The following is a 72,089-nucleotide window of genomic DNA, read 5'->3' as shown; positions in this document are numbered from 1 at the left end:
CATTATCTAGCCTAGTCATACAGAGCCTACTGTTCATCAGGTGAAATAGGTACATTATCTAGCCTAGTCATACAGAGCCTACTGTTCATCAGGTGAAATAGGTACATTATCTAGCCTAGTCATACAGAGCCTACTGTTCATCAGGTGAAATAGGTACATTATCTAGCCTAGTCATACAGAGCCTACTGTTCATCAGGTGAAATAGGTACATTATCTAGCCTAGTCATACAGAGCCTACTGTTCATCAGGTGAAATAGGTACATTATCTAGCCTAGTCATACAGAGCCTACTGTTCATCAGGTGAAATAGGTACATTACCTAGCCTAGTCATACAGAGCCTACTGTTCATCAGGTGAAATAGGTACATTATCTAGCCTAGTCATACAGAGCCTACTGTTCATCAGGTGAAATAGGTACATTATCTAGCCTAGCCTACTGTTCATCAGGTGAAATAGGTACATTATCTAGCCTAGTCATACAGGGCCTACTGTTCATCAGGTGAAATAGGTACATTATCTAGCCTAGTCATACAGAGCCTACTGTTCATCAGGTGAAATAGGTACATTATCTAGCCTAGTCATACAGAGCCTACTGTTCATCAGGTGAAATAGGTACATTATCTAGCCTAGTCATATACGTCTACTGTTCATCAGGTGAAATAGGTACATTATCTAGCCTAGTCATACAGAGCCTACTGTTCATCAGGTGAAATAGGTACATTACCTAGCCTAGTCATACAGAGCCTACTGTTCATCAGGTGAAATAGGTACATTATCTAGCCTAGTCATACAGAGCCTACTGTTCATCAGGTGAAATAGGTACATTACCTAGCCTAGTCATACACGTCTACTGTTCATCAGGTGAAATAGGTACATTATCTAGCCTAGTCATACAGAGCCTACTGTTCATCAGGTGAAATAGGTACATTACCTAGCCTAGTCATACAGAGCCTACTGTTCATCAGGTGAAATAGGTACATTACCTAGCCTAGTCATACAGAGCCTACTGTTCATCAGGTGAAATAGGTACATTATCTAGCCTAGTCATACAGAGCCTACTGTTCATCAGGTGAAATAGGTACATTATCTAGCCTAGTCATACAGAGCCTACTGTTCATCAGGTGAAATAGGTACATTATCTAGCCTAGTCATACAGGGCCTACTGTTCATCAGGTGAAATACAGTGCCTTGTAAAAGTATTCACCACCCTTGGCTTTTTTCCTATTTTGTTGCATTACAACCTGTAATTTAAATGTATTTTTATTTGGATTTCATCAAAATAGTCCAAATTGGTGAAGTGAAATGAAAAAAACGACATGTTTAAGAAAAGTGTGCTATGAAGCCCCTAAATAAGATCTGGTGCAACCAATTACCTTCACAAGTCACATCATTAGTTAAATAAAGTCCACCTGTGTGCAATCTAAGTGTCACATGATCTGTCACATGATCTCAGTATATATACACCTGTTCTGAAAGGCCCCAGAGTCTGCAACACCACTAATCAAGGGACACCACCAACCAAGTGGCACCATGATGACCAAGGAGCTCTCCAAACAGGTCAGGGATGAAGTTGTGGAGAAGAAGTACAGGACAGGGTGGGTTATAAAAAAATATCCAACATTTTGAACATCCCACGGAGCACCATTAAATGAATTATTAAAGAATGTAAAGGATAGGGCACCACAACAAACCTGCCAAGAGAGGATTGCCCACCAAAACTCACGGACCAGGCAAGGAGGGCATTAATCAGAGAGGCAACAAAGAGACCAAAGATAACCCTGAAGGAGCTGCAAAAGCTCCATAGTGGATATTGGAGTATATGCACTCCACAGAGCTGGGCTTCACGGAAGAGTGGCCAGAAAAAAAGCCATTGCTTAAAAACAAAAATAAGCAAACATGTTTGCTGTTCACCAAAAGGCATGTGGGAGACTCCCCAAACATATGAAAGAAGATACTCTGGTCAGATGAGACTAAAATTGAGCTCTTTGGCCATCAAGGAAAACACTATGTCTGGGGCAAACCCAACACCTCTCATCACCCCGATAACACCATCCCCACAGTAAAGCATGGTAGTGGCAGCATCATGCTTTGTGGATGTTTTTCCATCGGCAGGGACTGGGTAACTGGTCAGAATTGAATGAATGATGGATGGCGCTAAATACAGGGAAATTCTTGAGGGAAACTTGTTTCAGTCTTCCAGAGATTTGAGACTGGTTCACCTTCCAGCAGGACAATGAGTGATTAGTTATGCACGCTCAAGTTTTCAGTTTTCTTGTCTTATTTCTTGTTTGTTTCACAATGAAAAATATTTAGCATCTTTAAGTGGTAGACATGTTGTGTAAATCAAATGATACAACCCCCCCAAAAATCTATTTTAATTCCAGGTTGTAAGGCAACAAAATAGGATTAATTGCCAAGGGGGTGATTACTTTCACGAGCCACTGTGGGTACTACTTTTAGGCAAAAGAAGCACTGATTCAGTTGCCTGACGACTCAAACTGAATTATTCTTCTGCTCTATGTTCTCTACATACTTCAGTCTGAGACTGCCATCGTTGAAATAACTTGTGGTGACGTCAAAATGAGGGGTGTTGTACAAAACAAAGTAATTCAGCAATTGGATCATCTCTAACCAGAGTATCAAAGTATCAAATAACACATTTTTAAAACACCGCTTTACCCACGTGTGTTCTTGCTCTGGCCCAACCCATCGGTTTCTGGGACCAATCAGAATGGTTCAAATGTGATTGAGTTCTAGAAATTGTCAGGAAGGTACTCAGATCCCGACTCATTGCAGAGAAGAAACTAACGGCGTGGCGTAGCGTTTAGCCAGAGCAAGGAGTTTGGGTAACCAGACAACTGATAAAAGTACAGCCTACTGGGAAAAATCACTGTGAAGTACGGTCTACCTGAAAAAAATCACTGTGAAGTACAGACTACCTGGAGAAATCACTGAAGTACAGTCTACCTGGAAAAATTATTGTGAAGTAGAGCCTAACATTGAAACAGCTGAGTTTCACCCAGATAACGTTGTCTGATTAACGGCATTACTTTTGATTGAATCTACTACATTTTCAGATCTAATGTTCACATACATTTTAAGCGCTAATGTTCACATACATTTTAGGCGCTAATGTAATAAATGCTCAGCAATACAATATTATCATTAACTTGCAATGAAAATATTATAGGACATGACAATAATTCAGTTCACCTGTGAGCTCCAAACTTGTCCTTATAATTGATATATATACCACGGTTAAGGGCTGTTCTTATGCACTACGCAACGCGGAGAGCTCCGATACAGCCCTTACCTTTGGTTTATTGGCCATATACCACAAACCCCCGAGGTGCCTTATTGCTGTTATAAACTGGTTAGCAACATAATTAGAGCAGTAAAAATAAAATGTTTTGTCATACACGTGGAATAAGGTCTGATATACCATGGCTGTCAGCCAATCAGCATTCAGAGCTCAAACCACCGAGGTGCCTTATTGCTGTTATAAACTGGTTAGCAACGTAATTAGAGCAGTAAAAATAAAATGTTTTGTCATACACGTGGAATAAGGTCTGATATACCATGGCTGTCAGCCAATCAGCATTCAGAGCTCAAACCACCGAGGTGCCTTATTGCTGTTATAAACTGGTTAGCAACGTAATTAGAGCAGTAAAAATAAAATGTTTTGTCATACACGTGGAATAAGGTCTGATATACCATGGCTGTCAGCCAATCAGCATTCAGGGCTCAAACCACCCAGGTTATAAGAAGTTTTAAATCATGTTTCCTTTTGGGTTCCATGTAGAACCCTTTCCACAGAGGGTTGTACCTGAAACCAAACATGGTTCTATCTGGAACCAAAAGGGGTTCTTCAAAGGGTTCTCCTATTGGGACAGCATTTCGCTACACTCGCATTAACATCTGCTAACCATGTGTATGTGACAAATAAAATTTGATTTGATTTGAAGAACCCTTTTTGGTTCTAGATAGCACCTTTTTTCTAAGAGTGTAGCAGCATTCCATATTAGGGTTTTATTCTTCAGTTTCTTGTCTTGTTCTATGTAAGGTAAATATGTTACTGATCAACTGAACTAAACCTGGTAACTATTGTAGCTCTTCAGTTTATTAACAAGGCACAGAGGGGGGTTTCCTATCTCATTGATGTCTCTCACCCATAGTCATCAATAGTCCTTTAATGCTAATTTAACACTTCAGAATAGACATCTAAAACTGTCATTACTCTGATAATAAGCAACGCAAGAAAACTCAGGTTGTTTCACTCTGTTTCTATAAACAATGACACATAACATATCATATTCTCACTGCGTGCACTGTGCAGGGAGATTGTCTTGGCTACCATTATGGTCACTGAATAGCCTACTAGTCCTGTCGCATCAGTCAGGTGTGTGACGGAGCTCTTTTTGGGGGGAGTATTATGTTGCAGATAATAGAAAACATATTCTTTCATTTGCTTTGGTTGTCTATCATCTTCAACTCTAACTGCGAGATGAGAGAAACCTACTAATTTATGGACTATTTCATGAATATCATTTTTAAGAAGCAGCTTGTGAACACGCTTGTATTTGGCCTTTGATTTTATATATTGTGTTTATGTGATTGTTCATATTCAGAGTATTGGTGTTTATTCTCACTTTTGTATATAGTGCAATGTTTTTTAGTGATCTAATTCAGAAACATTGATCTTGTCAGTCATTGGCTGGCTTCTGGACTACAGTAGTTTGATCTAAAATGGCTAACAACATTTTGCATTGACTTCAGTGTCCACTGAAGCAAAGCCATTGAGGAGTTCTACAACAGTAAAAATGCAATATTCTACTAAATTCTAGAATCTATTACTAAGATACAAATAACTTTATAGATTACAGCACTGATGTTCCTTGTCATTTCAGCCATTAGAATTCTCAATATCCTTGAATATTCTAAACCTCCTCAAAGGGTTAAAAGCAAAAAGCACCGTCAGTCAGTGCATCAGTCAGTCCATCTTATCTCTGTTGTTATCAGAGCAGGTGGCAGCATGTTTCTAGGAGTGGCAGCCATGTAATGTATATCTAATGTGTATATGGTGCAATTTCCAATGTTATCCTGTATGTAGTATGGATGAGTTCAACAACTAAAATGCAAGACGTCCTGTACGACCTGAATGAATACTAACACTGTGGTATTTCTCTCTTTTTCGTTTGATCATATTGATGACCAATACAAACTTGATCACATCACTGTGAAGGAGAGAAGGTTCTCACTGTCCCTTTGGACCATATTGATTTAAATAAGTTTGAATTTCTTGACAAGATGTCTTTCATGGGCTGGTTGAAACATCCATTGCCATTCCTCTAGTCATGGGTTTCTCGGATGAATTTAAATAGAGGTATTTCAGAATATTGAGACAGAGACGAACGTGAGCTGTTGGACTCGCCATCAACCTAAGAGGTGTGTTGGTATTTGGAGGAGCCGTAACGGATGGATGGAAGCATGGATAGATGGATGGATGAGTGAAAGGAGGCATCTGATGTCACTGTTGTGTTCACTTGTCTTGTCCTGTGTGTCTTTGGTTCCTCTTGTCTCCTTAATGTATTGTCACACAATTTGTTCCAAGTATGTTGAATTACTACTCTGTGTATTCTGGTTAAGCAGACTGACTGTTCTTTCTGTGAAAGATCCATATGAACAAAGTGATTTTGTCTTATGTCTTGGTTGTCTGTCCTCTTTGGTTTTGTTTCTAAGATGTACAGAATCCATTACTCTTGCACTGTGTCATGTTGTATAGCTAAACAATCTGGTTTCAAAAAATAACTGTATATTGAAAATAATTATTTCAATAAATGCTCAAATGATTGTTGATGGATGTGCTTGTGTCTCATCTCTCCTCCCTGAAGTGAACATGTCATGATGTGAAACCAGATTAGTATTTCCTTAGTTTCAGAGTTGTATACCATGGTAACATAACTAACCCCCATACTGCCCATGTATACCATGGTATCAGAACTAACTCCCATAATGCCCATGTTTACCATGGTAACAGAACTAACCCCCATACTGCCCATGTTTAACATGGTAACAGAACTAACCCCCATAATGCCCATGTATACCATGGTATCAGAACTAACCCCCATAATGCTCATGTTTACCATGGTAACAGAACTAACCCCCATACTGCCCATGTTTACCATGGTAACAGAACTAACCCCCATACTGCCCATGTTTACCATGGTAACAAAACTAACCCCCATACTGCCCATGTTTACCATGGTAACAGAACTAACCCCCATAATGCCCATGTTTACCATGGTAACAGAACTAACCCCCATACTGCCCATGTATACCATGGTATCAGAACTAACCCCCATAATGCCCATGTTTAACATGGTAACAGAACTAACCCCCATAATGCCCATGTTTACCATGGTATCAGAACTAACCCCCATAATGCCCATGTTTACCATGGTATCAGAACTAACCCCCATAATGCCCATGTTTACCATGGTAACAGAACTAACCCCCATACTGCCCATGTATACCCTGGTATCAGAACTAACCCCCATACTGCCCATGTATACCATGGTATCAGAACTAACACCTATTACTGCCCATGTTTACCATGGTATCAGAACTAACCCCCATACTGCCCATGTTTACCATGGTAACAGAACTAACGCCCATAATGCCCATGTTTACCATGGTATCAGAACTAACCCCCATAATGCCCATGTTTACCATGGTATCAGAACTAACCCCCATACTACCCATGTATACCATGGTAACAGAACTAACCCCCATACTACCCATGTATACCATGGTATCAGAACTAACACCTATTACTGCCCATGTTTACCATGGTATCAGAACTAACCCCCATACTGCCCATGTTTACCATGGTATCAGAACTAACACCCATTACTGCCCATGTTTACCATGGTATCAGGACTAACACCCATTACTGCCCATGTATACCATGGTATCAGAACTAACACCTATTACTGCCCATGTATACCATGGTATCAGAACTAACCCCCATAATGCCCATGTTTACCATGGTATCAGAACTAACCCCCATAATGCCCATGTTTACCATGGTAACAGAACTAACCCCCATACTGCCCATGTATACCATGGTATCAGAACTAACCCCCATACTGCCCATGTATACCATGGTATCAGAACTAACACCTATTACTGCCCATGTTTACCATGGTATCAGAACTAACCCCCATACTGCCCATGTTTACCATGGTAACAGAACTAACGCCCATAATGCCCATGTTTACCATGGTATCAGAACTAACCCCCATAATGCCCATGTTTACCATGGAATCAGAACTAACCCCCATAATGCCCATGTTTACCATGGTAACAGAACTAACCCCCATACTGCCCATGTTTACCATGGTAACAGAACTAACACCCATAATGCCCATGTTTACCATGGTAACAGAACTAACACCCATACTGCCCATGTTTACCATGGTATCAGGACTAACACCCATTACTGCCCATGTATACCATGGTATCAGAACTAACACCCATTACTGCCCATGTATGCCATGGTATCAGAACTAACACCCATTACTGCCCATGTATACCATGGTATCAAAACTAACACCCATTACTGCCCATGTATACCATGGTATCAGAACTAACACCCATTACTGCCCATGTATATCATGGTATCAGAACTAACACCTATTACTGCCCATGTATACCATGGTATCAGAACTAACACCTATTACTGCCCATGTATACCATGGTATCAGAACTAACACCCATTACTGCCCATGTATACCATGGTATCAAAACTAACACCCATTACTGCCCATGTATACCATGGTATCAGAACTAACACCCATTACTGCCCATGTATACCATGGTATCAAAACTAACACCCATTACTGCCCATGTATACCATGGTATCAGAACTAACACCCATTACTGCCCATGTATATCATGGTATCAGAACTAACACCTATTACTGCCCATGTATACCATGGTATCAGAACTAACACCTATTACTGCCCATGTATACCATGGTATCAGAACTAACACCCATTACTGCCCATGTATACCATGGTATCAAAACTAACACCCATTACTGCCCATGTATACCATGGTATCAGAACTAACACCCATTACTGCCCATGTATATCATGGTATCAGAACTAACACCTATTACTGCCCATGTATACCATGGTATAAGAACTAACACCTATTACTGCCCATGTATACCATGGTATCAGAACTAACACCTATTACTGCCCATGTTTACCATGGTAACAGAACTAACCCCCATAATGCCCATGTATACCATGGTAACATAACTAACCCCCATACTGCCCATGTTTAACATGGTAACAGAACTAACCCCCATAATGCCCATGTATACCATGGTATCAGAACTAACCCCCATAATGCCCATGTTTACCATGGTAACAGAACTAACCCCCATACTGCCCATGTTTACCATGGTAACAGAACTAACCCCCATACTGCCCATGTTTACCATGGTAACAGAACTAACCCCCATACTGCCCATGTTTACCATGGTAACAGAACTAACCCCCATAATGCCCATGTTTACCATAGTAACAGACCTAACCCCGATACTGCCCATGTATACCATGGTATCAGAACTAACACCTATTACTGCCCATGTTTACCATGGTATCAGAACTAACCCCCATACTGCCCATGTTTACCATGGTAACAGAACTAACGCCCATAATGCCCATGTTTACCATGGTAACAGAACTAACACCCATTACTGCCCATGTTTACCATGGTATCAGGACTAACACCCATTACTGCCCATGTATACCATGGTATCAGAACTAACACCTATTACTGCCCATGTATACCATGGTATCAGAACTAACCCCCATAATGCCCATGTATACCATGGTATCAGAACTAACCCCCATAATGCCCATGTTTAACATGGTAACAGAACTAACCCCCATAATGCCCATGTTTACCATGGTATCAGAACTAACCCCCATAATGCCCATGTTTACCATGGTATCAGAACTAACCCCCATAATGCCCATGTTTACCATGGTAACAGAACTAACCCCCATACTGCCCATGTATACCATGGTATCAGAACTAACACCTATTACTGCCCATGTTTACCATGGTATCAGAACTAACCCCCATACTGCCCATGTTTACCATGGTAACAGAACTAACGCCCATAATGCCCATGTTTACCATGGTAACAGAACTAACACCCATTACTGCCCATGTTTACCATGGTATCAGAACTAACACCTATTACTGCCCATGTATACCATGGTATCAGAACTAACCCCCATAATGCCCATGTTTACCATGGTATCAGAACTAACCCCCATACTGCCCATGTATACCATGGTATCAGAACTAACCCCATACCCATGTTACCATGGTATCAGAACTAACCCCATACTGCCCATGTATACCATGGTATCAGAACTAACACCTATTACTGCCCATGTTTACCATGGTATCAGAACTAACACCCATACTGCCCATGTATACCATGGTATCAGAACTAACCCCATACTGCCCATGTATACCATGGTATCAGAACTAACCCCATAATGCCCATGTTTACCATGGAATCAGAACTAACCCCATAATGCCCATGTTTACCATGGTAACAGAACTAACCCCATACTGCCCATGTTTATAACAGAACTAACACCCATGGTATCAGAACTAACACCCATACTGCCCATGTTTACATGGTATCAGGACTAACACCCATTACTGCCCATGTATACCATGGTATCAGAACTAACACCATTACTGCCCATGTATGCCATGGTATCAGAACTAACACCCATTACTGCCCATGTATACCATGGTATACTGCCCATTATACCATGTATACCATGGTATCAGAACTAACACCCATTACTGCCCATGTATATCATGGTATCAGAACTAACACCTATTACTGCCCATGTATACCATGGTATCAGAACTAACACCTATTACTGCCCATGTATACCATGGTATCAGAACTAACACCCATTACTGCCCATGTATACCATGGTATCAGAACTAACACCTATTACTGCCCATGTATACCATGGTATCAGAACTAACACCTATTACTGCCCATGTATACCATGGTATCAGAACTAACACCCATTACTGCCCATGTATACCATGGTATTGCTCCATGGCTTTGTGCAGGCTTGGTATCTACTGCCATCTAATGTAGGATATACTTATAACACATAAACTCAGCAAAAAAAGAAAACGTCCCTTTTTCAGGATCCTGTCCTTAAAAGATAATTTGTAAAAATCCTAATAACTTCACAGATATTAATTGTAAAGGGTTTAAACATTGTTTCCCATGCTGGTTCAATGAACCACAAACAATTAATGAACATGCACCTGTGGAACGGTCTTTAAGACACTATCAGCTTACAGAAGGTAGGCAATTGAGGTCACAGTTATGAAAACTTAGGACACTTAAGAGGCCTTTCTACTGACTCTGAAAAACACCAAAAGATAGATGCCTAGGGTTCCTGCTCATCTGCGTGAACATGCCTTAGGCATGCTGCAAGGAGGCATGAGGACTGCAGATGTGGCCAGGGCAATAAATTACAATGTCCGTACTGTGAGACGGCTAAGACAGCGCTACAGGGAGACAGGGCGGACAGCTGATCGTCCTCACAGTGGCAGGCCACGTGTAACAACACCTGGACAGGATCAGTACATCCGAACATCACACATGCGGGACAGGCACAGGTTGGCAACAACAACTGCCTGAGTTACACCAGGAACGCATAATCCCTCCATCAGTGCTCAGACTATCTGCCATAGGCTGGGAGGCTGGACTGGGGGCTTGTAGGCCTGTTGTAAAGGCAGGTCATCACCAGACATCACCGGCAATAATGTTGCCTATGGGCACAAACCCGCCGGATCAGACAGGACTGGCAAAAAGTGCTCTTCACTGATGAGTCGCACTTTGTCTCACCAGGGGTGATGGTCGAATTTTGTGTTTATCGTCGAAGGAATGAGCGTTACACCGAGGCCTGTACTCGGATCTCAATCCCATTGAGCACGTCTGGGACCTGTTGGATCGGAGGATGAGGGCTAGGGCCATTCCCCCCAGAAATGTCCGGGAACTTGCAGGTGTCTTGGTGGAAGAGTGGGGTAACATCTCACAGCAAGAACTGGCAAATCTGATGCCGTCCATGAGGAGTTGCACTGCAGTACTTAGTGCAGCTGGTAGCCACACCAGATACTGACTGTTACTTTTGATTTTGATCCCCCCTTTGTTCAGGGACACATTATTCCATTTCTGTTAGTCACATGTCTGTGGAGCTTGTTCAGTTTATGTCTCAGTTGTTGAATCTTATGTTCATACAAATATTTACACATGTTAAGTTTGCTGAAAATAAACACAGTTGACAGTGAGAGGACGTTTATAAAGCTCATCTAAAGAAATTAGCTCACTGGCAGTTGACACTTACTTACATGTGACTTCTGATATTAGAATACAACCCTCACATTGAAAAGACGGGGATTTCGCATCAGTCTGGACACAATCAGGCTACCGAAAGCGCATAGTGGGCTACGTCATTAGCACTACGCCCACAAATCATCTTGATTTGAACGCCTGTTATGGCCATTTTTACACGCGTTCATTACACCTGTTCAGTGTGCATTTAAAGGTGATTAGAACGTTTTGAATATTGTACTTTCAGACGCATGGAATTGTTCCACTGCACACGTTCTGAACGCCTGTGTAGTAACGGGTACATTTCATGGGTCTGAAAGTACCACATTGTAGCCCCTCCCACGTTAATTTCTGTGAGTTTGACTTTGTTCGACTTCTTTTTACTTCTGGCCAGTGTTGCCAATTTAGCAACCTAGTCGCTATATTTAGCGAGTATTCAGACCCCTCTAGCAACACATGTTCAAAAAAAAAATCGACTAGCGACAAATCTAGTGACTTTTTCTGGTGTTATTGGAGACTGACGTGAAAGCACGTATCATTCTTACCGTATTCTTCTCAACGAGCAGCGACCCTGTCCCAAAGCACTCACAGGCGGCCCAGTCCAAACAGCCTCAGTCAATTACCTAGTCCACTGTGTGTGTGCCTCTCTGTGACATAAGCTAAACATCTAGCTGGCTAGCTCATCATGTCTCAGTCTAAACTGTACACTAAAAAATACAAAAAGGAGTGGGAATCAAACCCTGAATTCAAAGGCTGGTTGAAGCCGTTTATTGAGATGATACACGGACATACTGCCTGTATTGTCAGGCTGATTTCTACGCCAAACTTAGAGATGTAAATAAACACATGACAACTCAAAAACATACTCAAAAGGCAAAGCCTTATAACAGTTCCACCCAAAACAAGCTCCATCTATAGTTTAAAAAATGTGCTCTGCAAAAAAGGCAAAGCCACCATGGCATTAGCTATCACTGAACACTGTTCTATGCTGGCATGTGATCACATTGGAGAGGCATGTAGAGCTGCTTTCTCAGACTCCACTGCTGCGACCCACTTCAAAGTGCACAGAAATTATTAATGGTGTTCTAACACTATACTTTCTGAAAAAGTTGGTCTCAGATGTGGGTGACCAGCGTTTCAGTTTGATGAGACAACGGATGTAAGTGTTTCTACGTACCTGGGGGTTGTGATAAGGTACTTTAGTGACACCAAGCAGACAATTGTATCAACATTTCTGAGGCTTGTTGAGTTGGAGGGAGGAGATGCTAAATCTATAGCCCGTGCTGTTGTGGCTTTCCTCGAGAAGTGTTTTCTTAAAAAAGAGAAACTCCTGGGGATAGGGACAGACAGTGCCTCAGTTATGACGGGGATTAACAATGGGGTCCATAAAGTGCTGAAGGAGGAGTTTGGCCTCAAATATCTGGTTCTTATTCGCAGTGGATGCCACTCTCTGCAGCTTGCTGTAAGTCATGCTTCCAATGACGCCATCCCCCGTAGTGTGGAGTACTTGGTACGAGAGACTTATAACTAGTTTACACTGTCTCCAAAGCACAGGGAGGCCTACAAGGCCATATATGAGTCCATCAACTGTGGGGAGAAACCTTTACAGATAACCGAGGTGTGTGCCACACGTGCAGCATTTTGGACCCGTGGGAGGAACTTAGGCTGCATTTCACAGTCACCAAGTCCAGTGAACACTGCTACATGGCTGAGGTTTAATACTCCTGGTACAGTGATCCTCAAAACATGTTGTATCTGACTTTTTTAAAGTCAGTGCTGGGTGAGGTACAGTTGGCCATCAAGGCTTTTGAGGGAGAGCTCCTCTTAAGCTACTTGACAGCTTGGTTAGCCTGATCAAGTCTGTGAGCAGCAGGGTGCTGAATCTAATGGCAAATGTTGATGTACTCAAAGGGCCAATAGATGGATACCTCAGTCCCAAACCGTACCTTGGTTACCTTTTTGAGTCAAAGGCAGCTGAGCTCCACCTTGCACCTGAGGATGAAAACAATGTCCGAAAGCGGTGTGTAGCCTTCACCATCTCCCTCACTAATGAGTTGAGGGTAAGACTGCCGGACAACATCGAAGCATTGCAGTACATGTCAGTTTTCAATGTGGAGGAAACTAAAGCACAATAAGAGATAAGAAAAAATAGCCAATCTACTCCTCTGCAGAGATAGACAAGATGGTCCAGCAATGGCATGCCATCCATCTTAGTAAATGGAATGAGACAAAAAACACACTGGGCTTCTGGAGTGAGATTTGGAAGTTCAGGGATGTACCCCTGCTCCAGGGATTTGGAGAAATCTGTTTCCATAGCCGCCGTCTCCTCCTGTGACAGAGGATACACGTGACTTCTGGGAAGTGCTGCGTCTACCAGGAGATTTATCGCACAATCCCCCGTCGAAGGGGTGGTAATTGAGTCGCCTTCTTCTTTAAGAAGGCGAGAGCCAAATCGGCATATTCAGAGGGGATGCGCATGGTGGAGACCTGATCTGGACTTTCCACCGTAGTCGCACCGGCGGAAACCTCTAAACACCTCCCCGAGCACTCTTGTGACCACCCCGTGAGAGCCCTCCATTGCCACGAAATAGTGGGGTCATGACAGGCAAACCAGTACCATGGGAAATGCAGGAGAATTGGCACCATGCCCAGTGGAGCGGTGGCCTCCCTAATTAGCCCCGATCCCAATGGTCGACTATGTAGGGCGTGAACTGGGAAGGGCATATCCACTGGAACAATAGGGATCCCTAAACTATGGGCAAATGATCTATCAATAAAGTTCCCATCTGCACCTGAATCCACGAGCGCCTTATGCTGGGAATGCGGGGAAAACTCAGGAATACACAAACTACACAAACATGTGTGCAACAGAGTGCTCTGGGTGAGCCTGGTGCCGACTCACCTGGGGTGACACGAGTGCCCTCTGTCTGCTGCCTCGACTCCCAGACGAACCTCTCCAGCACCGACCGGCAGTGTGCCCTCTGCGGCCACAGATGGTGCATGGCCGGCCGCTCCTCCGGTCGCCCTATGTGCAGCACCTCCCAGCTCCAGGAGCTGTGGTGCTGGGGGATGGAATCTACAGATCCCGATCTGGACGACCGCAGGTAGCCAGTAGGTTATCCAACCGGATATACAGGTCCACCAGATGGTCAAAGGTGAGAGTGGTGTCCCAGCAGGCCAACTCCCGACGGACGTCCTCGCTCAAACTACAATGGTAGTGATCGATCAGGGCCCTGTCATTCCATCCACGCTGGCGGCCAGGGTCCGAAAGACGAGAGAGAACTCCTGTGCTCTCCTCGTCCCCTGCCTAAGTTGGACGAGCCATTCACCCGCCGCTCTACTCTCAGGCGGGTGGTCGAAAACTGCCCGGTGAAATCTTTGAATTGGTCCAACACCTCTTCTCCTTCCTCCCATACAGCATTGGCCCACTCCAGGGCTTTCTCTGAGAGACAGGAGACAAGGACGGACACGCTCTCCGGGTGGACGGCTGCTAGGTAGAGCTCCAGCTGGAGTAAGAACCCATGACATCCCGCCGCCGTCCCATCATACTCCTTCGGAAGATCGAGCTGAATCCCACTGGGACCGGGTGAAGGAGGGGTGAAGTAGTGGTGTCCTTGGTGGTGATGGTGGAGGCACTGGAGGAACTCCTCTTTTCTCCCAGCAGTCCAGATCCTGCAGGACGCGATCCATGGCGATGCCAAGATGTTGTAATTTGGCCACATGCTGCTGGGACGAGCTCCTCGACCCCTAATCCGGGGTTGTCTGCTCCGGCTGACTCCATATGGTTGGGTGCGTGATTCTGTCAGAAGGTGAGTGTAGCTGGTGCATGAAGTCAATGCGCAGGAGAGCAAAATGAGTGAGCAACGTACTTTACTCAAAAAATAAAGGCACAAGGTAAAGAAATACACTTGACCAATAACCAACGGTGAATATTACGCACGGGTGAACACAGCACCTGTCGAAAAACCAGCCATCATGAACCGAACTGAACATAGAAATAATCACGCACAACAAACATGGGGAAACAGAGGGTTAAACACATGAACATGTCATTGGATAATGAAAACCAGGTGTGTATAAAATAAAGACAAAACCAATGGAAAATGAAAGATGGATCAACGATGGCTAGAAGACCGGTGACGTCGACCACCGAACGCCGCCCAAACAAGGACAGGGACCGACCTTGGCGGAAGTCGTGACATTTATTTCGGATTCAAGGTACACTTAACCAGCATGGCTACCACAGCATTCTGCAGCGATACCCCATCCCATTTGCTTTGGGCTTAGTGGGACTATCATTTGTTTTTCAACGGGACATTGACCCAATATGCCTCCAGGCTTTGTAAGGGCTATTTGACCAAGAAGGAGAGTGATGGAGTGCTGTATCAGATGACCTGGCCTCGACTTTCACCCAAACTCAAACAAATTGAGATGTTTTGGATGAATGGACCGCGGAGTGAAGGAAAAGCAGCCAACAAGTGCTCAGCATATGTGGGAACTCCTTCAAGACTGTTGGAAAAGCATTCCAGTTGAAGCTGGTTGAGAGAATCTCAAATATAAAATATATGTTGATTTGTTTAACACTATTTTGGTTACTACATGATTCCATAAAGAATATCCCTTGAATGAGTAGGTGTGTCCAAACTGTATGACTGGTACTGTATTTCCCTAATACAGTGGTCTGAAACTCATAGTTAATGTGTAATTCCTATTGGAATTTTCAGCATTTTTATTCACCTGCAACCTGCATTCAGAATGACTGCCAGGGTTGGGAAGATAGTAGACTACCGTCAACATCTAAACTGAAACAACCATTTCAGTAACAGGTGCAATAAGTCCCAGTAACAGATTGGAATAGTTGAGAAACATTTATATTTAAGTAGCTTAACATGAATCAATCAATCAATCAATGTGCATGCACAAACATAGATATTGACACAAACAATTCTAAAAATAAACCTGCAATAGAGCATGGTGGGAAATATAATAATGATGGGCATGGTTTTGGTTCAACTCTGGTTTTTATCACCAACATTGTGGTTATTTTACAACACAGTGTTAATTGAACTTTTATGGTGTTAATTTAACTATTGAATCAACACTAGAAATCTTACACTGAAAAATCAACACTAGTTTACACTGGCCAATTTGCTGTGTGTGTTATAAAAGGGACACATCTGGAGGCTTCCATACAATTCAGGAACCTGTTAGTATTCTGAAGAACCATTGATGCCATGTCAAGGACCCCACCCATAACTCAGGTTCTTTATTGGGCAAGAGTTCTCCAAGTAAAGTTAGTTAGCTAGTTAGCTATCAGTTCATTTGAGTTACACAGTGGCTAGTGCAAGCATACCATTACTCCTTGACGTCCAAGGACCTTTAATTTTACTTTCAGAGGTAGACTGGCTCTGGCAGCCAAAACAGCCAAATACTATGTCTAAATGTGACTTGATTACATGCGGTTATAGAAACCTAAAGCCTTTTACTTTCATATCACATCAAAAATAATTTCACAAATGCAAAATATACACTTATGGTACACAGTTTTAACTGAGTTGCAGCCGACAGTATTTTTCAGTGACAACACGTTTCTGGCGACCATCTTCTGTTACACACAGGTGTTCGGAGCATGCTCTATAACTGATTAGCACAGGTGTTCGGAGCATGCTCTATAACTGATTAGCACAGGTGTTCGGAGCATGCTCTATAACTGATTAGCACAGGTGTTCGGAGCATGCTCTATAGCTGATTAGCACAGGTGTTCGGAGCATGCTCTATAACTGATTAGCACAGGTGTTCGGAGCATGCTCTATAACTGATTAGCACAGGTGTTCGGAGCATGCTCTATAACTGATTAGCACAGGTGTTCGGAGCATGCTCTATAACTGATTAGCACAGGTGTTCGGAGCATGCTCTATAACTGATTAGCACAGGTGTTCGGAGCATGCTCTATAACTGATTAGCACAGGTGTTCGGAGCATGCTCTATAGCTGATTAGCACAGGTGTTCGGAGCATGCTCTATAACTGATTAGCACAGGTGTTCGGAGCATGCTCTATAGCTGATTAGCACAGGTGTTCGGAGCATGCTCTATAATAGATTAGCACAGGTGGTCCCTCTGTCTTCCGTCTTCTGTAAACACTCGTAACATGGAGATATGGCTGTGTGGGAAGACTAACCCTAACCTGATATGAAAGATAAGGTCCTTATACTTCCAAAACTGAACCGCAAGCGATGCATGTTAATGTTTATACAGAGCGTGGGGTCTCTTAACTTACGGGCAGGTGGGACGGTAGCATCCCACCTGGCCAACATCCGGTGAAATTGCAGAGCGCGAATTTCAAAAATCAAAAGTAGTAATATTAAACATTCACACAAATACAAGTGTTATACACCATTCTTTAGCTTAGAATCTTGGTAATCGAACCACGTGGTCCCATTTACAATAGGCTTTACGGTGAAAGCATAGCATTTGATTGTCTGAGGACAGCGCCTCACATACTTCCTGCATTAACATAAATTCATAACCAGCAGAGGTTTCACAAAACTCAAAAATAGCAAAAAAATAAATCACTTACCTTTGAAGATCTTCATCTTTTTGCAATCCAATGGGTCCCAGTTACACAATGAATGGTCCTTTTGTTCGATAAAGTCCTTCTTTATATCCTAAAAATGTCAGTTTATTTGGCGCGTTTGATTCAGAAATCCACCTGTTCTAACTCGCCCAACATGCCTACAAACAAATCTAAAAAGTTACCTCTAAACATCGTCCAAACAATTCAAACAACATTTCTAATCCAACCTCAGGTACCCTAATATGTAAATAATCAATTAAATTTAAAACAGAATAAACGGTGTCCAACACAGGAGAAAAAGAACCAGGAGCGCGTACTCATTCACGCGCACCAAAATAATAGAGTCCTTCTGAGTGACACTTAGAAAGAATACGACTACTTCTTCATTTTTCAGAAAACAAGCATGAAACAATTTCTAAAGACTGTTGACATCTAGTGGAAGCCATAGGAACTGCAATCTAATTAGATTTTCCCCATAGAAAAGCATAGAAAAGTCCAATGACCTCAACAACAACAAAAAATCCTGGAACGAGGTTTCACCTGCCGAATCAGTTCTGTTATACCCACAGACATAATTTTTTTTAAATTTAGAAACTTCAGAGTGTTTTCTATTCAATGGTACCAGTTATATGCAAATCCTAGATTCTGGCCCTGAGTAACAGGCAGTTAACTTTGGGCACATTTGTCATCTAAACTTCAAAATACTGCCCCCTACCCCAGAGAGGTTTAACAAACTTCCCTGTACAGAAGACGCCTTCTTCCAATGACTCTTGTGTGTAATGTAATGGAACTGAGACTCGTGATCAAGGGCTACACCAAACAGTACCTAACCTGTATAATAGATACCAAAATGTTTTGGTTAAATCACATTATCCACTTTTACATTCTGTAGCTACCTTACAGGGCACTCCAAGAACTCTGGATCATGATCCCCACCAACACTGACCTTCTTCACATCGATTTTCAATATACTCCATCCGTCTACAAACATTTGCAACATTGCCAAATCCTTTGCAGTTTTTGCATTGTAGTGGTTTGAGGATGAAAAACGGCTAGCTGGAGCTCGTTTGAGCGGTCGGCTGTGAATGCCCTCACCCGCGAGCACTTAATGCTGATTGTTAAGATTCATGATACAATTAGGAATGGATTTCTAAAGGAAATATACCCACATGTTAACACTGGTAATGCAGCTGTACAATTGGACTGTGTTTTTGTTGATTTCAGGTGGGGTTGCTGCAGCACTCTCAGCGCCCCTACTTCCCGTGACTATGCACTTCCACCATGATCCCTAAAATTCCACAACAACATTTGTTGTTTGTCTCTAGAGGATGCCCAGTTAACAATTATAGGGAGAGAGAATGTTTTTGTAATGTTCGACCTGATGTTTCAGTGTCCAGTTTTCTGTTAGTTAGGGGAACATTCTATCTACATTATGTCAGCAAAACCTCCTGAGAACATATTTTAACATATTTACCCAGAACGTGGTTACCATGTTCTTACCATATCCAATATTAATGTTCTAGACACGTTTCATTGGACGTTGCAGGAACATTTATGTGTCCTGTTTTCTGAGGGTTAGGAGAATATTCCATGAATGTCACACCAAACATACACAACATGGTTGCCATGTTCTCAAAATAAATTAATTTAAGGAGGAACATTGAAACAGAGTAATATGCCCAACTAACATGAGACAACTACACAGAAAACCGTAAAATTGCTAAAATAAGTCAATCAAATCAATGATGAAAGAATAGTCAGATTCATTTAAGTGACACAGACATGGTGGCATAGCAAGAAGATTGGAATGCTGTGAACCAAGAGGTTGTGAGTTCAAATCCCAAATGAAGATATAATAAAGACTGTGTAAATTAACATTCACAATATAATCATGTGTGTTGAATATGTACATTGAAAATATTGTATGTTAAAAGCACTGTTTTTTGTGTGTGGAGGTGTCCCTAACCTTGCCAACACACAAAGAGCTTTGAATGGATCATCAGGGCCTTGATGGGCTCGGCAACAGTAACAAGGGCTGTAAAGAAACACGTTTTTTCACGTTTCCTTGGAACCAGGTGCCCCGTTCTGGCCGACTTCGAAGTCTGCTCAAAACAAAAGTGATGTATGTTAAGGATGTGGAGTAATGAGTTGGATTATGGGTTGCACATTCGAAAGTGATTGCTTTTGATAAAAATGATTTTATGGTTTCTGAACAATGCACCATGCTGCCTTGTTGACATGACTGAGCGGTGCAGATTACTGTTCAGTTGAGCCTTCTCAAATGAACAGTAATCTGCACCACTCAGTCATGTCAACAAAGAGACCATACAGAAGGAGACCATACAGAGTTACTGCCCTGAAGGAGACCATACAGAGTTACTGCCCTGAAGGAGACCATACAGAGTTACTGCCCTGAAGGAGACCATACAGAGTTACTGCCCCGAAGGAGACCATACAGAGTTACTGCCCTGAAGGAGACCATACAGAGTTACTGCCCTGAAGGAGACCATACAGAGTTACTGCCCTGAAGGAGACCATAAAGAGTTACTGCCCTGAAGGAGACCATACAGAGTTACTGCCCTGAAGGAGACCATACAGAGTTACTGCCCTGAAGGAGACCAGACAGAGTTACTGCCCTGAAGGAGACCATAAAGAGTTACTGCCCTGAAGGAGACCATACAGAGTTACTGCCCTGAAGGAGACCATACAGAGTTACTGCCCTGAAGGAGACCATACAGAGTTACTGCCCTGAAGGAGACCAGACAGAGTTACAGCCCTGAAGGAGACCATACAGAGTTACTACCCTGAAGGAGACCATACAGAGTTACTGCCCTGAAGGAGACCATACAGAGTTACTGCCCTGAAGGAGACCATAAAGAGTTACTGCCCTGAAGGAGACCATACAGAGTTACTGCCCTGAAGGAGACCATACAGAGTTACAGCCCTGAAGGAGACCAGACAGAGTTACTGCCCTGAAGGAGACCATACAGAGTTACTACCCTGAAGGAGACCATACAGAGTTACTGCCCTGAGGGAGACCAGACAGAGTTACAGCCCTGAAGGAGACCAGACAGAGTTACTACCCTGAAGGAGACCATACAGAGTTACTGCCCTGAAGGAGACCATACAGAGTTACAGCCCTGAAGGAGACCATACAGAGTTACTGCCCTGAAGGAGACCAGACAGAGTTACTGCCCTGAAGGAGACCATACAGAGTTACTACCCTGAAGGAGACCATACAGAGTTACTGCCCTGAGGGAGACCATACAGAGTTACAGCCCTGAAGGAGACCAGACAGAGTTACTACCCTGAAGGAGACCATACAGAGTTACTGCCCTGAGGGAGACAATACAGAGTTACTACCCTGAAGGAGACCATACAGAGTTACTACCCTGAGGGAGACCATAGAGTTACTGCCCTGAAGGAGACCATACAGAGTTACTGCCCTGAGGGAGACCATACAGAGTTACTGCCCTGAGGGAGACGATACAGAGTTACTGCCCTGAGGGAGACGATACAGAGTTACTGCCCTGAAGGAGACGATACAGAGTTACTGCCCTGAAGGAGACCATACAGAGTTACTACCCTGAAGGAGACCATACAGAGTTACTGCCCTGAGGGAGACGATACAGAGTTACTACCCTGAAGGAGACCATACAGAGTTACTGCCCTGAGGGAGACGATACAGAGTTACTGCCCTGAGGGAGACGATACAGAGTTACTGCCCTGAAGGAGACCATACAGAGTTACTGCCCTGAAGGAGACCATACAGAGTTACTACCCTGAAGGAGACCATACAGAGTTACTGCCCTGAGGGAGACGATACAGAGTTACTGCCCTGAAGGAGACCATACAGAGTTTACAGCCCTGACAGAGACAGACAGTTAATGCCCTGAGGGAGACAGAGTTACTGCCCTGAAGGAGACAGACAGAGTTACTGCCCTGAGATAGACAGAGTTACTGCCCTGAAGTGTGTTCTAGGGCAACGGTGTCTAGATGGAATTTGTATTTGTGGTCCTGGCAACTGGACCTTTTTTGGAACACCATTATTTTGGTCTTACTGAGATTTAGTGTCAGAATCTGTGCAGAATATTTAGGTGCTGCTGTTGTCCCTCCTTGGTTGGTGACAGAAGCACCAGATCATCAGCAAACAGTAGACATTTGACTTCAGATTCTAGTAGGGTGAGGCCGGGTGCTGCAGACCTTTCTAGTGCCCTCGCCAATTTGTTGATATATGTTGAGGCTTAAGCTGCATCCCTGTCTCACCCCACGCCCCTGTGGGAGGAAATGTATGTGTTTTTTGCCTATTTTAACCGCACACTTGCTGTTTGTGTTCATCGATTTTATAATGTCGTATGTTTTTCCCCTAACAACACTTTCCATCAATTTGTATAGCAGACCCTCGTGCCAAATTGAGTTGAAGGCTTTTTTGAAATCAACAAAGCATGAGAAGACTTTGCCTTTGCTTTGCTTGTTTGTCAATTAGGGTGTGCAGGGTGAATACATGGTCTGTCATATGGTAATTTGGTAAAAAGCCAATTTGATATTTGCTCAGTACATTGCTTTCACTGCGGAAAACTCAGTCTGCTGTTAATGATAATTGCAGAGGATTTTCCCAAGGCTGCTGTTGACGCATATCAAACGGTAGTTATTGGGGTCAAATTTGTCTCCACTTTTGTGGATTGGGGTGATCAGTCCTTGGTTCCAAATATTGGGGAAGATGCCAGAGCTAAGGATGATGTTAAAGAGTTTTAGTATAGCCAGTTTGAATTTGTTGTCTGTATGTTTGATCATTTCATTGAGGATACCATCAACACCACAGGCCTTTTGGGTTTTTTATTTTGTCCTGTAGCTCATTCAAGGTAATTGGAGAATCCAGTGGGTTCTGGTAGTCTTTAATAGTTGATTCTAAGATTTGTATTTGATCATGTATATGTTTTTGCTGTTAGTTCTTTGTTATAGAGCCAAAAAGATTGGAGAAGTGGTTTACCCATACATCTCCATTTTGGATAGATAATTCTTCGTGTTGTTGTTTGTTTAGTGTTTTCCAATTTTCCCAGAAGTGGTTAGTCTATGGATTCTTCAATTACATTGAGCTGATTTCTGACAGTGCTGTTCCTTCTTTTTCCATAGTGTATTTCTGTATTTTTTTAGTGATTCACCGCGGTGAAGGTGTAGACTCAGGTTTTCTGGGTCTCTATGTTTTTGGTTGGACATGTTTCTCAATTTATTTCTTAGATTTTTGCATTCTTCATCAAACCATTTGATATTGTTGTTCATTTTCTTCAGTTTTCTATTTGAGATTTTTAGATTTGATAGGGAAGCTGAGAGGTCAAATATACTGTTAAGATTTTCTACAGCCAAGTTTACACCTTCACTATTACAGTGGAACGTTTTATCCAGGAAGTTGTCTAAAAGGGATTGAATCTGTTGTTGCCTAATTGTTTTTTGGTAGGTTTCCACACTACTTTCCATCTATAGCATTTCTTACTGTTACTCAGTTCCTTTGGCTTTGATTCCTTATGATTGAGTGTTGCTCTGTTCAAGTAGACTGTGATTTTGCTGTGGTCTGATAGGGGTGTTAGTGGGCTGACTGTAAACGCACTGAGAGATTCTGGGTTGAGGTCAGTGATAAAGTAGTCCATAATACTACTGCCTAGAGATGAGCTACAGGTGTACCTACCATAGGAGTCCCCTCGAAGCCTGCCATTGACTATGTACATACTCAGCGTGCGACAGAGCTGCAGGAGTTGTGACCCGTTTTTATTGGTTATATTGTCGTAGTTGTGCATATGGGGGAGGGAATGCTGTCACCTCCAGGCAGGTGTTTATCCCCGTGTGCTGAGGGTGTCAGGTTCTTGTCCGGTTCTGGCATTTAAGTCGCCACAGACTAGTACATGTCCCTGGGCCTGGAAATGATTGATTTCCCCCCCTCCAGGATGGAGAAGCTGTCTTCATTAGTATGGAGATTCTAGTGGGGGGGATATAGGTAGCACACAGGATGACATTTTTGTTTAGATCATTTTCTTTTGAATTTCTAGCCAAATGCTAAATGTTCCTGTTTTGATTAATTTAATGGAGTGAGTAAGGTGTGCTCTATACCAAATTAGCATACCCCCTGGGTCCCTTCCCTGTTTCACACCTGGTAGTTTGGTGGATGGGACTACCAGCTCTCTGTAACCTAGAGGGCAACCAGTCTCCTCTATACCAGGTTTCTTGTAGGATGACAAAGTCTGTATTTCCGATTTCTTTGATGAAGTCCATGTTCCTGCTCTTTAGGCCAAAGGTAGATGACCTCAGGCCTTGGATATTCCAGGATGAGATAGTGAAGGCTTTTGTGTTCCATAAAGTGTCCAATGTTGTTGGTCATGTGGTTTGGCCTCAGGCCAGTAAGTGTGAGCAGAGCCTACTGAGCATCTGGTACATGCCATTGGCTTGGGCTAGTGTAAGAGTGGGGGTTGGGTCTGTTTGCACTCATGACCTGGGCGTATATCTGACTGCCATGTTGAGGCCCTCTTTGCGTGGGTAGGGTACATGGGGTGCAACGGTCTGATCTGAGGGGGCCTAAATGGGGTGTGGGCATGGTTGACTTGGGGGAGGTGTAAGTGGCTGTAAGTCTTCTCAGCGTGGGTCCTGGTCGGGGTGTCTATTGATCTGTTGCTCCTGTGCACACAGTCATCATCCATCTTGCTTTCACCAAGAATTTATTTCCAGATAGTGCAGATGGAGAAAACATGTGAAGACCATTCTAGACTATTGAGATGCAGCCGAGGGGAGTAGCTAAGTAACCTGATCACTTTCAATCTGCATCTCCCTGTATGAATTATAGACACACACACAACACCTTTTAATCAAAGAAAGTTGGTATTTCAGGAAGGCTCCTGACAGGCACAGTCATTTACAGAGAAAGGCTAGTGTTGGGTTCAGAGAATATGAAATACACCTCTTCATGTCACTGATGGAGTGCTGAGGTTTAGAAGTTAACGGTTATAGGAGGAAGGTATATAGTGTGTGCAACAAAGCTTGGAATGTGTTGAGTGCAGGGAAGCGATTACGTGGCAGGAATTGATAAGGGGAGGGAGCCATGGATTAGTGATGGGGGGGTTGAGGTCACCTTATGGGAGAAATGAAAGTTGATGGCCCATATCACTAGTGTCCTGCCAAGCAGTAAAGAATGATGTTTGTACAGATGTGTAGGAGACTCATCCAATGAGGAAGGGTTAAATACCAGCAGTGTGAAAATGTCTTTGTCTAATGCAGCTGTATTGACACTCTGGGTAGAATTAAACTTGGTTAGTGTTTATAGTGTCCATTGAGTGTTTTACTCAGTGAATTCGAACCTAACACTAAACACACAAAACTTTATAAAAGTTAGATTACTGATACACACAGTTGACTTTTGTCATATGGGCCAATACTAATTAATAACTCCCTGAACCCTCAGTCCCCATCAGTCTTATACTGCCATTTTGGGCCCATGATTGTCCTATTTCAAATGTCTTATCTTGCTCAATCTGACCCTGACCTTAAATTGGTCATACGTCAAAATGGGACAATTCAAATACTCGTGCCCCACTACTAAATGTGCACAATCAAGGTTTCTAGCCAATCAGGATCAAGTGTTAGTACTTGCTTCTTATTGCTTACTGGTAAGAGCAGAACATTGGACAGAGACAAGAACTCCACACAGTCTCAATGAAATACTTCAGCTTTACCGTATTGTCAAAGAGCAGTCATGGAAAATAAGACATTCTACATTCATCGGCATGTTATGCTGGTCAAATAAATGACCTTAAAACAAGCCTCATCAGCCCCAGTGGATTTACTGTGTAGGTTATATACATGTTAGTGATACTGTACAGGAAAAAAAGCCAAAATAATCCAAATCATTGCAATTTAAATCACTCGAAAAACAGCAATTAACTGTAAAATAATTGTCTTAAGGCTGATATTGGCATCATGATTATGAGCCAAACATTTTCAAAACACTAAAATTTAGCACAGATCATTCACAAGTATTCAACTTTATTCATAACATGGCAAAAGAGACTATTTACATACGCATCAATTTATAGAAATTTAAGAATTCTCCAGAAATAAAAAACACTTTTTTGGTGTTCAAGTCCCCCAGTCTTCCGCCCTGTAAACATAACAATAATTTATAGAAAATTATTTGATCAATATCCAATTAAATTTGCTTAATTCATTTAAAAAAAAAATTCTCCACTGGTTGTCTGTCATAAATACAAAAAAAAAAAAACAGGCTGTAACCGTTAAAAGAAAATCTGGATAAAATAGTTTCCTCAGAGTAAAGTTAGGAGTTCAGTCCACAGTTGCATCTCTAGAATGGATTCCTCTGTCTCCTTTTCTTCATCTGTGTTATAGTGTATTGAAAAGCAAATACCCAGCAGGCACCTTACTACTTTCCCCCCCACCCTATTTTTCAGGGCAGTTGAAGGAAAGGAGACGAGGAGATTCACCCTATGAGTTCTGACAGTCTGTAAGATTCCAAGTTGATGCTGTAGTTTGTTCAGGGCTAAATTGGCATCCGATCATAGTTTCTTCCTGCGGGTGACTGGTTTGGGGAAGATTGCCTCCAGCACTCGTTTGCGTCGGAGGTTCATCCGGGAGGCTGGGGCATCGTTCTCCTCCACCAGCCTCCTCGTGGTGCGCGGGGTGGGCTTGGCTGGGCTGGGCATAGGAGAGATTAAATCCACCTTGGCTGGGGGAGGGGGCGCTGCATTGCGCCTGGTAAGAGAGAGAAGGTAATCTTGTGACGTCTGGAACAAACTGATAGAGAGTGAGCAGGGCGCGACAAACTTTTTTGACATTTGTGCTTTGGACAAATGGCACAGAATCTCCAGTTACTTGTCACCCCCAAAAATTCTAAAAGGTCTGTAACAGCACTTTACAAAATAAAATAGCGTACTATAGTTTTTATATGGTAGAGAATCAAACAAAAATGTAGACTACAATGCCCATTGGATTCTTTGCATATTCAAGCCTGTCTAAAAACACAACTCTACCCATTTACAAGACTCTCCTGTAGTATGGTTGGCCACCCTTGGTAGGCTATAAAATAGTGCAACAGTACAACCACATACTTTACATCTTAGTTAAATAAATAAAGAATGTTCCATAAAAAATATGTCTACAATTGAAAACAGACTCTGGGACGGTTGTGGGACGACAGATCCAAAATTGATATAACCACTGCACATATGAAAAATGTAAAAGACTAGAGAGAAACCGATCAGACCGTTTAGCTTAAACTGTTGTATTTTCTTCATATAAGCAGCTCAACAATGAGCACATGGCTGTTGATTAAGTATGAATGTTCTAAAATACAATTAGCAGAAAAAAGTTTTCAAAAACGCACCGCACAGACCAGTGGCTTCATCTGACATTAAAATATTTTTTAGACAAGAGGAGAAACCTAAAGATGCATCAACTAGCACGGTTTACTAATGACTAGAATTATCATCAACTAGCACGGTTTACTAATGACTAGGATTGTGCCTTTTGCTGCTGGACAATAAAATAACGTTTTTGAAAACCAATAAAACAGAGTAAAATGCTGGTTTAAATGGCATATTATGTGTTTATTAAATAATTCCCTCAACATTTATGTTGTTGTATTTTGGCTAGGCTACTTTGAAACAATATGCTGCATGACAAATCGTCCATATTTTAAACAATTAAGTTTATGGTGAAATAGTTTGGAAATGCTGACCACCTCCGCTCTGATTCAAGTTGGGTGATGTGCGGTGTGCAACAGGCCCTGTCCTTCACTCTCCGGTTTTGTGACCATTTGATCTGAACGAACCATGCCTCGAGTATGTCGACAGAATCTTAGACGTTAATGTTAATTATCCTTCATTATATTTGTCAAAAATGACTGCAGTCTCATTAAAGTTTAGCGACATTTTCTGGCGCCTCACTCATGTCAACATCTGTTTGGACATAAGGCTGTAGCCGATATGCATATCACCTACACTGACCTGTAGGCTTTTTTTATGTACATGAAAAATAGATGGTAATATTATTCCACTGTTGGCCCCTCTGATGCAATTCTGATCTGTGTAATTGTTTGATATTGTGCGATAAAAAAAAAATTAAAAAGTTTTTATGGTATATTCTTTTGTCCGCCAATGTATTTACTTGTCCCGGACAACAGCTAATGTCCTGGCGGGTTGGAGCACTCACATTGCAGATTGAGTGTTAGGGGAAGCTTTGACTGGAGGAACGCCGATGGCAGTATGTCAACAGAACTTACTTGGTTGTTCGCCTCTTGGGTGCTTTGGTTTTAGCAGCAGCCGTCTCTTTCTCCACATCGTCTTCTGATGAGTTCTTTTCCTGAGCAATAGAAAGATATAGTCAGAGACTAAGCTTGATGGTTTTAGCTAACAGCAACCTGACACGTAGCAAATTACCATGTATCTGTGAACACGGCCTCTGTGTTCACAGATCTGAGAGGATGGGATAGGTGAGTGCAATATGCCAAAGGAACCAGTTATTGTATTTGAGGGCTAGGTGGAGAAATCATCTCCACCATATTGTGTAAACCTAGACAGTCCATTTAAACCTGTGAACACTAAAGTAGTGGCTGAGGGAGGAGAGCTATGGAGGCAAATGGAATTGGCCAGTCCTGTCTTGTCTAACATCAGTCTAAAGGAGGTGATCAACGGACCTCGTTATCAGGCTGTGCTGCAGTGGTGTCCGCCGGTCGCCTGGTACGAGTAACAGGAGGCGCAGACAAGTCATTCTGACCGGCAGACTCTACTCTCCTACCTATCAGACAGAAGATGAAAGGTGTGAAAGAAAGCCAGAACAACCACAGAATAACCTTCCTCTTCTAACCAAAGTCTGACAGGCAAATGTGCTAAAAAATTAGGAGCAAGTTACCTCTGGTTCTCCTTCGAGGTGGTGAGTAGATGAACGAGTCCCTGACGGGGCTTCCCTGGTCGGCCTCAGGCACCATGATGTCTCCCATCGGGAGTGGAGAGGGCGACCGCTGACCCAACGACTTGGTGACTCTCCTCTTGACTCTCACCATCTCTGTGACCGGGGCCTCAACCACTTCCCTCTTGACCTCCTCGTCACGGAGTCTCTGGATGAGGGCGTCGGTCACCGGCGTTCCGGAGACCACCTCCAGCGGCGTCTCCAACAGAGGAATGTCCTCCTGGTGGTTCCACAGGCGGCTCCTGGTTGGTCGACGGTAGACGCTGAGGGGCGGGTCATCCAGGGCGAGTGCGGAGGGCGTCTTCTCAGCGGTGCCTTCACCCCTCGTCTTCCTCCGGCTGCGGGGAGGGGTCAGGGCAACCACTTCCTCTGTGAAAAGGGCGAGGGTCACGCCCGCACGGGTCGATTTGCGGGTCACCCTACCTGGACTGCTGGGCTGTTTGGCCCTTTCATCATTCCCCTTCTCTTCCTCCTCAGGGACCACCGACTGAGTATGGGCGGCTGGGGTCTTGGTTTCAGTTGTGCTCTTCCTAGCGCTGCGTGTAACTGACACCTGGTTGGCTGTTTCATCCATGGCTGTTCGCTCTCTGTTGCTCCCAACCTGGGTGTTCCTGGTATGGCGGGTTCCCGTCCTCGGAGTGGCCTTCTGTGGAGTGCGCCGCTTGGTCGGGGTGGCCTTTGATGGGACCACAGTTGCCGCCGGGACCTCTTCCTCCCTTTTCCTCTCCTCCTGCTCTCTCCAAGGCTCCGGTTCTGGCTGGGATTCAGTTTTCCGAGCGCTTCGGCGAGGTGTGACGGGAACTCCGAAGTCCTGGCCGTGCCGGCAGCTCCTGGTTCTCCGTCTGGGTGTGATTGGGACCTGAGCGTCTGTCTCCATCTCAGTCTGTCCCGCCGGCCTCTCGTCCTCTGACCCAGGCCTCTCCGCCTCCACTGAGGTAAACTTCACCATCTTCCTCTGGTTGGTTATCCTGCGTGTCGGAGTGGACGGGGCTTTCCTGGCTATAGAGAGCTTTCCGGTTTGAGCTGCTTCTTCTTCTTCAAGTATGGCTGCCAACTCACTTATGGCTTCTCCCTGGACATTTTCATGGTTATCTGACTGGATGGAGCCATTGCTTTCTACCTGAGACAGAGGCTGGTCTGCAGGGACAGTGACGGGCTCCTCTCGCTCTTCTTCTAGCTCAACAACGTCTGCCTCCATCTCCTCCTTTCGACGAGCACACGAGAGAGTCTCCTCTTCCATTTCCTCCAACGCTCCGTTCGGCTGCTCATTCTCATCCAGGACTGGTGACGCCTCTTCTGCTTTGGTTGGTTCAGAGTCAGCAGGGATCTCATCTGGCTCTTCTACATGGTCTGTGCCAACATCTTCAGCTGATCTGGCTGGTTTAGCCTCAAAGGATTCAGGCAGGACGTCTGTGACTAGAGGAACATTCTCCATTGACATGGCCTCAGTTCCACCAGTCTCTGCCTCCGTCCAGCTATCCATGATCCCCTCCAGGGTGTCCATCCCCTCCAGGGTGTCCATCTCCTCCAGGGTGTCCATCTCAGTCTTCTGCTCCTGCAGGGGCTCAGCTGCAGCCAGGGGGGTGTCCTGGTTGTCCGTACTCAGGCAGATGACCTCCGGGTCGGTCACAGGCGTCTCAGACGTGCCACCTGCCTCCTCTGTGGTCAGATGCTTACTGGGTTCTAGTGGTACAGTGTCTGCATCGTCATCCCCATCCTCCAGAATCAGAGAGAAGCTGCTGTGGGCTCCAGAGGTGGCCACCTCTGGTTGGCTGCCTTCCCCCACCTCAATGAGCCCCAGGTGGGCGCCGTCGGCCAGGGCATGACCCTCCACCAGCTCCAGAGGAACCAGCAGGGTGGTGGAGGGCTTCAGCTCTGTGTAGCAAACCCCCTCTACCTCGTCTCCTCCTACCCCCAGCCTCACCATCACCACCTCCCCCTCTAGGTCATCCTCCACCATCTGTAGGGGAAACACACAGAAGCATGAGAACATTTATAGAGCAAAACCTACGATCACAAAACGAGATACTTTCACCCCCTTTTCAAAAAGTGCAACTTTTAACATCAGTCACCCACAGCATTTAGGTCCACACTGCTGACATTACTGAGTTATGAAACCTAAGACAGTCACTGTTTTACCTTTAGGTCTGCCTCTGTGGTGACCAATGAGAGCACAGCTGCATCCTGCTCCGATAGTGCAGGCAGGAACTGGGGGTGTGGCTGCGGGAGCTGGTCCAGGAAGAGAGAGGGGGGCGGTAAGGGGGCTCGCTGCCTCCCGTTCCCCTGCACCTCCTCGATGACCTCCACCTCGCTGCCAGAGTCCTGCTGAGCAGGACCATCTGACTCATCTTCATCATCATCCTCCTCCAACACAGAACTAGAGAGTTCCTCACTGTCGTTCAGGCTCACCACAGCTACAGGGAGGGAAGAGCCCCATCAAACACACTCACTAAAGGTAACATTAGCTATTATGAGTAGCGATGCACCGATGACATTTTTGCTCGATACCGATATCCGATATTTCCTTGCCAAAAAAAAACAATACTGATAAGATATTTACATTTTTAGCAGCCTTTTAAGCATTCTAGTACAGTTAAATAGTTAACACACACACACACACACACACACACACAGCGGTCTAGGGCACTGAATCTGTGCAAGAGGCGTCACTACAGTCCCTGGTTCGAATCCAGGCTGTATCACATCCGGCCGGGATTGGGAGTCCCATAGGGCGGCGAACAATTGGCCCAGCGTTGTCCGGGCCCTCATTGTTAATAAGAATTTGTTCTTACCTGACTTTCCTAGATAAATAAGTCACACACACAATTCTACTATTGTATTCATTTACATCACTGTCAATGAAATACTTTTATTTAAGGCAAACTGCAAACTCCACTATTGTGCCTAATCCTTATTGTGGCGAGCTTCACAACACATAACACAGTCAGGTCGAGCCTCATTAGCCAGATGAAGCTAGTTTTCAGGCTGGTTGTATTGGTGCTAGCTAGGTACCAAGCTAAAGCTAGCTACCCAGTTATGGTTGAACAAATGATGCTTCATTACCAACGCGGTATTGTAAACATTGTTCGTGGCCGGTGTTTGCTTGTTTGCAGACTTTACAGCGCTACTATATATTTTTTGACACGCAAAGACCCAAACGGCGTTCCATAGTATGATTGTCATGAAGCTAATAGCAGTGACGCTATTACTGTGTAACTCTGGTTGATTGTCAAGGGCAATGAATCCCATTATCTTGCCTTTAATGGATTTCACCTTTGAGTTGTCTCGCTGAAATGTTCTTACTCTTCGATCCACACAGCAGACATTGTGGGCTAGGTTAGGAATGCTGTGTTGCACGTGTAGAGCAATATGTTACATGCCATTATTACGTCATGTATGCACGGTACCTTTGACATCGGTTTTAACATCGGCGTTAAACTAGACACCAGATGATACCGATGTTGGTATTGTTAACTAATACCGTCAGATTCCGATATGTTCACCGATATATCCTGCATCTCTAATTATGAGCATTCCAGACCATTATTGGTCGGTATTAGCCCAGAGAGGTGTCAATTCTGCTGCCAGCCAATAAAAACACAAAATCATTTGTGGTTGTAGCTCGTACAGTGAGCCCGTGTTAGATCTCTGATCGCATGACCTAGAAGTCAATGTATGTGACAAATAAAACAGTCATGAGCAAGAGGTGAGAGGTCACTCACATTGGGAGTCGGTGCCCGTGGGGTCGGAGGTGGCTATGGACACCAGAGACTTCTGGGTGGTGAGGGCCAGGGGGACGGCTGTAGGAGTAGACTCCTCCTTTACCACGTCACACACAGGCTCACTGCCCAGGGGAGAGAGAGGTTTAATATCAATAAATGGTTGTAAGCACATACACAACCAATATTGTTGGGATGCGTTTCAGGACGTACCTGTTGAAGGATGTCCAGTTGTCAGAAGCCTTGTGGATGCCCGAGCGGGTCAGGGGAGGAGACAGGTCGTTGCCAAACAGATGGCGCTCCACAAACTCATCCAGATCTACAAGAGCAAGAGAGGAATCAACCAGGTCATCGTAGGTTTAAAATCAACTGCATCAAGATGAGTCCCGTCTGGGTAAAACTCTTCCAAGCTTAGTATTTCGATGTGGTTAGGTTTAGCTCGGTCACTTCATTTCACTGTGGTTGGAGTTACCTGCACTGAGCTCCCCCTCACAGGCCCTCAGTACATTATCAAAGTCTAAATCACCTCAAACGGTCGTGCCTTTGCACAGTGAGGATAATCTAAACCGTTCCTCAAAAACATTAACGTTTTTGATTGAACACACATTTTTGGTGTTCACTTTGCCTCAGAGACTACACAGGTTTGAATAATTTGACACCATCTACACAGAGCTGAAACCAAGCAGGACATGAATGTAATGTATTTAATTTGTCTACTGGAGCATCTGTAAGATCCTGGCTGAGTGATGTCTTCACAGGTGGGTGGAACCCTCACCAGTGTGTTCTGTGGCATCCACAGGTTTCATTGGTTCAGTGGGTTGAGATTCATCCTCTTTGGGAGTCTCCTCCTCCTCCACCACCTTCGCAGTCTCCACCTCAAGCTCATGGTTGGGCATATCAATAACTTCCTGGTGAAGATCAGATTCCTCAACCACCTCCGTGTTAGGAGTTGGTTCTACTGCCCGTGTGACCCTTGGTTGGACTACAACTTCCTTTTCAGCCTTAGACTCTTGTTCAGGGCTGACCTCCATCTCCCCTACTTCCTGGTCCAGCTCCACTTCTCTGCTGACCTCTTCCTTTACTTCCAGGTCCTTGTTCTGCCCTTCCTCCAGTGACAGGAGGAGAGTCAGCTCATTGGCTGCTGCAGGCTGCACTTCCTCCTTTGAGAGTGGGGCTTCCAGTACTGCTTGAGTTTTGAGGTTAACCACCACTTCATCATCATCCTCATCTGTGACCTCATTGGCTGGATGTTGAAGCGCCTCCATCTCCAGGTCTTCAGGCAGAGGTGCATCATGGAACTCCAGCGTGGTGTCCGTTGAAAGGACAGAGGCCTGGCTCGTCTCCAAACCAAGGCTGAGTCGTCCTGGCAACGTGCTAGGCAATGCAGTTACCACGACAGAGAAGCCGCTCTCAGACTCTCCCCTCTCTGGTGAGGGCTCGCGGACCGGTGGTTGCAGGAACTTCACATGTGTGACCTTCACCTCCTCTTCCTGCCCTTCCTCATCATAGTCAGCAGAGTGTGAGGTCCAGGCCTCAGGTCCAGCCTTTGACAGTGGAGAGCCTCTGGTCAGCAGGCTAATCTCATTCTCGGTTGCGATCTGTAGAGTACAAAACAAATCATTAACATGGTAAACAAGGGTAAAGTATCTGAAAAGTTTGTTTGTTCATAGAAAGACTCAATTCCACTGTTATGTTGCTAAATAAGGTCCAGTGGTCCAGGAGGTCTTACCCCGTTGCTCCAGTGGAGGGTGCCTTTCTCTGACTGCGAGGCAGTCTCCTCGATGAAGGTGATTCGGCTCTCCTTGGGGCACAGTGGGGGGGTGACAGAGCGCCCGGGAGAGGCAGAGGGGGTGGGGCGCAGGCTGCTCCGCAGGATGGACTGAGGGGTGAAGGCCGAGAACAAAGGACCGGACGTTGCCAGGGCTCGTGCTCGCTACGGGAAAGAAATAACCATTGGAGTTTCAAACACACAATTGACAACCCACTGCAGCAGGCTTAAGTCTCAGACACAGTGGGGTTCAGGACCATGTGACTTCTAGGAGTTAGAGTTCATTCCCAATCAAGCTATAAAACTAGGGCATTTCCAGTCATCGTGCCAGTGAGCATCAGTGTCTAGGATGTGGGAGCATGTGTGACAGTGGGGACAGTCGACACCCTCCCTTTTTGTCTGGGTCTTACCTTGACCACCTGTGGGGTCTGCAGCAGGCTGAGCTCAGGGGCCTTGTTGATGCTTTTGGGGAGGTTCCAGGAGCTAGCTGCCCTAGGGGGTGTCAGCAGGGGTCGTGCCCCCTCTGGAGGAGTGGTCTGAGAGGGGTGAACCACTAGGTCCAACACCCTGGGGGTTGGGACAGGAGGAAGGGTTAGGAAAGCATGTCAGATGTATTGAAATCAACATGTCAAACCTCTTACACAAAAGACTAGCGGCATGTCATTTATAGCTCATCTTACATACTTCCACCCAAACCTCTCATTGACATGGATGAATGATTAACGTGACAGTCTGAGTTCGGTGGGATTATGTCAAATTGAGGTTCGGTGTGTGTCGTACCTGGACTTCCTCTTGGAGGCCATGGTGATAGGCGTGCCCACGAAGGCCTCGGGCAGATCCTGGGAGGGGAAGAGTACCTCCGCTGCCCTGGGGCTGGGTGGCGTGGAGAGGGGAAGGGAAACAACTAAATTCAACAGATCAAATCCAGGGGTGGATAACCCATCTTTACCACTTACTTACATCTTAGTCAGATAGGGGAGGTTGGGGACAGGGCGGTTGGGGACAGGGCGGTTGGGGTCTCACCTCTTGAGTGGGGAGGACTGGGGCGTGGGGTTCTTCCCCACCCACACCTCCTCGATCTTCGACAGGACGCTGTTGATGAACGCCGCTCTGGTCAGCACGTTCTCATTGGCCGACCGCTTGGCGATGGTCGACAGCGGCTGTGGCCGCGACACTAAGAAGAACACACATTATCGAAGTCAAGGGTCACACTGAAAACATAAATCTAACCTTGAAGCGTGTACAGAGCAGTGTAATAAGAAGCTAGGAGGGTCACGTACCCTCTCTGAGGATGGTGGCGGGGTGGTGGTATGGCTTAGCTCTTTCCGTGGCCAGCTTCCTCTGGAACCGAGGAAGAACTTTCCCGTACTGGTCCAGGATTGAGTTCCTGGTTTTGGTTCTCTCCTTCAGCTTGGGATCCCTCTCGTTCTGGAGAACAGATATATGAACGGAATGGAAACATTAAGGGCAGATTCAGCAACATGTCTTATCAACACATACACGTTAGGGTGACTTCTTTCTAAAACCCTGCACAACATTTCTCCTAGCATATGTTCTGTATTGGTGAAGTGTATAAATAAACCATGAGTTTATGTAAATGTGAACATACCACCATGTTCATCTTGAGGGTGTGGTTGAGCTGCAGGGCGGGGACGTAGTTAGCCTGCTGCAGGTAGTGCATCATCAGTAGCTCTCTGTTCTGGAGACCCCCTGTACCCTGCAGGAACCTCTCCAAGCACTCCTACACACACACACACACACACACACACACACAAACAAGTAAATCTTCAGGGATGGGATTGTCACATGAAAAAAAATGTTATTGAAGCGCATGCCAGGGTCGTGATTTCGCCCTGGTAGAAAGGAAAGTTGGGGGAACAAGGCAACCTACTTGTTCAGCCAGACCCAGGGGCAGTTTGAGCAGCTCCTTCATGAGGCCAAGCTCCTGACAGGTCTGGTAGAGGAAACTTAACAACTCCTCCGTGTTCAGGCTGTTGGAGTGCTGCCTCAGCATGGCCCAGGCCTCCACCAGACACCTACACGGAGAGGGGTTATACAAACATGTTAACCGTACCAGGAAGAAGAAAAAAAAACATCACAATGCCGTCACTGTTAGCACAGATGCTAGCAAACACACACACACTTATAACAGCCACCTGTTGTGTAGCAACACAGCCAGGCAGAGCTGGGCCTGAGCGGTGGAAGAGAGGGGGGGCTTCATAACGTGGAGGTAGCGCAGGGCGATCCCGTGTTTCCCCTGGCACATGAGAGCTTGCAGGATGCGATCATGCTGCCAGCCCCATAGGGACGGGGAGGTGGTGGGGTGCAGCAGCATCTCCAGGGAGTTCTGGAGAGGGTCAAAGTTCAGGTGTCAACTAGATGAAACCATTTTATCACTACCTTTATCAAATCAAATTTGTCACATGCACCGAATACAACCTTAAACCACTTAAGCCTACCCCCTACCTTTTCGAGCATTTTGTTAAAAATCGCACAACATTTCAGCGTCCTGCTACTCATGCCAGGAATATAGTATATGCATATGATTAGTATGTGTGGATAGAAAACACTCAGACGTTTCTAAAACTGGTTAAAACACGGCCGTGACTATAACAGAGCTTGTGTTTCATCGAAAAGCGCAAGAAAAACTGATCACCGAAAACTGGGAAAAATATCCATGCGCCACTTGCATGTATTGTCTATGGGAAACCAAATTACATGGGGCTGAGATTGCAAGTCCTACAGCTTCCACACGATGTCGCCAATCTTGTCAATTGCCTGGGCTTTGTTTCTTGGTCAAACGAGTAAGAGAGCCCATTCCTTCCGGTCTCCGACAGGATGTTTTGGATGAGAAATTTTCGACCATGAGTTCAAGACGTGGAGCTATTGAATACACATCGCCCCGTGATCAATTTGATAAATTATTAACGTTTACTAATACCTAAAGTTGGATTACAAAAGTATTTTGAAGTGTTTTGTGAAAGTTTATAGTCAACCTTTTTAATTTTAAAAAATGACGTTGCGTTTTAAAACTGTCTTTTTTGTATCACACACGTTTCATAGATCGATATCTAGGCTATATATGGACCAATTTAAAAGAAGAAAAAAAAGACCCAATAGTGATGTTTATGGGACATCTAGGAGTGCAAACAAAGAAGATCGTCAAAGGTAATGAATGTTTTATATTTTATTTCTGTGTTTTGTGTAGCGCCGGCTATGCTAATTATTTTGTTTACGTCCCCTTCAGGTATTTTGGGGTGTTGCATGCTATTAGATAATAGCTTCTCATGCTTTCGCCGAAAAGCATTTTAAAAATCTGACTTGTTGGCTGGATTCACATTGCATGTGTGTTTTAATGAACGTTTGGGTTTTAACGAGTGCTATTAGCATTTAGCGTAGCGCATTTGCATTTCCAGATGGCTAGATGAGACGCCTGCGTGTCGGGTGGGCTTAACAGGTTAATGTGATTACTTACAAGAAAAAATAGAAAATATTTACTATATAAACAAAAGTATAAATATACAAAAGTATAAATATAAAGTAACAAGAAAATCACATAACAATAACGAAGCTATATACAGGGGATACCGGGTCAATGTGCAGGGGTACAGGTAAGTCAAGGTTATTTATATACTGACTATGCATAGATAGACAGCGAGTAGCAGCAGTGTAAAAACAAAGTAAATATTCCGGGTGGACATTTGATTAATTGTTGAGCAGTCTTATGGCTTGGGGGGGTAGAAGCTTTTATGGAGCCTTTCGATCTTAGACTTGGCGCTCCGGTACCGCTTGCCATGCGGTAGCAGAGAGAACAGTCTACGACTTGGGTGGCTGGAGTCTGACAATTTTTAGGGTCTTCCTCTGACACCGCCTGGTATAGTGGTCCTGGATGGCAGGAAGCTTGGCCCCAGTGATGTACTGGGCCGTATGCACTACCCTCTGTGGCGCTTTACGGTCAGATGCCGAGCAGTGGGTGAACAGGGAGTACAGGAGGGGACTAAGCACACACCCCAGAGGGGCCAGTGTTGAGGACCAGCATGGCAGATGTGTTGAATTGGAGTGGGTCCAGGGTTTCTGGAGTGATGGTGTTGATGTAAGCCATGAACTGCCTTTCAAAGCACTTCATGGCTATCGACATGAGTGCTATGGTGCAGTAATCATTTAGACAGGTTACCTTCGCTTCCTTGGGCACAGGGACTATGGTGATCTGTTTGAAACATGCAGGTATTACAGACTCGGTCAGGGAGAGGTTGAACATGTCAGTGAAGACACTTGCCAGTTGGTTTGCGCATGCTTTGAGTACACATCCTGGTAATCCGTCTACCAACGAATCATTCTATGAAATAACTCACTGTACACATTTGAAATTCCACATGCAAGGTTTGAGTTACGGGGAAAAGGCCCCATCACAAACCAAACACTATCCTTGCTAAATGCTAACTTCCAGAAATAGTCTTCTAAAATGTGACTGGTTATAACCCTGTATTGTCTGGCCTGTATATGTGCACGCGTCTACCTGGTGGTCGTGGTGGTCCAGCAGCCAGAAGCCCTGCACCAGTTTGACCAGGCCGATGGGGATGGCGAAGGCAGTGGGGAAGGACTCCACAGACCCACCGCTCTTGTTGGGGAAGGAATACATCACATCCAACAACAGGTAGATCACCTGGGGGGGTCAAGGCTCACACAGAGAGAAGAAGTGTGTTCTGTCTCACTGTGTGTGTGTGTCTGTGGTGTGGTGTGGTGTGGTGTGGTGTGGTGTGGTGTGGTGTGTGTGTAGAAGAGTGGGTCTGTATGTGTTAGGTGGATTTCACAAGTCTAGGCACTTGTGTGGGTTAGGAGTGTAAGGACGGGACACAGCATTTAAAATCAAACCAATTCCCTGATATGAACACTTGATTTGCGAGGGAACCCAGTACAGAGCAAGGATACGATGGCGTGCTTAGCAGATTCATCTATGTTCTCCAGGAGGTAAATATCCAGCAGGCCCTGTGGACAGCGGAGAGAAGATCAACTCTAGGTGTGTTTTAGCTTCTGTTATACTATGTCTACATCTAGATGGAATTCCATGGAAATCATTCAGAGTATGTGCTCAAGGTAGGAAGTTAGATCCTTGTTTGGCTCTGTGTATTTGTGTGCGCGTGAATGCACAGGTACCAAATGCTTACGTGTAGCGTAGGTGGCGGATACTGTCCCGTCCCGCCCTCGTCCCGTTTCCACAGGTCAACCAAGCGATCACCACATTGGGCGACTAAGCCATCAATCATCAGGCAGTCTGCACACCACTTCCCCCTGAGAAGAACAGATGCTTTATTCTAAAAATTGATGGTGGTTGAGATGGTCTTACGTGAAATGCATTAGTTTCCCAAAACAGTCTTTCACAGTAGGACTCCACAGTAGGAACATGAAGTAAAATGGACACTAATATGAGACACGCATACCAAATATAGGGTGTTTCTCAATATACATACTACCGCACTGCACGCTCTCATGCTCTGAGTACATTCTCAGAGGACGTTCTCTTGAGTACGTTCTTGTGAGGACAAGTGTGGAGAACACATAAAACATTCCTTTTGACAAGCACCCACACTCCAAATGTATTACCTTACGCTGCACCTCCCCATTCACTGAACCTTTATCCAGCCAGGACAATGGCAACAAGACAAAACAAGACATACAAAAAGTAAATGTTTTACTTCATAATTATCAGCTAGATGTGTGCGAATCGAAATAATCGAGCTAGCCAGATAGTTAAACAGGCAAAAGTGACCAAAAATGAATGTTATGCAAGGTAGATTAAACACTTGTATGTAGCTAGCTACCAATTCTTCGTGGCTATCAAGCCAACAGTAGTAGCTAGCCAGTTAGGCCTATTGACTTTGTCATGACTGTCCTGACCAGGTGAAGTTACAGGAGACCACAACCCTACAGATTCTCTCTCAACACCAACAGAGGAGGAGAGATCTAGGGGTCTGAAGATGTGGGGTTTTTATGTCCTACGCCCCTGGTAAATCTCAGGCCACAGACGAATTCCTTTGTCCTGTCACTATGGAGAACCAGCCTCAGAACATTAAACATGAAATAAAGGGACTTTGGAACAATGGTTTCCGTCAGCCACAATGGTGGTCATGACGATAGATGGAATATGAAAATGTATGTCATTTTTGTTTTGTTATTAAAGGATAATAGATGACGGTATTACGAAAACATTGTAACGTGAAGAGTTTTCCTAGTATATGTTTGATGTTTATACATTGTACGTTGTGTGGAAAATGTCCAAATCAAAGGGAATGTTTTGGTAAAGATGAAATGTTAAGGAAGTTGTCTAAAATTGGATTTGAGTCAAATCTAGACCATGCCTCATTAACTTGGTTCGGCCAGAGAATTTCCCTTAACCCTTTCATGCGTGAGTTCCAAATATCTCTAACGGTCGCCCCAGCGTGAGTTTTTTTTATGCACGTGATGTTAGAATGTTCTCTCCAGTACATTTCTCTCCATGTTCCAGCATGTTTGATCCGTAACAGTACATTTGATCCGCGCTGCCCTCAAACTAAAGCATGCAGCCTGTTTATATTAATAGGTTGTTTTAACTTCAATTTCAAATGATTTTCAAACAAGTTTTTAGTTTCTAAAAACAGTTTGAATTTAGGTGTGTTCCGCCTCCTCATTCATTCACATAAAAATAGTCATTTTTACTTTTGCGGATGATTACATTTTTGGGACATTTCTGAAACGGACAAAATTCCCCACGCACTTCCCAATTGTTTGTGCGGTTCACGTCTGCAGACATTTGCTCATCTCCCGTCAGAACAGGATCTGCACACGTGTTCACATTTTCTATTCCACATTTCTATTGTAGCGTACTGTATGTATGGAGCATAATATATTTGTGTATATTCTTTATCACCGCGGACACGTGAGGTAACATTACTCATTTTATAACCTTTATGGTGTTATAGTCAATCGTGCTTATATGTAGCCACATTCTTCTATTAGCTCTGTAAAACAATGCCAAATGTGTCAGAGAAGTAGTATCTTGTGTTGCATTTTGAAGCTACCATGGCCTTATGACTCTCAAGTGGTGCAGCGGTCAAAGGCACAGCACATCAGTACTAGAGGCGTCACTACAGACTCCCTGGTTCAAATCCAGGCTGCGATTCCACCAAAGTAAGTGCCTTATTACGTTATAATAGTTATAATAATAGTTTCCGTATGCCGTTTCTGCTGTAGCTGTAGATCATAATATATTCCTTATAACTGCGGACACGTGAGGTAACGTTACACATGTTATAACCTTTATGGTGTTATTGTCAATCATACTTACCTAGCTACATTATTCTATTAGCTCTGTAAAACGATGCTAGTTGCGTCAGAAAACTATTAGCTTGTGTTGTATTTTGAAGATACCCTGGCCTTATGACTTCCAAGTGGCGCAGCGGTCTATGGCACTACAGACACCCTGGTTCAAATCCAGGCTGTATCACAACTGGCTGTGATTGGGAGTCCCATAGTGCAGCGCACAATTGGCCCAGCGTTGTCCGAGTTTGGCCGGTGTACGCCATCATTGTAAATAATAATTTGTTCTTAAATTACTTGCCTCGTTAAATAAATAAAAAAATATGACCATGGTTTGTTTATTTGGTCTATTCAGCATAGCTCTGTTCTGCCCTGCATTTGCCCCTTGTGGAGCTCAAAAGTTAGTTTCTTACTGTTATAACTCAAATCTGTGATTTTGTCAATGCAATAAACAATTTTTTTATAGCAGTGTTTATTATGTTACTTCTTTGTAGTATTGTTTTATTGCTATATCCTTATATTGTATTCTAATTAATAATTCCTCTTTATTCTGTACTTTCAGAAACCAGAAACATTATTTGCCAATATCATAACTGGAGCTGGACATCTTTGGAGCTGAAGAATGAGGACAGCTTTTGTATGCTAACGTACACTCCTTAACAGTTGTACTGGATGAAAACACAGCAAGAAAACACATATGCCAATATGTAATAATAATCTATTTTATTGCAGTACTGGTAGTTGGTTCAACAACTTGTTTTACTAGAGGACAAAACACTGAATATGCATAACCCATATTTAATATCCATGCAGTGACTGAACAACAACTGCATTTCCACCCCCATCTCTAAGGCATAGTATCATGGCTGCAACAACACTGAATGGCGCAGAGTGGGAGGTTACGTGGTTGACTGCCGGCACGCGCTACTTGTATCAATAAATCACTATCAGAAAATGTTTTGTGTGGTAATTATGTGTATTTACGATTTTATTCACATGTTTTCAATTCTAGGTGACAAATCATGCATTCCAATTCTTGCACAGATTGTAATGGGCACATATTATGTGTGTAAAATACCTTTTTGAAGGTTATACTGATTATGATGAGCTAAGCTAATTCCAGCTGTGTAGCCATGTTTGTTGACATACAATGCATTCTGGGATTAACGTCTGTTTGACCAAAGATGTTATAACAAAATTAGGTGAGTAAGAGTTCAAATTTTTTGAGGACTTCCGGAAATTAATGGTGGGATGTGAACAACGGTAGATGACACACCCCTTCAACATGCATGAGCAAACTCCTCTCATCTTCTCTTATTATCTTCGGTTTCTGCGAGGAAAAAATGCATGGCTGCGCGCTGAAACTAATCGTCGGATTACTTTCGATTTCTATAAAGTGTTTTACCTAGTTATTTCGATCAATGGTGAGCTCACTCACCCGTGATGTGATTAATTATATACAGTAATTGCTATTAGCTAATTCATATTGTAGTTTACGTCAGCCGAGAGTTACAAAATATGACTGCTTGTGTTGGGTCAATCTTTCCTCAGCGCTAGGACAAATGTAGCCTACATTTTTCCGGTTAGGATGATTGTGTTATGCTATATTTACTTCTGAATATCTGAACAATGCATCCAAAAATAAACTGCTGACATTCTGGACATAACTTTGTAAGGACTGTGTTTGTGTAAATAGTTTCTGAAAAAAAGTGTGGCCAGCTCAAACGCTGATTGTTGCGTCATTCGAAACTGCCGTTCTAAACGAGCATTCTAAATGAGTGTTCTAAACACACGGGTGTGATCGTACGCTTCAGGGACCACTGTAGAACGATCACACCCGTGTGATGGTACGTGTGAAAGGGTTAAGGGGGTTACGCCCACTTCTGTCAAGGGTATAAAACCTGTGAGTAAAGAATTTACAGAGGAGACTACGTGACCCAAGCTACAGCCAAGGTCTAAAAAGTCAACAAACTCAGACAGCAACCAGTTTGAAGACAAAGAAATCCTTTTCTGCCCAAGCTACGGATGAATAGCTGTGTCTAAGCAGGTGAATTCAAGACTGACCCCCATAGCATCCAATCTCAGCGAATCGTGGTATCTAAAGGATTTCATTCCTATGCTGTGAGCTCTGAGCTACAGAGCTGTCTGTCCTCAGAAGACCCCTTCCATAGCAAGGGTGAGGGAACAGACTCCTAAGCCAAAAGGACACTGACATCGGGAGGACGATTAGAGAGGTGCGCAGGAGAAGTGCGTCATCGAGCAGCTAAACGTTCCCCTGAACTGTCCACGCAGAGAATCCTCGGAGGTCTACCCCACGTAATTACATCATTATATTCTGACCCATAAGAGCAGCAGTTTGGGGCAAGGCTAGGGTTAAAATAGCATAGCTGACAAATTCACCGAAATGTATATTTCTCGTGTACTTTCTTTTTCCTCTCCCTCTTTGAAATCCCCATTTTGGGTAACACGCGCCATAGTGTGTTGGCCCGTTATACTAAGTTCTAATCAATAGCCTATAATGTGTTTTGTCTATGTGTATCTTTTATCATCATTTTAGCTTTTTAGTCAATAAATATTCAACTAAGATTGGTGTGGTACGAACTCATTGGTGAGACCTGGGTCCGTGCAGATTCACGGGCTATACGACGTTCAGAACGAGATTGTAGAGGTAACTGGTTAATTAGCGGCTGTTGTGAAATCGATATTCTGATACTCTTGAGTTAATTTGGGAAATAGAAACTCAATAAAAACTAGTTCTCCCATGGTGCCCCAGGTTAATGAGTTAATAATGGCTTGATTCAGTTAATGACGCAATTAGAAACTTTTAACCATTCGATGAACAACAGTCGTCACTAACTAATACAACAACTTATTATGGGCTTGCGATCTACGGTACGTAGGCAGGTAAACATGCCAAAATGAACACAGCGTATATTTATTAACGTATCAAGATACAATACTGTAGTCAGGCAACATATGAGATGTGAATAGGAAGACACGTTGCATCATTTTTAAATTGGTTGCGTCATATTTCTTTGCATACATTTCCGATGAAGCTTTCAAACAGAGTATGCATTCGATAAGACCCTTCGTGCTCCATTTTGATACTTAGACTTGGACTCAAACTCCCAACGCGCCGTGCTCGGAGCACAGTGGTATGCATTTTGAGAAACACCCATACCGTATACAACATCACAAAAACAGATCTTCAGAAGAATGACACCGAGGGGACTAAGTTAAACTTTTCCTGTCTCTTCTTGTTGATGTGTTTTTACTATCAGTCCTGTACCAGCTCGTGGATGATATGAACAGCACTCACTTGGAGAGCTGCTGCAGCTCCTCTCTGCGGATGGTGTAGTAGTTCTGGTTCACAGAGTAGCTGTAGAAGGGCCGAGGGATCTGCACAGCATCCTCATCTGGTTGACAGGGGAATTAAAACTATTGCAAACCTATAATAGTGGACATCTCTAGCACTGCATCTGAAATGGCACCCTACTTACTATGACGTACACTACTTTTGGTGTACATGGTGAAAGTGGTCTATGTTCCAAAAGGTGGCATGGAATATGGACTGAACTTAAATGTTTGAACTGCTACCACAGTACGTGGTCTTACCGGAGCCCTCGGGCAGGAGTCCAGTCCGACAGAACCAGAGGACCACCTGGGCGTACTGAGAGATAAGGCTGGACACCAGATTCTTATTGACGAGACCCAGCAGACCTGCATAAATAACTGCATTACAACACCCAATTCTGACATATGACATGGTATGTAGAGGCACATAAATCAAATGACATTTTATGTCACATGCACCAAATACAACAGGCGTAGACTTCACAGAGAAATGCTTACTTACAGGCCCTTAACCAACAATGCAGATTTAAAAAATACATACAAGAATAAGAAATAAAAGTAACAACAGCAGTAAAATAACAATAGCGAGACTATATATAGGGGTGTACCGGGAACAGAGCTTGTGCGGGGGTACCGGTTAGTTGAGGTAATATGTAGGTAGAGTTATTAAAGTGACTGCATAGATAACAGTCTGGGTGACCATTTGATTAGGTGTTCAGGAGTCTTATGGTTTGGGGGTAGAAGCTGTTTAGAAGCCTCTTGGACCTATACTTGGTGGTCAGGTACTGCTTGCCGTGCGGTAGCAGAAAGAACAGACTATTTATTAATTATATTATTTCACCTTTATTTAACCAAGTAGGCCAGTTGAAAACATGTTCTCATTTACAACTGCGACTTGGCCAAGATAAAGCAAAGCAGTGCGACAAAAACAGCAGAATTACATTGGATAAACAAACGTACAGTCTATGCAAATTAAGTAAGATTAGGGAGGTAAGGCAATAAATAGGCCATAGAGGCAAAATAATTACAATTTAGCATTAACACTGGAGTGATAGATGTGCAGATGATGATGTGCAAGTAGAGATACTGTGGGGAAAAATAGCTTTTTTGTCTTCTTTTTTTTTATACAAAAATAGCAATATGGGGATGAGGATGTTGGGTGTGCTATTTACAGATTGGCTATGTACAGGTACAGTGATCAGTAAGCTGCTCTGACAGCTGATGCCTAAAGTTAGAGAGGGAGATAAGTCTCCAGCTTCAGTGATTTTTGCATTTCATTCCAGTCATTGGCAGTAGAGAACTGGAAGGAAAAGCAGCTAAAGTAGGTGTTGGCTTTGGGTATGACCAGTGAAAAATACCTGCTGGAGCGTGTGCTACAGGTGGGTGCTGCTATGGTGACCAGTGAGCTGAGTTAAGGCAGGGCTTTACTTAGCAAAGACTTATAGATGACCTGGAGCCAGTGGGTTTAGTGATGAATATGTCGTGAGGTCCAGCAGACGGGAGCATACAGGTCGCAGTGGTGGGTAGTATATGGGGCTTTGGTGACAAAACGGATGGCACTGTGATAGACTGCATCGAATTTATTGAGTAGAGTATTGGAGGCTATTTTGTAAATGACATCGCCGAAGTCGAGGATCGGTAGCATGGTCAGTTTTACGAGGGTATGTTTGGCAGCATGAGTGAAGGATGCTTTTTTGCGAAATAGGAAGCCAATTCTAGATTTAACTTTGGATTGGAGATGTTTGATGTGAGTCTGGAAGGAGAGTTTAGTCTAACCAGACACCTAGGTATTTGTAGTTGTCTACATATTCTAAGTCAGAACTGTCCAGAGTAGTGATGCTTGTCGGTCGGGCGGGTGCGGGCAGCAATCGGTTGAAGAGCATGCATTTCGTTTTACTAGCATTTAAAAGAAGTTGGAGGCCACAGAAGGAGTATTGTATGGCATTAAAGCTATTTGGAGTTCAGTTAAGTGTCCAAAGAAGGGCCAGATGTATACAGAATGGTGTCGTCTGCGTAGAGGTGGATCAGAGATTCACCAGCAGCAAGAGCAACATCATTGATGTATTTAGAGAAAAGAGTCGGCCTTAGAATTGAACCCTGTGGCACCCCCTTAGAGACTGCTAGAGGTCCAGATAACAGGCCCTCCGATTTGACACACTGAACTCTGTCTAGTAGTTGGTAGTTGGTGAACCAGGCGAGGCAGTCATTTGAGAATCCAAGGCTATTGAGTCTGCCGATAAGAATGCAGTGATTGACGAGCCTTCGCCAGGTCGAGGAAGACAGCTGCACAGTATTGTCTTTTGAAGAGGGGGATGACTGCGGAAGCTTTCCAATCTTTGGGTATCTCAGACGATACGAAAGAGGTTGAACAGGCTAGCAATAGGGGTTGCAACAATTTCTGCAGATAATTTTAGAAAGAGAGGTTCCAGATTGTCTAGCCCAGCTGATTTGTAGGGATCCAGATTTTGCAGCTCTTTCAGGACATCAGCTGTCTGGATTTTGGTGAGGGAGAAAGGGGGGTGGGGCAGCCAGGTGGAAAGCATGGCCAGCCGTAGTAAAATGCTTGTTGAAATTCAATAATCGTAGATTTATCGCATAGGTTTAAAGATTAAATTATTGTGAATCCAACCACGGTGTCAGGTTTAAAAAATGCTTTATGGCGAAAGCATACCGTACGATTATTTGAGAAAATAACCCAGCAGACAATCATTACAAACAGTAACCAACCAAGTAGAAGAGTTACACAAGTCAGAAATAGAGAAAATGAATGACTTACCTTGGATGATCTTCATATGGTTGCACTCAGAACACATTCATTTATTCAATAAATGTTCCTTTTGTTCATAAAGTCTCTCTTTATATCCAAAAACCTTTTCTTCAGTAATCCAGGCTCAAACACAGTAACAAGAGGCAGACAAAAAAATCCAAATTGTATCCGTAAGGTTCATAGTAGAGGTCGACCGATAATGATTTTTCAACGCCGATACCGATTGGAGGACCAAAAAAGCCGATGCCGATCAATCGGCCAATTTAAAATATTTTTTATTTTATTTGTAATAATGACAATTACAACAATACTGAATTAATACTTATTTTAACTTGATATAATACATCAATAAAATCAATTTAGACATAAGTAGATACTGAAACATGTTCAATTTGGTTTAAATAATGCAAAAACAAAATGCTGGAGAAGAAAGTAAAAGTGCAATATGTGCTATGTAAGAAAGCTAACGTTTCAGTTCCTTGCTCAGAACATGAGAACATATGAAAGCTGGTGGTTCCTTTTAACATGAGTCTTCAATATTCCCAGGTAAGAAGTTTTAGGTTGTAGTTATTATAGGACTATTTCCCTCTATACCATTTGTACTACATTAACCTTTGACTGTTGGATGTTCTTATAGGCACTTTAGTATTGCCAGTGTAACAGTATAGCTTCCGTCCCTCTCCTCGCTCCTCCCTGGGCAACACAACGACAACAGCCACCACATTGAAGCAGCGTTACCCATGCAGAGCAAGGGAAACAACCACCCCAAGGCTCAGAGCGAGTGAAGTTTGAAACGCTATTAGCGCGCACTAACTAGCCACCCATTTCACTTCGGTCACACCAGCCTCATCTCAGGAGTTGATATGCTTGAAGTCATAAACAGCGCAGTGCTTGACACATAACGAAGAGCTGCTGGCAAAATGCACTAAAGTGCTGTTTGAATGACTGTTTACACGCCTGCTTCTGCCTACCACCGCTCAGTCAGACACTTAGATACTTGTATGCTCAGTCAGATTATATGCAACACAGGACACGCTAGATCATATTTAGTAGTATCAACCATGTGTAGTTAACTAGTGATTATGATTGATTGTTTTTTATAAGATAAGTTTAATGCTAGCTACCAACTTACCTTGGCTTACTGCATTTGCGTAACTCCTTGTGGAGTGCAATGAGAGAGAGGCAGGTTGTTATTGCGTTGGACTAGTTAACTAAGGTTGCAAGATTGGATCCCCCGAGCGGACAAGGTGAAAATCTGTCTTTCTGCCCCTGAACGAGGCAGTTATTAACCAACCGTTCCTAGGCCGTCATTGAAAATAAGAATGTGTTCTTAACTGACTTGCCTAGTTAAATAAAGATTAAATATAGGTGTAAAAAAAAATGTTTAATCAGCAGATCGGCGCGCAGACATACCGATTTCTGATTGTTAGGGAACCTTGAAATCGGCCCTAAATAATCGGCCATTCCGATTAATCGGTCGACCTCTAGTTCATATAAACATGTCAAACGATGTTTATATTCAATCCTCATGTTGTTTTTAGCCTAAATAATTGCCGTACCTGTAGGTAGTGTGGTCTACAGGCTATCATGAGAAACTCTACCTCAGGCGAGCAATAGCTTGAGATTTCCTTCGGTGTCGTGCACCAGCTGTTGTTTACAAAATACATAGACCGCTGCCCCTTTCCTTACCAAAAGCCGCTGTTCTATCCTGCCAGTACATCATATAACCAGCCAGCTGTATGTTGAGTGTCGTCGTTCAGCCACGACTCCGTGAAGTATAAGATATTACAGTTTTGAATGTCCCATTGGTAGTTTAAACTTCCTCGTAAATCATCAATTATATTCTCAAACGATGGCATGTTTGCTAGCAGAATGGAAGGAAATGGGGGGTTTATTCGATCGCCTACAAATTCTCAGAATGCAACCTGCCCTCTGGCCCCTTTTTCTCTGCATCCTCTTCACACAAATCATGGGGATCTGGGCCGGTTCCCGAGAAAGCAGTATATCGTTCACTTCGGGCTCGTCAGACTTGCTAAAGGTAAAAAAAAAAATAAAAAAAAGGATTCTGCCAGTCCATGGTGAGTAATTGCAGTCCTGATGTCCAGAAGATAATTTCCGTCATAAGAGACGGTAGCGGCAACATTATGTACAAATTAAGTTTAACCTGTTAGTCCTATAGGGGCAGTATTTCATTTTTGGATAAAAAGGCGTGCCCGTTTTTAGCGCAATATTTTGTCACGAAAAGATGCTCGACTATGCTTGGAATTGAGTTTTGGAAAGAAGACACTCTGACGTTTCCAGAACTGCAAAGATTTTCACTGTGAGTGCCATAGAACAAAATCTACAGGCAAAACCAAGATGTTTGAGCGACCAGGAAATCAACAGGATTTCTGACGGCACGTTTTCCATGATCGCCTTATATGGCTGTGAATGCGACAGGAATGAACGGACACTTTCTATCGTTTCCCCAAGGTGTCTGCAGCATTGTGACGTATTTGTAGGCATATCATTGGAAGATTGACCATAAGAGACTACAATTGCCAAGTGTCCCGCACGGTGTCTGCGTGGAAATTGGTGCGCAAAAGTCAGCTACCAGTATTTTTCAATCCGAATCAGAGAAGAATGCACGCTTCCAGGGACGGCATTTCAATGAAGAGATATATGACAAAACACCTTGAGGATTGATTCAAACAACGTTTTCCATGTTTCAGTCAATATTATGGAGTTAATTCGGAAAAAAGTTCGACGTGTAGGTGACTGAATTTTCGGTTAGTTTCGGTAGCCAAATGCATAGTAACAAAACGGAACGTTGTGTCCTACACAAGCATCTTTCAGGAAAAACTGGACATCTGCTATGTAACTGAGAGTCTCCTCATTGAAACATCTGAAGTTCTTCAAAGGTAAATTATTTTATTTGATCCCTTTGCTGGTTTTTGTGAATATGTTGCGTGCTAAATGCTAACGCTAAATGCTAAGCTAGCTATCACCACTCTTACACAAAGTATTGATTTTCTCTGGTTCTAAAGCATATTTTGAAAATCTGAGACGACAGGATTGTTAAGAAAAGGATAAGCTTGAGAGCAGGCATATTTATTTCATTTCATTTGCGATTTTTTGAAATCGCTAACGTTGCGTTATGGTAATGAGCTTGAGGCTATGATTACGCGACCGCATGCGGTGTGGGTCGGCCTAAGAGGTTAAAAATGTTACAAACGCAAATAAACAATTGGTTGGGGACACGTAGAACGTCTGCCTTCTTTTCTAGGGCCATTTTAGTAAAGGGTGTGTTAATGGCTCTAACCACAGGGAGTGAAAGCCACCAAACAAGACACTTGTGTGAACCCCGTCTCTGCCTCTCAAAATATTGCTATTTTGTATATTTTCTCTACAGAAGCAAAGTGGTATTCAGTTGCATGAGCACCGCAAGCCGCTCTGCTCGGTCAATGACCAGTGCTTCAACGTTAAAATAAATAAGCCTCCTGGCAACGGTGCCCCTTGTCTGAATTAGGCTTTACCTCGCTGAGTGAGTTCCTGTGCCTCTCTGAGCAGACAGTGGAAGATGGTGCTGAGGTTCCCCAGTAGCCTCTGGCTGTGCTGCAGCAGCTGAAGGGTCGGGGAGTCCGTGAAGTTAGATGAGCTGTCAAACAGGGGAGCACCTGGGGGGAGGACAAAGAATAAGGGCAGACGGAAATCAGAAAACAATCCAGATTGCTGGACCTCCTCACATAAGAAAATCTATTGCCCTAGGAAAACATATCAAATCCCAAAATGCTTGAGGAAATCACATGACAACACAGCTGCAAGTTGCTATAGTTAACAACCAAATACGCAGCCATGAGTATTCTTTTTAATGTAAACCAGAAGATCAATAAGGTGTTGACAGAGTGTCATGCTGATCACTGTGGTAGGAAACACTCACATATGCCATCCAGCTGCTCCTTGGTGTGAACCACCTTGTCCCAGGCCCACTCCAGAATGTAGCGCAGATTCACCGCAGAGCCTGGTTGCTCTGTGAAGCAAACACCACCATTTTACATTAGAGAGAAATCCAATCTAGGGGTGCATCTCAATAACCCAAACTGTCTGTGTCACCCCATCTCCTTTCCTCTATCTGCGAGGATGTGAATATCTGAAAGTGATTCACCTGTTGTGTGTGTTTGGATCAGTGTACATGTAGTACAGGAGATGAAGCCAGGGTTGATCTAAATAACAGGGTGCCAGTGTTGTTATGCAGTGTCTCACCCTCAGCGGTCCACTGCTTGATACAGCTGGTGATCAGGCCCAAGGAGCTGGTCTCTATGGCTGTAGACAAGATGGCGTCCAACTGCTCTTCCTGACCAGAGAGAGGAAGAGAGTCTGGCACATTGAGCTAATGCATTCACATATATAAAATTGTCCTTAAAAACTGGAAGGTTTGTACAGCAAAAAGGAATAACCGTCAACCTCTCAGAAGTTGTGTGTGTACCTGAGAGAGGCTGGAGGGCTGCACGTCAGCCAGGCGAGAGGAGAGCAGGCCGGACATCAGGCAGCGAGAGTAGCCATTTGAGATGACATCACTGGAGCAGGGAGCAGCCTTCTTCAAGAAGCTCAGAGTCTGACACAGCAAGAGATAGTTCATGTGATTCACAAGATAACATCCTGCTGTATGGACAATGGATAACTAAAGGCTTAAGTCAACTAATTGAAAGTCTTCATGTTAGCCACATGTTCAGTGCATTCAGAAAGATACAATACAGCCCTGTTCAAAAATTGATTAAATCGTTTTTTCCCCTCATCAATCTACACACAATACCCCATAATGACATAGAAAAAACAAGCTACAAGCTTGGCACACCTGTATTTGGAGAGTTTCTCCCATTCTTCTCTGCAGATTCTGTCAAGTTGGATGGGGAGTGTTGCTGCACAGCTATTTTCAGGTCTCTCCAGAGATGTTCTATCGAGTTCAAGTCCGGCCTCTGGCTGGGCCACTCAAGGACATTCAGAGACTTGTACTGAAGCCACACCTACGTTGACTTGGTCGTGTGCTTTGGGTCGCTGTCCTGTTGGAAGGTGAGGTGAACATTCAACCCAGTCGGAGGTCCTGAGCGCTCTGGAGCAGGTTTTCATCAAGGATCTCTCTGTACTTGGCTCTGTTCATCTTTCCCTCGATCCCGACTAGTCTCCCAGTCCCTGCCACTGAAAACTATCCCCACCGCATGATGCTGTCACCAACATGCTTCACCGTAGGGATGGTGCCAGGTTTCCTCCAGACGTGACGCTTGACAAACTCCAAGCAGCCTGTCATGTGCCTTTTACTGAGGAGTGGCTTCTCTCTGGCCACTCTACCATAAAGGACTGATTGGTGGAGTGCTGCAGAGATGGGAGAACCTTCAAGAAGGAAAACCATCTCCAGAGGGACTCCGGAGCTCTGTCAAGAGTGACAATCGGGTTCTTGGTCACCTCCCTGAACAAGGCCCCTCTCCCCCAATTGCTCAGTTTGGCTGGGCGGCCAGCTCTAGGAAGAGTCCGTGGTTCCAAACTTCTTCCATTTAAGAATGATGGAGGCCCGTGTTCTTGGGGACGTTCAATGCAGCAGACATTTTTGGTACCTTTCCCCAGATTAATGCCGACACAATCCTGTCTCAGAGCTCTACGGACAATTCCATCAACCTCATGGCATTGTTTTTTGCTCTGACATGGACTGTCAACTGTGGGACCTTATATAAACAGGTGTGTGCCTTTCAAAATCATGTCCAATCAATTGAATTTACCACAGGTGGACTCCACAATCAAGTTGAAAAAACATCAAGGATGATCAATGGAAACAGGATGCACCTGATTTCAAGTCTCATAGCAAAGTGTTTGAATACTTATGTAAATACAGTTGTTTTTTTAATATAAATTTGCAAATGTCAAAATACCCGTTTTTGCTTTGTCATTGAGGTATTGTGTCGATTGATGAAGAAAATCTTTAATTTAATACATTTCAGAATAAGGCTGTACTATAACAAAATGTGGAAAAAGTCAAGGGGTTTGAATCCTTCCCCATGCACTATAACTATCTTTGCAAAGATACAGATGGAGAAAATACACCAAAAATGTAGGGATAAACTCACCTCTTTCTGATACCCAGAGCAAGTTAAGTGCACAATACCAGTGTTGAGCAAACAGGTTGCATCTGTTCCAAGGAAAAACAAATTACCAAGTCATGGCAACATTTACAAAACTTATCCGACTGGCTTTAAAGAGCTAAATGTATTTCTATTTGCTCAGGGTGTTGTGTGAAAAGGCTTGTGCTGTGTGTCCAACTTGCCGAAGTTGTATGTGGTGGGTTTGAAGAACTGTTCTGGCGGGGGGCAGGTGTAGGGCAGGCCGCGGCTCAGGCTGCGCTCGTGCACCAGGACGTCCAACAGGGGGCAGGGTGACGTCATCTCCACCACCGAATCCAGAGACCACACGGCAAGGTAGGGACAGCTGCGCAGAGACTCCCCCGTTCTGACACACACACACATTGGTTTCATATTCATGTAATCATGTAAAAGCTTACTATCAACCCCAGAAATTATTTTCCATCAACACCCCCCCCCCAAAAAGTAGACTTGTTTGTAAAATAAAAATCAAAAATCAAATTGAAACCAACTACATTCATAAATGAATAAATAACCTGATTGATAAACGCTTGGTATTCGGGGAAATTGGACACACCATGTGATTTAGGCGGCTGGTGATGGGATATTTATGTCAGAATGTTACCTCAGAGAGTCAGGCATCTGTGCATGGTACCATCTGTTGATGTCAAAGACGCCGATGTAAGTGGAGGGGTTGCCCTGTCCGTAGGCCTTCACCTGCCAGCTGAAAATGGACACGCTGGTGTCTGGAGACGCAACTGACGGGGGAGAAAGGAGAGAAGGCCTTAGTACAAGCCGTGACCACAACAATGAAAGCGCAAGCACCTCATACAGTTGAAGTCGGAAGCTTACATACACTTAGGTTGGAGTCATTAAAACTCGTTTATCAAACACTCCACAAATTTCTTGTGAACAAACTAGTTTTTGCAAGTCGGTTAGGACATCTACTTTGTGCATGACACAAGTAATGGTTTACATACAGATTATTTCAATGTATCACAATTCCAGTGGGTCAGAAGTTTACCTTCACTAAGGTGACTGTGGCTTTAAACAGCTTGGAAAATTCCAGAAAATGATGCCATGGCTTTAGAAGCTTCTGATAGGCTAATCCAACTCAATCATTAAGTTTGCGGACGACACTACAGTGGTAGGCTTGATTACCAACAACGACGAGACGGCCTACAGGGAGGAGGTGAGGGCCCTCGGAGTGTGGTGTCAGGAAAATTACCTCACACTCAATGTCAACAAAACAAAGGAGATGATTGTGGACTTCAGGAAACAGCAGAGGGAGAAGCCCCCTATCCACATCGATGGGACAGTAGTGGAGAGGGCAGTAAGTTAAGTTCCTCGGCGTACACATCACAGACAAACTGAGTTGGTCCACTCACACTGACAGCATCGTGAAGAAGGCGCAGCAGCACCTCTTCAACCTCAGGAGGATGAAGAAATTTGGCTTGTCACCAAAAGCACTCAAACTTCGACAGATGCACAATCGAGAGCATCCTATCGGGCTGTATCACCGCCTGGTACGGCAACTGCTCCGCCCACAACTCTCCAGAGGATAGTGAGGTCTGCACAACGCATCACCGGGGGCAAACTACCTGACCTCCAGGACACCTACCCCACCCGATGTCACAGGAAGGCCATAAAGATCCTCAAGGACAACAACCACCCGAGCCACTGCCTGTTCACCCCGCTATCATCCAGAAGGCGAGGTCAGTACAGGTGCATCAAAGCAGGGACCGAGAGACTGAAAAACAGCTTCTATCTCAAGGCCAGACTGTTAAACAACCACCACTAACATTGAGTGGCTGCTGCCAACACACTGACTCAACTCCAGCCACTTTAATAATGGGAATTGGGATAATTCCCATTATATATAATAATGGGAATTGATGTAAAATATAATGCTACTTAATATAATGTTTACATACCCTACATTACTCATTTCATATGTATATACCGTACTCGATACCATCTACTGCATCTTGCCTACGCCGTTCTGTACCATCACTCATTCATATCTTTATGTACATATACTTTATCCCTTTACACTTGTGTGTGTATAAGGTAGTAGTTTTGGAATTGTTAGGTTAGATTACTCGTTGGTTATTACTGCATTGTCGGAACTAGAAGCACAAGAATTTTGCTACACTCGCATTAACATCTGCTTACCATGTGTATGTGACAAATAAATATGATTTGATTTAATTGACATCATTTGAGTCAATTGGAGGTGTACCTGTGGATGTATTTCAAGGTCTACCTTCGAACTCAGTGCCTCTTTGCTTGACATCATGGTAAAATCTAAAGAAATCAGCCAATACCTCAGAAAAAACCATGTAGACCTCCACAAGTCTGGTTCATCTTGGGAGCAATTTCCAAATGCCTGAAGGTTCCACGTTAATCTGTACAAATAATAGTACACAAGTATAAACATCATGGGACCACACAGCTGTCATACCGCTCAGGAAGGAGATGTGTTCTGTCTCCTAGAGAAGAAGGTACTTTGGTGCGAAAAGTGCAAATCAATCCCAGAACAACAGCAAAGGACCTTGTGAAGATGCTGGAGAAAACATGTACAAAAGTATCTATATCCACAGTAAAACGAGTCCTGTATCAACAAAACCTGAAAGGCCGCTCAGCAAGGAAGAAGCCACTGATCCAAAAAAAAACATAAAAAAACAGACTATGGTTTGCAACTGCACATGGGGACAAAGATCTTACTTTTTGGAGAAATGTCCTCTGGTCTGATGAAACAAAAATAGAACTGTTTGGCCATAATGACCATCGTTAGGTTTGGAGGAAAAAGGGGGAGGCTTGCAGAAGAACACCATCCCAACCATGAAGCACGGGGGTGGCAGCATCATGTTGTGGGGGTGCTTTGCTGCAGGATGGACTGGTGAACTTCACAAAATAGAAGGCATCATGAAGGAGGAAAATTGTGTATACATTGAAGCAACATCTCAAGACATCAGTCAGGAAGTTAAAGCTTGGTCGCAAATGGGTCTTCCAAATGGACAATGACCCCAGGCATAGTTCCGAAGTTGTGGCAAAATGGCTTAAGGACAACAAAGTAAAGGTATTGGAGTGGCCATCACAAAGCCCTGACCTCAATCCTATTGAAAATTTGTGGGCAGAACTGAAAAGCGTGTGCGAGCAAGGAGGTCAACAAACCTGATTCAGTTATACCAGCTCTGTCAGGAGGAATGGGCCAAAATTCACCCAAATTGTTGTGGGAAGCTTGTGGAAGGCTACCCAAAACATGTATCCCAAGTTAAACAATTGAAAGGCAATGCTCCAAATACTAATTGAGTGGATGTAAACTTCTGACCCATTGGAAATGTGATGAAAGAAATAAAAGCTGAAATAAATCACTACTATTTTTCTGACATTTCACATTGTTAAAATAAAGTGGTGATCCTAACCACCCCAAGACAGGGAATTTTTACAAGGATTAAATGTCAGGAATTGTGAAAAACTGAGTTTCAATGTAGTTGGCTAAGGTGTATGTAAACTTCCGACTTCAACTGTACATCCTTTTCGCTCCAGGGTCACATTCATTAGAGCACACTGTGGCAAATAATTTTGCAAAGGAAAACAAACGTGCATTTCCTGTTGGACAAGTTCAGGTAGCCCCACTCCTTTTCGGTCCGTTTGGTGTCTAGTAAGTGAATACCACCCACGTAGGTAATAAAAAACATGTTTTGTTTTCTGGTCACTTAGACACCAATATAATCCTGAAAAGATATGAGTTGAGATGACTTGAGAAGAAGGAAAAGGTACCTTCGTTCATGCTGTCGTCTCTGTCAGGGTGGTGTCGGAACTTCTCGATGGTTTGGCAGCTGAGCAGGCGGGTGTTGGTGGCCTGAGCCCTCAGGGGGAAGGCTGTGCTGCTCAGCTCCTGACTGTACCGTTCCTCACAGTACTCCAGACCCTAGGAGAGAGACGGAGGGAGAGAAAGGATTAACGTTAATACAGCACCAATGGAAAGATTTAAAGGTCTCAAAACAGTGAAAGCACCACGTTTAAGTAAGAATTGAATATGGTTGGGCATAATAGATTACTAAATGACATCTTCAGGACTGAAACATTGAGAAGAACTGTTGGAAACCAGCAAGCTTTTGGGCTTTAACACCACAATCACGGTCCAAACACTTGACCCTGAACATCCAGTTGACGGTCAGTACAGTCTTGACCAAACAAACGGGGCATTGAACAGAAATTGGACTTGTCTCGATCCATGCTGGAAGCGGGAATAGCTACTTATTTCAGTTAGACAGAACAAAATCTTTGAGGTAAAAACATGGGTTGAAATTACGGTTACCTCATAGAGGATCTTTCCTGAGGCCAAACACTTCCTCTCACTGAAGGCCAGCTGGAGCAGGTGCAGACTGACCACGTCTCCCTCACTGAGAGGGGGGAGAGAGGGAGATGTGTTAAAGGGCAGCAAATACACCAAGTAATGTGTATTGACATGAGGTGGTTAATGCTGCATGAGTATTTATGCTAAATAAAGGCCAACAACGTGCTATGACCACTGAGCACCATAGCTGCATTCACTGGACCAATGCTACATTTGCATACAAGCTGTAAAGTGTGGAGCTTCCGCCATACTGTTTTCACTGATCCAGTCCACCGTATCAGTCAAAAGTTTGGACACCTACTCATTAAAGGGTTTTTCTTTATTTTCACTATTTTCTCAATTGTAGAATAATAGTGAAGACATCAAAACTATGAAATAACACATATGGAATCATGTAGTCAAAAAAATATTTGAGATTCTTCAAAGTAACCACCCTTTGCCTCGACAGCGTTGCACATTCTTGGGATTCTCTCAACTAGCTTCATGAGAAATGCTTTCCCAACAATCTTGAAGGAGTTCTCACATATGCTGATCACTTGCTGGCTGCTTTTCCTTCACTCTGCAGTCCAACTCACCCCAAACCACCTCAATTGGGTTGAGGTCGGGTGATCGTGGAGGCCAGGTCATCTGATGCAACACTCCATCACTGACCTTGGTCAAATATCCCTTACACAGCCTGGAGGTGTGTTTTGGGTCAATGTCCTGTTGAAAAACAAATGATAGTCCCACTAAGCGTAAACCAGATGGGATGGCGTATCTCTGCAGAATGCTGTGGCAGCCATGCTGGTTAAGTGTGCCTTGAATTATATATAAATCGACGGTGTCAACAGCAAAGCAACCCCCACACCATCACACCGTTCACCTTCTCTGTGTCTCACAAATACACGGCGGATGGAAACAAAAATCTCCAATTGGGACTCTCATCAAAGGACAGATTTCCACCGGTGTAATGTTCATTGCTTGTGTTTCTTAGCCCAAGCAAGTCTCTTCTTATAAGTGTCCTTCAGTAGTTGTTTCTTTACAGCAATTTGACCATGAGCGCCAGTTTCATCATGGAGCTTAAGGGTTTTTGCGACTGCCCTTGAAGAAACTTTCAAAGTTCTTGACATTTTCCGATTGACTGACCTTCATGTCTTAAAGTAATGGACTGTCATTTCTCTTTGCTTATTTGAGCTGTTCTTGCCATAATAGTGACTTGGTCTTTTTCCAAATAGGGCTATCTTCTCTGTACCAACCCTACCTTGTCACAACACAACAGAAACACATTAAGAGGGAAAGAAATTCCACAAATGAACATTTAACAAGGCATCACCCGTTAATTGAAATGCATTCCAGGTGACTACCTCATGAAGCTGGTTGAGAGAATGCCAAGAGTGTACAAAGCTGTCATCAAGGCAAAGGGTGACTACTTTGAAGAAACTCAAATATAAAATACATATTGATATGTTTAACACTTTTTGATTGAATGTGTTATTTCACGTCTTCAATATTATTCTACAATGTAGAAAATAGCAAAAGAAAAACCCTGGAATGTTTTATTTAACTAGGCAAGTCAGTTAAGAACAAATTCTTATTTTCAATGGGGGCCTAGGAACAGTGGGTTAACTGCCTTGTTCGGGGGCAGAACGACAGATTTGTACCTTGTCAGCTCAGGGATTCGATCTTGCAACCTTTCGGTTACTAGTCCAACACTCTAACCACTAGGTTACGCTGCCACCCCTTAAATAAGTAGGTGTGTTTGACAGGTACAGTATGTGAATACCAGAGGGGATTGGGGCTGAGAGATCCCAGCCCACATGGAGCTGCAATTATTCCATTGGTTCCATTGTCCAGGACAAACCAAAACAACCTCAAGTATTTAAAATACATCACATCCTGGTCTGGTGTGCACACTGTGACCTCTTCCAAGAGTTATTGAACTTTGTGCCTCAAGCAGGCAGACTTGGTGGGGAGGGAGAACTCACTGGTCTTGGGCAGACTGGATGGCCCACAGGTAACAGCAGTTGCGGGGGTCGTTCTCTGGCTCCTGGAATGTGAAGGCATACACTGGCACCCTGCCGCCCTCCAGCTGGGAGTGATACCTGTGGCAGAACACAGCAGAGACAGTCAGAAAAAGCTATAACTGAAGGTTTACCATAGCCACCATGTCATCACTGGGCCGTCAACTCACTCCTTCTTGAGCGTCTTCATGTTCCAGAGTTGCAGGTATCCGTCGGAGAAGCCCACGGCCAGTTGGTTGGTGCGGGGGATGTACTGCAGAGCCGTGGCCCCTGTGCCCGTGGGGCTGCTCAGCTGCAGACAGAGATGTCTCCCCTGACGCGTCTCCTGCTCACGTAGCCGGGGGATCTCAGCTAGGGACTTACTCACAACCTCCAGATCTGGAGAGGACAGAGGAGGGTGTGGGTTAGAGAGGGGGGGGGGGGAAACACACACACTCATCAAACTCTCAATCTTGAGAGGAACTGTGGGCCAGAAAAGTTGTCTGTGTTAGGTTAAAACACACACACACGCTGACCTGAGGCCTCCAGCTCACTCTGGCTGCAGGAGAGGTCATCCAGACACAGGTCCATTAGGAGGACATGTCCCAGGTCCGTGACCACCGCTGCCACGCCAAAGAACCAGCGCAGGCTCTGGTGGAGGTGCTGTGTGCTGGCACTGGCCCCGCCATAGCTCACCAGGGGCTCGATGGCCCTGATCTGCCAATCATCAGTTTGTCAGTCAGTCCATATCACAATCAATCAAATCAACCAGTTGATGCAAGCGACAGTAGTAGATGGTGAGAGCGCACTCACCCTGCCCGGTATGACTACGGCTTTGACCACTCGGGAGATACCCAGGTCATAGAGACAGAGCATGCTTCCCTGTGCCTCCTCAAGGCCCACCAGCAGCCCGGTCCTTTTCAGCCAGCAGAAGTCCCTGGCTGCCAGCACGCTGGGAGGGTGCTCTCCATCGCCACAGAAGCAGTAGGCGGACAGGCGCTCACCCGTCACCGCATGGACCACCTCCAGCTGGGGCCCACAGGCGAGCCAAGCTAGCCCGCTACGACCTTCGTCCAGGGAGGGAGGCACATCATGAGGTAGGGAAAAGGGAGCAGTTAGGCCTAATAGTTCATGGTGGTTTATTGTAAAACCTCTCCTCTGAGAAGGGATTGTTTGAGATGTATTTCGTTGTTTTAAGACTGAAGAATGCAAAGCTTCCCTCCTGCAAACAACATATGCTGGGACGGTATGGGCAGTTGGCAGACATATGCTGCCCCCCCCCCCATATCAGTTGAAATGAGAAAATAAAGAAAAACCTAAATGCATTGGGTTGTTTGTGAGAGATGGCCGCCGTGCATACACACTGACTTACCAACAGTGAACTTCCCATGAAGCACAGAGTCCAGGGTGATCTCATCCTCACCCAGAGCATCTACAGTCACCCCCGGGAAACGCAGCAGGCTGCTGGTGACCTGGGCAGCCAGGTCACGCATGTTCACTACACACAAAACATGACATTGCACTGCATTATGTACAAAACAGACATTGCATTACTTGTGATTCTTCCAAACTTCAGGTTTGAGGCACATATGCATGCGAAAACCTACACTGTTACCTTGTTGCTTCGCAATTCCATAGTCACAGAACATTGCTGAGACTCAGATTTTCACTTTAAAAATGGCAAACAAAAACAAATGATTCTAAAGTTAAACAATCCATACAATTATGCACAATGACTACTTTTAACTTCCACTGAAAATGTTACAAAAACACATTTACTTCAACAGTGCAGAAGCAAAGTTTGGTAACAGAATGACAGCACCATGCACAGCAACTAAGCTCAAATCAGACCATAAGAAAACAGTTCCTCTCTAAGCCTCCACCAGGTTTTGCCTTTGGGGCTATGAGGGGACTCAAAGGAGACAAAAGAGGTATTTATGCTGTGTTATGGTTCCCAGTTGTCAGCAGTTTGGCTCTGGGCCTGCTGGCATAAAAGCTGCAGGCGTGTTTGTGTGCATGTCCTTCTCTTGTTGCTGTGCAAAGCATTGACAGATGATTATCTAGTAGGCCATTACCATATTACCAGTAGCGGCCTAAACAACTGACACAATCACATAAATAAACAGTATCATGAGAAGTTATATAATTATCGGAAAGCCCATACGTTGCATGTTGCTCTGTGTGTTTACCATGTTAAAACTGCGTTACTGTTTACCCACTTGATTCCCAATGAAGAGTGCATGGTCCACAAGATAACACCATCTTAGAGAGCCTTGTATAGATAGATGTACATTAAAGGGTAACGTTAAGTATTGAACACTTGTCAGGCAGACATCACGACTACAGCTTTCTGTGCCACTGTATGAGTTTGGTCCAGTATGAGCAAAACACCATATAGAGTTAGTGTCATAACTTCTTTCACCAATTGATTACATTGACTAGCCTCAGAATTTCACCTAACATGCCATAGTGTCATGCATACCGCAATGAATCATGCAAAATACCACCCCTTTCACAAGCAAGTAGCCTAGCTAGCTAATTTAAAAGAAACCGAGACTACTCCCGCGCAGATTGACTAGGCGTGGTACGGTTAGATGCAGAGTATTGGGGTAGCTAGTCGAGTACCGTCTGACATCTAAATAACCCCAAAACAAAGTAGATATAAAATGTAATCTACTAACATGCTCTTACCTAGATTAACGAGCAACTCAGAGATTTTAAAATATAGTTAGCTAGCTAATGTAAAACGTAATTGGTTACCTGTGTGTCGGTATCACTAGCACACCTTGCCTACACTAACGTGTTCAAAACAATGTCCTACTGACAGTAACTAGCTAGGCTAAATGCCGAAATGCAGAACCATGTAAATTACTTCATTTTAGAAGTGACGTTATACATGGCTGTCGATCTAAACATTTGTGATGTAACAATGTAACGTTAAACTAGCTAGCTAAACCAAGGCAAGGGGAAATGACACCATTGACTTCTGATTTGAGCTAACGAACTTTACAAGCTTAACGTTAACTAGCCGTCTCTCGGACATATAGTTCATTCTGACACCACGATGTCAGTTTTCTTACTAGCCAGCTAACTTAACATCTTAGTTAACTAACTAGTATAGTTCGTTGACAGTGACTTTGGGGATTGTAGCGAACAGTAATTACAAGTAACTGCATCGTTGACTTAATCGTTGACTTAACTAGCTAGCTAACGTGAGTTACCTAATATATAATCGGCCTTGCTAGCTAGACTGCAGTAAACTAGGTACGCTAGCTAGCTAACTCCTATATGCTGTGCGCTAGTTACAAGTCTTGCTACATATTGGTAAATAACCGGTGTTATGCTTACGTTACCATCCTGTAAATACCCCGTAACGTTGTTAGACATAGTTAAATCATAGCAACGTGTGAGGCGGGTGAATCAAAACCTCGCATGAGGTAGCATTATGCTAAAATTAACCGCCTAGCTAGCAAGCTAACGTATCTAAATAGTTAGCCAACTTTGGGTACAACTGCTCCGGTGTGCTTAACGGAAGCTAATCCGCCCATTCTTCCAACTGGTAGCATTGTTAGAGTAACTACCTAAAGGCAACAAACGTTATAACCTTAGCTTACTTACTATACGTTACCTGATGTTGACCGTCGCACTACCAACGACGTTAGTAGTTAATCAAATGTGATATATTTTCCGTTGGGACTCTTCCTCGGCCCTGTCATAATAATCCGATTTTCTTGTAAACACTTGTTTTTTTTAGGACAACTGTCGAAAACCCACAAATGTTTAAGTATGAAGGACCGTGTCTACTGAATTAGTTTCACTCGCTACGAGATATCTGCCCACTTGCTGGAGTTCAACGCAGGCGCCATTTCCATGTAGATCTAGCTACTGCGCATCACTTGCTTCACAAAATCACGCAAACGTCAAAGGGCCAGAAATAAACATCGCGAGAAAGTAAACTTTTTTTTTCTTTCTTCTGCGTGAGGCAGTTTACACTCTTTCGAATATATATTAATTATTTTCTCTTTCTTTGTTATGTTGTATTGGATGTATTCAATCATTTTGAATTGATCTCTATGTGGATTTTTTGTTTATTTGTGGATTTGACATATCATCCTCATAGGATTAGGTTACATACTGTAGTTTCAGTAGTGCAGTAAATGCATGGGTGGATTTAGTGATTTGGAAGCCACTGGAGTAACTCCCTGTCAGAAATACTGTGATTAGCAGGGTTCCCCAACTGATGCCCCGTGGGCCAAATCCCACCAGCAATAGTATTTGGCCCCCAAAGCCCCAAAATTATGACCAGAGATGCAAAATCTCCCAAATGCAATGTCCCAAGAAGGAAGTTACCCTACCTAATAATAATAATGCAAAAGTTACATTTAACGTCATGAGGAGAGAATGCAGGACTATTGTTATTTTTTATTTCACCTTTATTTAACCAGGTAGGCCAGTTGAGAACCAGTTTTCACTTACAACTGCGACCTGGCCAATATAAAGCAAAACGTCAAAAACAACAAAAACAACTAATAAAGCAGGCAGTGGACCATTTTGTGGTGCTGAAACGTAACGCTGCAATGCAATCAATAGGATGTGCTGAAAATATAGCTAACTTGTTATGCAAGTCTTGCACAGCAACAGATGAACACCTACACCAGTCGAGTAATTCATTTAAACAATCATTTTAATTTGACTTTACAAGAGGGCTATATAAAATAACTTAACTGGCTGATGTAGGCGATGAGACTTAACAGCATCTTTCACAATAACAAAAATGTATGGCCTAATAGCATAAGGGCTCAGGGCCAGACCCAGATGCAGACACGGGAGGCAGATGGTTTGAGTGTTTGACATGTATTACATTCAAAAAGGGTAGGCAAGAGAAGGGTCGTGGACAGGCAAAAGGTCAAAGCCAGTTCAGATTCCAGGAGCTACAGTGTGGCAGGCAGGCTTGAGGTCAGGGCAGGCAGAATGGTTAGGCAGGCGGGTACAGAGTCCAGAAAACAGGCAAGGGTCAAAACTGTGAGGACAAGCAAAAGAGAGAATAGCCCGGTTTCTGGCAGGGGGTATGCGATACCATATCCTCAATTCACGGGGTTGCATTCCCTTTAGACCCGGAGGTCTGTCTACTGGGTAACTTTACTAACACCAATCTTAGGCAAAGCCATACTATAAAGCTAACAGAAATATTGCTAGCGATTGCCAAGAAATGTATTGCCTTGAAATGGAAATTGGATTCCTCCCTGCCAGTTCGGAAGTTAATAGTTGTCTCCCTTTGGAGAAAATCACTTACTGCTTGAGGAATAAGTTAAAGACATTTTACAGAATTTGTCAACCTTTTGACTATATGGAGAATCTCCCCCCACATCTCATTGATTGAATCTATATATAATCCTCACATAATGTTTCACACGTAATGTATATTATGTAGCCTACGGCAGGTGATCCAATGTCTCGTTATTTTTTATTTTTTTAAATTGTTTTTATTTTTTAAATATTTTTTATTATTGTATGTTTGTTTATATAACTATAATTATAATTTATTTTTGTTACGTTCGTCTGTTACTGTCACTTTGTCCTATCGTTGTCTGATATCTTTTCACTTTTGTTTTGAATGTTCTTAATTGGAAAATGCAAAAATAAAATATTTTTTTTAAATTTAAAAAGAGAGAATAGCAAAAGCAGGAGACCGGGAAAAACACGCTGGTTGATTTGAAACAGACAAGACGAACTGGCACAGACAGACAGGAAACACAGGGATAAATACACCAAGGGAAATAAGCGACACTTGGAGGGGGTGGAGACAATCACAAGGACAGGTGAAACAGATCAGGGCGTGACAAATAGAAGTGGGATTTCTTTTACATGGCCATTATATGGACATACAATTGCAACTGGCCAAAAATGTAGCATTCTTCAAAAAAGACTAATTTAAACAAAAAAAGGTCATGTCTGTGTCTGAATGTCTGTATCGGGATAGCCTGCTGTTGTCAGCTTGAGACCTAAATATCCTTGGATAAGCACTCACAACAATGTTATTATTTACTCTATATAGTCATATAGGCAGTGGCAGATTTAGGTATAGGTGACATGGGCAGCCGGGGGCGGCAGAGGGCGCCAGCACAAAAATAATCGGAATGGTGACATTTGAGCAATCCGTTTTCTATCCTCATTTGCACCTCACATATAGTATATAATGTCACAGTGTGTGACTGTGAGTCAATTACCCTCGGAGTTGGCGCCCTGATTCTAGTTTGTGAGCGAGGCAGCCTGGGAAGGTCTCCCACTCAGAAGTATGAGATGGGGAGGGGGATTGGATTAGCTTGACCTCAGGTCTCCGCACTGGAAGCCTGAGGTATGGGGAGCGGGGGAATCTATCAAATAGTGCACCTCTAACTTTGTACAGTAGTAATGCAATTAGCACTGTACAAAGTTCGTAGTGTGACTGATTTGACCGAAATGAATAATTAATGTATGTGTGTGTAAAATATAGGCAAGCAATAAACATTTCAGAACAACTACTAGTCGAATAAGACATGGGAGAGATGACGAATTTTGGCAAAGATATTTATTTATAGACTAATACACTTGGAACAAATAGCCAAACCGAAAACTGCAGACATTACTAGTGCCTCCCCCATAATCAAACTGCCATAAAAAATTTAAATGCAACCTAACGTGATCATCGACAGCTGCATTGAAGGACACAAACAGAAAATGCTTTCTGCTACTGAGATCTGTGAAATGTAGGCTAAACTGACAACGGAGAGAAGAAATCTCAACTAGCAAGCAAGTCACAGCAATGAAGAATTGAGTGCGTGTGCGTTCACCCGAAGGGGAGGAGATACTTCTTGCATGTGGGAGCCAGTGTTGACAATTTAGCGACGTTGTCGCTATATTTAGCGAGTATTCAGACCCCTCTAGCAACACATTTTCAAAAAAGCGACAAGCGACAAATTTAGCGACTTTTTCTGGTGTTATTGGAGACCTTTGGAGACTCTGACGTGAAAGCACGTATTGTTCTTACTCTTCTCATCGAGCAGCGGGTGCTACCGTGGCCCCACCCCAGTCCCAAAGCACTCACAGGGGGGCCCCACCCCCATTCCAAAGCACTCACAGGTGGGCCCCACCCCCGTCCCAAGGCACTCACAGGCGGGCCCCACCCCCGTCCCAAGGCACTCACAGGTGGGCCCCACCCCAGTCCCAGATCACTCACAGGGGGCCCCACCCGCATTCCAAAGCACTCACAGGCGGGCTCCACCCCCCGTCCCAAAGCAGTCACAGGCGGGCCCCAACCCTGTCCCAAAGCACTCACAGGCGGGCCCCAACCCGTCCCAAAGCACTCACAGGCCCTGTCCTCGCAAATGAACTGCGCATGCGGGAAGCCGCTGCTGGCTGATACGTGATTAAAAAACAATTAACCTCAATTAGAGCCAGACCAGTTACCAAAATTTTCTCACATTACCTTTGACAATTTTTTCTATTGCCTCTTTTTTTCCCATTTAGATTGTTAACATAGATTGTATACAAAAAAAATGTAAAAAATGTTATGGTTAAAAATGTTCATGTTTTACTGTGACTTGTTGTAAGCTCCTAAGTGGACCAAAAGGTTAAAAACCAAACCAAATTAAGAAAACTAAACTAAAAAACAAACTAAAAAAACTAAAAAACGAAGTAACTCCGCCAGAGTGTCTCTTTGGGGTCACTTTTGCCGGTCCCAAGCCCGGATAAAGGAGGAGGTTTGGAATTGTGACATAAAAAAAACAAGAATAGACAGAAGAAAGTTAATTTGTAGTTCTAAACATATTTAGTTATTTTTACTCACTTTTTTGTCTCTCCCACGAAGTTCGTGTCCATCATAATTCCATGCACATGGCCAATTATGCAAATTAGGCGAAGAAGTCATTTAGCGACTTTTAGAACAGCCAATAGCTACTATCCATACTGAGGAGTTGGCAACACTGGTGGGAGCTTTTTGGCACAACTACTGTTCCTGTCGTGAGTCCATATTGCGTTCATAGAGGAAAATTAGAACATTGTTAGCACATAAAATGCAAATTTCTTTATTGTGCTGTATATTGTGCATGCCACCCAAAACACACACAACGATTCCGCACTCCTGAGCCCATCCTTGATTTGGATCAATGTTTGGAATTCAATCAGCACAGTTTGAATTGCGGTCTCATGCATCGAGGGTATCGTTTTCTTAGCACGGGAGGATAATTCTCAATCTGGGCGGATTTGTGAGAGGATCACGTACAAACGCAATGATATCATTAGGCATGCTGTAGTTTTCAAATCTGGTGGAGAAATTGTCCCTCAGCTGCTTGATGAAATATTCCATCACCTCTGTGACAACGCTGCAGCCTCGTCCCTCTGCCTCTCGTTTCTTCAGTGTGCTGAAGCAGGAGCCTTCCAGATCAGATCAGATCAAGTCCAAATCAAATCAAATCAACAAATCAAGCTTCCTAGTAAAAGCTTCACGTTATTCCCACCATGTCCACCACTGTTTTCCCTCATCATTGTAACTGGAGATTTAACCCATTTAAGTAACAGAATATGTCAGCCAAAAAAAGCAGTATGTAGCTTGCAGTTAACGTGTCAATGTTTCTGCGTGGCCTATGTCTGGGGCGGGAAGGCCACTTTGAAAGTTCAATGCTTAGATTCATAATGATGTCTGAGATTTAATTATTTTCAAACAGCGACATGTTCATTGCAAATAAGACACTGGCTTTGGGAAAAGATGGTAAGAAGAACACATATCTCTCTGTACATCCTTCCCGGAAACGTTTTCATTATCCACCTTTCTTTTGATACTTTTTGAGATCGACATGTACTCTTTCTATCAAGCTAACTGTTCTGAACGAACGTTGAAATTAAACAAGTAGTGTAGCCTACAGTAGCCTACGTAGACCTCTTTTTCCCCACCAATCAACGATTAGAAAAATAGACAAAATAATAATTGAAAAGAGACATGGTGATTTTATGAGCGTAATAAGATCGAAAGTATTATGTTATTGTCACTAAATGTATTATGTACTCATCAGATGTGTTCAAAATGATGTTCAATTTACAGTGTAGGACAATTCATTGTGTTAATATTATATACTAATTCATTTATGGTCCGCTGACTATGAGCTCCGAAAAAAATTGGCCCGAGGCCAAACCTAGTTGGCAAACCTGGATTAGAAGCTTTTGCAGGAGGCCCTGTGCCAATGGGAGGTCAGGGTTTAGGGGTCATAAGGCGTGAGAGCGGAGTTACAGACATGAAGATACATTACAACTTGAACCACAGAGTAAGGATACCTTCAAACCACACATGTCCAACGAGGCTGTTTGGTGAGGAAAAATGCTGTTTTACGTTTTTAATTGGTTGATGGATAGTCTTTGAAACTTTTTTGATAGACAGCACAACACAAGCCCCCACCCCCCATTGAAAACCATTGAGTTGCTGCGTCTTTTACGCATCCATTTGTCTGATTGGACCCTTATATTAGTCAATCAACAATGTAAATGTTAACTCTTGCTTTCTCTTTCAAGAGCATTCAGTACCTTTATCCATCTCTCTACAGGTGCTACAGAGACAGAATATTCCAAGGACCTCCAGAGCCTTCAGACCAACTACCTGCAATTTCTCCAGAACACAGAAAAGTAAGCACTGCTGCTGATATACTTTCACTATGGCGGTCTGTCTGATTACATTTTTATTTAACTAGTCAAGTCAGTTAACTTCTTCGAGATAGGGGGCGCTCTTTTCATTTTTGGATAAAAAACGTTCCCGTTTTAAACAAGATATTTTGTCACGAAAAGATGCTCGACTATGCATGTAATTGACAGCTTTGGAAAGAAAAAGCTCTGACGTTTCCAAAACTGCAAAGATATTATCTGTGAGTGCCCCAGAACTAATGCTACAGGCGAAACCAAGATGAAATTTCATACAGGAAATGCCCCAGATTCTGAAGGCGCTGTGTTCCAATGTCTCCTTATATGGCTGTGAATGCGCCAGGAATGAGCCTGCACTTTCTGTCGTTTCCCCCAAGGTGTCTGCAGCATTGTGACGTATTTGTAGGCATATCATTGGAAGATTGACCATAAGAGACTACATTTACCAGGTGTCCGCCCGGTGTCCTGCGTCGAAATTATTGCGTAATCTCCAGGTCCATGCGCATTCCATTTCTTCAGAGGAGAAACCAAACTGCGACAAATTATTTATCATCGATAGATATGTGAAAAACACCTTGAGGATTGATTCTAAACAACGTTTGCCATGTTTCTGTCGATATTATGGAGTTAATTTGGAAAAAAAGTTTGCGTTGTAATGACTTAATTTTCGGGTTTTTTCTTACCCAAACGCGATGAACAAAACGGAGCGATTTGTCCTACACAAATAATATTTTTGGAAAAACTGAACATTTGCTATCTAACTGAGAGTCTCCTCATTAAAAACATCTGAAGTTCTTCAAAGGTAAATTATTTTATTTGAATCCTTTTCTTGTTTTTGTGAAAATGTTTTGCGTGCTGAATGCCAGGCTTAATGCTATGCTCGGCTATCAATACTCTTACACAAATGCTTGTTTAGCTATGGTTCAAAAGCATATTTTGAAAATCTGAGATGACAGTGTTGTTAACAAAAGGCTAAGCTTGAGAGCAAATATATTTATTTCATTTCATTTGCGATTTTCATGAATAGTTAACGTTGCGTTATGGTAATGAGCTTGAGGCTATGAATAGGATCCCGGATACGGGATTGCTCGTCGCAACATTAAGAACAAATTCTTATTTACAATGACAGCCTACTTCTAAAGCCTCCCAGGCCAAACCCTCCCCTAACCCAGACGATGCTGGGCCAATTGTGCGCCGCCCTATGGGACTCCCAATCACGGCCGGTTGTAAGACAGCCCGGGATTGAACCCAGGTCTGTAGTGATGCCTTAGACAGCTGCGCTACTCAGGAGGCGACATATAGCATATTATAAACCGGGTGGTTCTGTGAAGGAACAAGTAAGCTTAATGACAATTGTGTTAGACAACTGTACTGTGTGCTTTAAAGCTATTATCCCAGTTGAAGGGCAGTATGAAACGTGGCAATCCCACATGTCCTATACATTGAAGGGGGGCTATCACTTGGATGCCAATATGTATGTCTTTTATTATGGATAAGCTTGCCAAGAAAACTCAGAGGAGAGTGCTGATCTGAAACAGATGTCCCTTGCCTACATAAGCTAAAATGTCTAACAGAGAGTCCAATGCTGGCGGGGGTCCAGAAAAGGTCTCCTCTGTGCAGGTCACTATTGAATAAACTCTGGGTGAATGCTTAATAGTTGTCGACTACAAGAGCTGATTTTTCTACAGCAGTTCGAGCCCAGAATACTGATTAGCTGACAGCCGTGGTATATCAGACCGTATACCAGGGGTATGACAAAACATTTTTACTGCTCTAATTACGTTGGTAACCTGTGTCATGATGTGGCCCTTTCAGGGTGTAGATTGTGGCTCCCACCACATTGGCTACACGGCTGGAAATGTTTAAACTCTTGAGACTATTGATCCCTACAGAATAAGTGCAATCTTAGAGGTATAATTACTAGTTTGCAGCTGGAAATGATGTAAAACTAGGATGAGAATACAGACAACCGCCAAAGCACCTATCTATGAGAACATTTCTGAATGGTACTCTGAAGTATACATTCTAGCCATGTACAACCAGAAAGACTTTGTGACTTGAATGAAAGTTAACC

General features: G+C 43.7%; 2 protein-coding genes across 52 annotated transcripts in view; one reads left to right on the top strand and one right to left on the bottom strand.

Moving 5' to 3' along the window:
• Positions 1-5,853, top strand: part of LOC118362145 (phosphatidate phosphatase LPIN1-like) — a 55,549-nt gene extending 49,696 nt beyond the window's left edge. For 6 of the 50 annotated variants that reach the window (XM_052485963.1, XM_052485960.1, XM_052485952.1 and 3 more), the window contains exons 24-25: positions 310-413; positions 456-5,853. The gene's annotated coding sequence lies outside the window, so the exon portion shown is untranslated. Of the gene's footprint in view, positions 414-455 lie in introns of all 50 variants that reach the window. The other 44 variants (XM_052485950.1, XM_052485941.1, XM_052485939.1 and 41 more) reach the window with 21 other exon arrangements.
• A 19,876-nt stretch (positions 5,854-25,729) lies between these two features.
• Positions 25,730-64,251, bottom strand: LOC118362327 (protein ELYS). 2 transcript variants are annotated; one of them, XM_035742565.2, is made up of 36 exons: positions 63,971-64,251; positions 61,725-61,850; positions 61,166-61,419; positions 60,889-61,069; positions 60,544-60,751; positions 60,338-60,454; positions 58,335-58,419; positions 57,794-57,944; positions 54,633-54,765; positions 54,193-54,374; positions 53,996-54,057; positions 52,366-52,494; positions 52,143-52,233; positions 51,820-51,909; positions 51,416-51,556; positions 45,395-45,499; positions 45,099-45,195; positions 39,652-39,775; positions 39,416-39,472; positions 39,003-39,149; positions 36,643-36,833; positions 36,378-36,522; positions 36,096-36,227; positions 35,767-35,914; positions 35,510-35,660; positions 35,267-35,359; positions 34,897-35,053; positions 34,448-34,651; positions 33,494-34,316; positions 32,932-33,037; positions 32,722-32,843; positions 31,139-31,413; positions 28,943-30,959; positions 28,728-28,828; positions 28,314-28,393; positions 25,730-26,785 (listed from the first exon to the last, which is right to left on the bottom strand). In XM_035742565.2, coding segments are annotated over exons 1-36 (7,422 nt in total). In that variant the 5' UTR covers positions 63,972-64,251; the 3' UTR covers positions 25,730-26,589. The 2 variants fall into 2 exon arrangements, with proteins under 2 accessions (XP_035598458.1, XP_035598459.1); XM_035742566.2 differs by having other exon boundaries at positions 63,981-64,251.
• Between the last annotated feature and the right edge of the window lie 7,838 nt (positions 64,252-72,089).

The sequence above is a fragment of the Oncorhynchus keta genome, chromosome 29 (assembly GCF_023373465.1).
Source record: "Oncorhynchus keta strain PuntledgeMale-10-30-2019 chromosome 29, Oket_V2, whole genome shotgun sequence".
In the NCBI taxonomy this organism is placed as follows: domain Eukaryota; kingdom Metazoa; phylum Chordata; class Actinopteri; order Salmoniformes; family Salmonidae; genus Oncorhynchus; species Oncorhynchus keta.
Note: the sequence above shows the minus strand (reverse complement) of the source record. Positions and strands in the feature narration are given on the sequence as shown.

What these genes read in the sequence shown, in the direction of transcription:
- LOC118362327 (XM_035742565.2), bottom strand. An exon ending in GCTGTGTTGCTACACAACAG is followed by an intron (nt 36,523 to 36,642) that starts GTGGCTGTTATA and finishes CTCTCCGTGTAG; the next exon opens with GTGTCTGGTGGAGGCCTGGG. An exon ending in CCCTCCACTGGAGCAACGGG is followed by an intron (nt 34,317 to 34,447) that starts GTAAGACCTCCT and finishes TGTACTCTACAG; the next exon opens with ATCGCAACCGAGAATGAGAT.